The sequence below is a fragment of the Dama dama genome, chromosome X (genome assembly GCF_033118175.1).
Source record: "Dama dama isolate Ldn47 chromosome X, ASM3311817v1, whole genome shotgun sequence".
NCBI lineage: Eukaryota > Metazoa > Chordata > Mammalia > Artiodactyla > Cervidae > Dama > Dama dama.
In genome coordinates, this window is record NC_083714.1 from 53,832,228 (window position 1) to 53,904,077 (window position 71,850).

The 71,850-nt window shown below is 49.3% G+C and overlaps 2 protein-coding genes across 2 annotated transcripts; both read right to left on the reverse strand.

Annotated features, from left to right (window-relative positions):
- Positions 1–16,610: 16,610 nt before the first annotated feature.
- On the reverse strand, positions 16,611–17,396 carry LOC133052348 (melanoma-associated antigen 10-like). The gene has a single exon (XM_061137168.1). The coding sequence runs from the start codon at positions 17,394–17,396 to the stop codon at positions 16,611–16,613; it is 786 nt and encodes a 261-aa protein (XP_060993151.1).
- A 27,901-nt stretch (positions 17,397–45,297) lies between these two features.
- Positions 45,298–47,499, reverse strand: LOC133051573 (elongation factor 1-alpha 1-like). Its single transcript, XM_061136108.1, has one exon. It carries the CDS (start codon positions 47,434–47,436, stop codon positions 46,048–46,050), a length of 1,389 nt encoding a protein of 462 aa, XP_060992091.1. The 5' UTR covers positions 47,437–47,499; the 3' UTR covers positions 45,298–46,047.
- Between the last annotated feature and the right edge of the window lie 24,351 nt (positions 47,500–71,850).

Sequence of the window (71,850 nt, forward strand, 5' to 3'; positions counted from 1 at the left end):
TTTAGACTATACTACAAAGCTATAGTAATCAAAACAGTATGGTCCTGGCACAAAAACAGACGTACAGATCAATGAAATAGGATAGAAATCATAGAAACAAGCCTATGCACATATGGTCAACTAATCTACATCAAAGGAGGCCAGAATACAGTATACAGTGGAGAAAAGACAGTCTCTCCAGTAAGTGGTGCTGGGAAAACTGGACATCTGCATGTAAAACAATGAAATTAGAACATTATCTAATACACTATACAAAAACAAACTCACAATGGATTTGAGACCTATGTGTAAGATTGAATATGGAAAACTTCTGGATGAAAACATGGGCAGAACACTTTTAGACAGAAATCATAACAGCCTTGTTTTTGGATCCATCTCCTAAAATAAAGGAAATGAGAGCAAAAATAACCAAACGGGCTTCCCAGGTGGCACTACTGGTAAAGAACTTGCTTGCCAACGCAGAAGACATAAGAGATGAGGGCTCATTCCCTGAGTTGGGAAGATACCCTGGAGAAGGGCATGGCAACCCATTCCAGTATTCTTGCCTGGAGAGCTCCATGGCCAGAGAAGCCTGGTGGGCTACAGTCCATAGGGTGGCAAAGAGTCAGACACACCTTAAGCTACTTAGCCTAGCACAGGGACCTAATTCAACTGAAAAGCTCTTGCACAGCAAAAGAAACCATTGAAAAAATGAAAAGAACCTACTGAATGAGAGAAAGTATTGCAAATGACTGATTTGGGGTTAATATCCAACATATATAAATAGCTCAAAACCACAGTGTCAGGAAAAAGAAAAAACACTTTAAAAATGGGCAGAAAGACTGAATAGAAATTTTTCTAAGGTAGATACACAGATGGCCAACAGGCACATGAAAAGATGCTCAACATCACTAACCCATCAGGGAAATGGAAATCAATATCACAATGAGATGTCACCTCATACCTGTGAGAATGTCTATCATCAAAAAGAACACAAATAATAAATGATAGAAAGGATGTGGCAAAAAGGGAATATTTGTGCACTGTTGATGAAAATGTAAATTGGTGCAGTCACTGTGGAAAACAGTAGGGACGTTTCTCATAAAACTAAAATTGAGCTATGTGACCCAGCAATTCCATTCCTGGGTATATATCTGAAAAAAACAAAAACACGATTTTGAAAAAATACAAGCACCCCAATGTTCATGGTAGAATTGCTTACAATAGTCAGATACGGAAGCAATCTAAGTGTCCATCAATGGATGAATGCATAAATAAGGTGTGGCCTGCACATGCACACAAACACACACACAGATATATATACACATAATGGAATACTACATAGACATAAAAATGAATGGCATTTTGCCATTTGCAGCAACATGGATGGTCTTGGAGGGCAATATGATAAGTGAAATGAGTCAGAGAAAGACACATACTCTATGATCTCACTTAGATTTTGAATTTAAAAAATAAAACAGACTAATAACCTCTGATACTCAAATGACACCAACCTTATGGCACAAAGCAAAGAGGAACTAAAGAGGCTTTTGATGAAGGTGAATGAAGAGAGTGAAAAAGCTGGATTAAAACTCAACATTCCAAAAACTAAGGTCATGGCATCTGGTTCCATCACTTCATGGCAAATAGATGTGAAAATAATGGAAACAGTGACAGACTTTATTTTCTTGGGCTCCAAAATCCCTGCAGATAGTTACTGCAGCCATGAAATTAAAAAATGCTTGCTCCTTGGAAGAAAAGCTATGAGCAGCCTAGACAGTGCATTAAAAAGCAGAGACATTACTTTGCTGACAAAGGTCCTTCTAGTCAAAGCTATGGTTTTCCAGTAGTTGTGTATGGATGTGAGTGTTGGACCATATACAAGGCTGAGCACCAAAAAATTGATGCTTTTGAACTGTGGTGTGGGAGAATACTCCTCAGAGTTCCGTGGACTGCAAGGAGAGCCAACCAGTCCATCCTAAAGGAAATCAGTCGTGAATATTTATTGGAAGGACTGATGCTGAAGTTGAAACTCCAATATTTTGGCCACCTGGTGCAAAGAACTGACTCATTAGAAAAGACCCTGATGTTGGGAAATATTGAATGCATGAGAAGAAGGGGAGGACAGAGTGTGAGATGCTTGGATGGCATCACCATCTCAATGGACATGAGAATGAGCAAGTTCCGGGAGATGGTGAAGGACTGGGAAGCCTGGTGTGCTGCAGTCCATGGGGTCACAAAGAGTAGGACATGACTGAGCAACTGAACAACAACTGAATATGAACTTAGCAGATGCTGACTCACAGATATAGAGAACAAACTAGTGGTTACCAGTCAGGAGAGGGAGGGAGGAAGGGGCAAGATAGAAATAGGGGAGTAAAAGGTACAAACAATTATGTATAAAATAAGCTACAAGGATATATTGCAAAATATGGGGAATATAGCCAGTATTTTGTAATAGTTATAAATGGAGTATAACCTTTAAAATTATAAATCACTATATTGTACATCTATAACATATAGTTCTGTATAGCCACTATACTTCAATTAAAAAAATAATGAGCTTTCTCAAATGGTTCTGGTGTCTCTAGAATTAGCTCTGTAATCTGCTTAGGTTTAAAGCTGCTAATGACTCTGTAGTAAAGACAGCATCAATAGTCTATGACAATAGGTTTATGGAAAATATCTACTTTGGATATGCCTGATGAACCACTTGAAAGAAATGCTGGGTGCAAGGTGTTCTGTGACTGTGTATATGAAACTTTTCAACATTTCTGGAACAGCGATAGATATGATGAGCTTCCTGCTTGCTCCCAATGTAGTTGGAAAGAGTGGTGAAAGAAAAGGAGTAGCTCAGTTTACAGCAAGAGACCTAAAAGATTCTATGTGTACCCATAAGGAGACACTCATCTCCTGTAGATACAGGGTTGCGATTGCTAATGATCACATGCAAACACTCATCCTGCAACTGGTTGAATTACAGTGGAAGTTGAATTCTGCCACTACAGTGTTTCCTGTTAAAATGAGGGCACTGACTTGGAAAGAATGGGATTCTGTACATTGTGATAGAGCTGTGTGGGGAGACCCTGATGAAGCTGGGGACACTGAGCCCATCAAGTCTGGTGAGTCATCCTTGCCAGTAGAAGAATCCTCCCCACCCTCAGTTGGAAGCAGCCTCCTGACCCCCAGTGGGATCAGCCTCCCCACAGAAATCTAGATGAGGCCAAAATGATTCACTAAGCATAGATTCTGCATTTAATATTGCCACTCTGGGAGTTAGAAAGGGCTCTTATTAGTTTGTCTGGTTGGTTGAACTAGGGACCAAAAGTTGGCCCACAGTGAGTTGGAAATGTCAGCGCTGACTTGGTTTAATACAGAGGAAGGCATTCAGAGGTTTACAGAGATTTGACTGTTAGTGTGGATTTGTCGTTGAAGACATACTCATCCATACTGGAAGAGTCCTGAAGACATTCACTAAGACTGTGCGGGAAGCCCCAGCACCCTTGAAGAACTCTCTGATTGCTCTTCTCTGCAGGCCAGAACTCAGAGTAGGAACTGCAGTCACTGAACTGGGAATCCTAAGTGCAGTGGGAGTATTTAGATCCCCAGATGGCTGGAGCCAATTGGCAGCACACAACCACCAAGGGCAAGATGGGCCTGGTTACAGGAATGGAGAGAAGAGTCAAAGCACCCATCAGAAGAGTCTGACTTGGGCAGCTCTATGGTTTTATCTAGTTGCTCTTTTAAGTGAAAGAGTTAGGAAGTCCAGTAAGTTCTTACTTGATCTGTATAAGCAGAGATGTCACAGGTCAAATGAACAAAACTCTGTTCTGAATCACAAAAACAGAGAGTCACAGACCTTTGATCAATTCCCAGACTTGAGCCATTAAAACTCTCAGAGGAAAATGCAGAGGTACAGTTTTATGGCAGTGGATTTCAGAAAGGGATTCTCAGATGTGACTCCAAATGCATGAAGATGAAATGAAAAAACACAGTGTGGGTGAACCTCAAAAACATCATGCTAGGTGAAGGAAGCCAGCCACCAAAGACCACATATTATGATTCCAATAATATGAAATATCTACAATAGGGAAATCTAGAGATAAGAAAAGATTAATGGCTACCTAAATCTAGGGGTTTCCCAGGTGGTGCAGTGGTATAGAATCCGCCTGCCAATGCAAGAGAAAGAGGTTCGATACCTGGTTTGGGATGATCCCCTGGAGACGGAAATGGCTACCCACTGCAGTATTCTTGCCTGGGAAACCCTATGGACAGAAGGGTCTGGCAGGCTGCAGCCCAGGGGCTTGCAAAGAGTCAGACATGACTGAGCGACTGAACGCACACACATGCAAGGCTGGGGTGGGTCAAGGGGAGGTGGTGGTGGATAGTGTCTGTGAATGTTCATCCACTTGGGTTCTTACTGGCGTGCTGGATATTTTCTAAAATTGACTGTGGTTATGCTCGTCTGACTCTCCAAACACACTAACAATGACTGCATTTTACACTTTAAATGGATGAATTGTGAACTATATGAATTTGTATCAATAGACACATTTCAAACAATATTTAAAAAGAAGAAATAGAATATCTAAATAAAACTATTAAAAGTCAGGATTTGGGGGACTTCCCTCGTGGTCCAATATTTAGGAATCTGCCTACCACAGCAGGGAATGCAGGTTTGATCTCTGGTCTGGGAAGATTCCTCATGCCATGGAGCAACTGGGCCCACGTGCCAAAAGTACTGAAGACCGTGTACCCAAGAACCCATGCTCCACAACTAGAGAGTTGTCTCCACTAGCTGCAACTAGAGAAAGCCTGCATGCAGCAACAAAGTCCCAGCACAGCCAAAAATAAAAGAAATAAAGTTTTTTATAAAGTAAGAATTTTTAATTAGTATGTAAAAATTCTTTCCACAAAGAAAAGCCCATGCTCAGATGGCTTTACTGCTGAATTCTACCAATCAGTAAAAGAATGAATACTGATCCTCACACACTGTACCAAAATCTTAAAGAGAGGGGAAACACTTCCCAACTCATTTTACACAGCCAGTATTGTATACCAAACTGAATAAAGTCAGCACAAGGAAAAACAATGATAGGCCATGACAAATGTACAAAATGCTCAACAATATGCTGATCAACTGGACCCAGCACCACATAAAAGGGACGATACACCATAGCCAAGTTGGATTTATCCCAGATACGCAGTTGTTTTAACATGTGGAAATCAATTAATGTCATATATTATATTAATGGAAGAAAGGACAAAAATCACAAGATTATCTTCATATATACAGGAAAAGCATTTGGTGAAATCCAACACCATTCTATAATAAAAACTGTTCAATGAGTTAAGAATAGAAGCATAATACCTCAACCTGATAAGGGTGTCTATAAAGAAAAACTTACAGCAAAGATCATACTAAATACTAAGATGCACTGAATGATACACTGAAAATGAGAGGAGAGTAAATTTTCTGGTATGTAAAATATGTCAATAAAATCAGTAGGTCAGTTGTTCATCTTGTTCTCCTGGGTGCTATATCTGACTGGTAGAGAGAATGAGCACCTACCAGGAACTTATGACTTGTCTCACTGGAGAGTAAATGAACTTGGTATTTTCCATCACCATGGCACTTTCTCTTCCCTTCACCCTTTTCCACCCCACTGCCTGTTATCCACAGGTACCATCTTGGCCTGGCACTGTGCGACCCTAGGAAAGGGGAGCAGAGAAAAGCAAAGGGAGTAATATATGTGGGGGAACGGGGCTAGGAGACATGAGAGTATGAGAGAAAGGATGCTTTTAACATTTCCACAATGGCTGCCAACCATGTAAAATCGGGAGAGGCCACATCAAAATCTGGATTTACAGCTCAATTAAAAAAAAAAAAAGGTTTGGGGGGAGCACTGACAATACTTGGCCCCTGTGCTGAGCCAGTGTTTCTCCTGGAGCTGGGAAGTTTCATTCACTTTTATCAGCCAGCGAGCTCCCACCAGCATCTGTATTTGTGTGTTCCTTTTGTCTTTCCCTGCTCTACAACCTTCTGTTCTGGCCACAGAATGACCCTATTGGGACTTCTCACATAGGCTTGTACTTCCCACTTATGGGTTAGCGGTGCAGGCAGTGACTTTCCCCTCTCTCTCCTATTGTTAGCTTTTCTATGAAGCCTCCTCCCAGTCTGCCATTCGTATCTGACCTTACTCTTCAGTGTCTCTTCTGAACCTTGCTCAGATCTGAGCAGGCAAACTTCACACCCGCCTCTGCCCTAGGTATTTGCATGCATTCTAGGGCCTCCACTAGACTCTCATGATGATTTCTGTCTTACTGATTGCCGCCTTGATTGCCGTACCCCCTAGATACCCTGTACATAGTCAATTCAGTTCAGTCACTCAGTCTTGTCTGACTCTTTGTGACCCAATAGACTGCAGCACGCCAGGCCTCCCTGCCCATCGCCAACTCCCAGAGTTAACTCAAACTCATGTCCATTGAGTCGGTAATGCCATCCAACCATCTCATCTGTAGGTGCTTAATACTTAACACACTGATGGTCCTGCTGGCCTGGCCTGATGCTAAGGAAGGAAAGTTGCTATCAACATAGGAATAGATTCAGCACAGAAAATCATGGTACACTAACTCAGAGGAGCAGTGACAAGTGAAGGAATTTAGCAGCAGCGATCATGGAAAAACACTCCTTGCTTGAACTGAGCTAAGCCTGTTCAGAGATATTCCCATTCAGAGATATTTCACAATGTGGCTCAGTGGTAAAGAATCTGCCTTCAATGCAGAAGATGAGGGTTTGATCCCTGGATCAGGAAGCACCCCTGAAGGAGGAAATGACAACCCACTCTAGTATTCTTATGGGAAAACCCATGGACAGAAGAGCCTGGAGAACTGCGGTCCATGTGGTCACAAAGAGTTGGACACAACTGAGCGACTGAGCATGTAGGATCTCACTCAAATTGGAAGTGGCCTCATTCCTTGCAACAGCAATGCTCTCCTGACGGTGGCTGGTAAATGGCACCTTGGCAGCTGGGGGAGTGAAAGGTGGTCTGGCCTGTGCAGCCAGTGCTTGCAAATCTGACAATCACGTTTTCTGACAATCCCATGGGCAACGTGCTACTTCCCCCTCCCACTAGAACAGGCTAGACTGCAGGGTTGATGTGCAGAGCACAGAAATCACTATTTATTGCCTGTCTCCACCTGTGAAACCACCTGGAGAGTAGGGAAAAGGCCAAGAACAGAGGTTTGGAGGTGGGGTGGAGGCTGGGAAGAAAAGACCTAACTTCTGTTTTCCTTTAAACCACTAAGATCAATTTTTCTCTGTGGTCCTTGCTCTTCAGTCATGAAAAAATTTCTTCTCCAGAATGAATGAAATCGCACTCCTAAGGAACTGAGAATAACTCTTGCTAGGTGAGTAACTAACTGGAGCTTCTAGAAAGTCTCCACTGAAGAAATCAGGCTCGATACTTCTGACTATGTGTTTGTGCTAAGTCATTCATGGACTGTAGCCCACCAGGCTCCTCTGGCCATGGAATTCTCCAGGCAAGAGTACTGGAGTGGGTTGCCATTTCCTTGTCCAGGAGATCTTCCCAACCCAGGGATTGAACCTGCATCTCTTATGTCTCTGGCATTGGCAGGCAGGTTCATTTCCACTGGAGCCACTTGGGAAGCTTTTATTTTATGGGCGGTAGAGAATTAAGCAGCAGAGTGACATGATCACACCTGGGCTCTCTCATCCTCCTCAGTTCCTTTTCTAAGTGGGATTTGGATCTGTTTTCTTATATACTAGCCTCACTGGGTATGAGAAAGGCTTAAATGTTCTCAGTTTGTGACGTACTTATGAATACCTCAAAAGAAAGGCACCATTTAAACTCCCATCTAAGATCAATCCTTTGCTCATTTTGACATCAAGTTGCTTCAATAAGACACACTTTCAGTTCACCTGTGTTCTCTATATTCTTTCAGATCAATCTCAATCCAATGACTGCTCGACATCATGGCCCCAACTCATGAAAGCATGAAGTATTGAGGAGCTGAAAACACCAGCTGAGCATCGTCATTGTGTCTGATGGACTCTCTAACCTATGGTCATGTGCAATATTGCATTTGCATCTGAATTTTGGTCATAGGCCTATTTTTGTGCTTAGGTATCTATCAGCTTACTGTCTTGACCTCTCTGTTGCTAGAAGGGTGGATTTGCTAACCAAACACAGTCTCAGGTCCTTTGGACTTATGCAAAAGTGAAACAGAATTACTCAATACTGGTTTCATACACTCACTTTTGTGTAATAGTGACAGGAAGGCCAGGCCTGGAATTCAGACTGTGCAGGCACTTGTTTCTTGTGTACTGACATTTAACACATACACTATCAGGGAAGGGTCAGAATGTTTATGCTGTTAGAAGAGTCAAAGGTCTCTATATCTTGAATGTGCCAGAGGATATTTTAGGAAAGGACTGGGTTTTATACTTCTGGAAGTCATCAGAATATTGTATTCCTCCAAACCAAAATAGCATTCCTATTGTGCCTGGTTGGTCATTTCCTCCTAAATGCCACTTCTGTTCTCGCAGCACTTGGAGGACATGGGCTCAGCTTGTCATTCTATGAGGAATTCTTTATTGCCACCATTTTGTTCTTTCACAGCAGTGATCATATTTTCATGAAAAAAAAATTGGATGTTTTAAAGCTACCCATGTGCTCAAACAGTTCTGTCTCTGTTGGCTGTCTAAGTGTCAGGCACCTCTCCACAGATGTTTGCAGAGATGTACTTGTGTCACTGCTCCCATTTGTGTTTATGGTCGTGTTGACCTGTTACATGTATTGGGGGCCAAATAGAGTTGATCCAACCAGATTGCACGAGCCATGAGTAAGACATTATTTAGCAAACACTTTCTGATCTCCCACTGAGTGCCAAGGCCCACGGTGGACACCAGGACCACAGAGCATGATAAGTAACCCTGACCCAGAGGAGCTCACAATCTTGGTAGCTTAGTTGCTGCTAACTTTAGACAATTCTTCAGAGTTCTGATAAAGATGGTTCTGACGATTTCTGGTTGAGTTTTTGGATATTTCTGAGGTTCTAAAGATTTTCTTCTTAGAAAATTTCAAAACGTGATATCCATTCTCTAATAGTTGTAGTACTATAAAGGTTATACATTTCATCAGGGGTGAGTTGGGTAGTTTCTGAATTTTGAAGAATTTTAAATTCCACTTAAGTTCTTGAATTTATGCACTATACATAGATTTGTTCTTAGTGTTTACTTTTTATCCTTCAAACATCTTTGGTGTACAGGTTGTAGAATTGTAGTGATAGTTTTTCATTTCTGATATTAGTCATTTGTCTTCTCTTTTTTAGATTTTGTTTATCTGGCTAGAGTTTTATCAATTTTGTTGATCTTTCCAATGAACCAGTTTTTTTCCCATGATTTTTTTTCTTTATTTTTGATTTCAATTTTTTTTTCTTTTCTGTTTTTGGTTTGTTTTTTTGCAGATTGCTTTGGGTATAGCTTTCTCTTCTTCCACGTAAGGTAATGTGGAAGCATAGATTATTGATTGAGGTCTTTCTTGTTTCTTAATCTAAATATTAAATGCTATAATTTTCCCTCTTAACACTGATTTGGATGCATCCCACAAATTCCAATATATTGCCCTTTCATTTTCATTCACTCCAGTGCATTTTCTATTTCCATGAGAATCTCTCTTTTACCTGTGGATGGTTGTTTAATTCCCAAGTGTTATGAGACTTTGCTTCTCCTTCCATATTGTTTGATTTCTAGTTTGATTCTTTTCTTCTCAGAGAACATACTCTGCATCATTTAAATTTTTTTAGTTTGTTTTGAGGATATAGGATTCTATCTTGTTGAATGTTTCCCATGTGCTTGAAATAAATGTGCATTTTGCTGTGGTTGATACAGTGATATTAATTAATTAATTTATTTATTTATTTCCATTTATTTTTATTAGTTGGAGACTAATTACTTTACAATATTGTAGTGGTTTTTGCCATAAATTGACATGAATCAGCCATGGATTTACATGTATTCTCCATCCTGATCCCCCCTCCCACCTCCCTCCCCACCCCATCCCTCTGAGCACATGTCTCATGCATCCAACCTGGGCTGGTAATCTGTTTCACCCTTGATAATATACATGTTTCAACCCTGTTCTCTCAAAACATCCCACCCTCGCCTTCTTCCATAGTGTCCAAAACTCTGTTCTGTACATCTGTGTCTCTTTTTCTGTTTTGCATATAGGGTTATCATTAACATCTTTCTAAATTCCATATATATGCATTAGTATACTGTATTGGTCTTTATCTTTCTGGCTAACTTCACTCTGTATAATGGGCTCCAGTTTCATCCATCTCGTTAGAACTGATTCAAATGAATTATCTTTAATGGCTGAGTAATATTCCATGATGTATATGTACCACAGCTTCCTTATCCATTCATCTGCTGATGGGCATCTAGGTTGCTTCCATGTCCTGGCTATTATAAACAGTGCCGCGATGAACATTGCAGTGCACGTGTCTCTTTCAGATCTGGTTTCCTCAGTGTGTATGCCCAGAAGTGGGATTGCTGGGTCATATGGCAGTGATGTTTAGATCCACAGTTTTTGTGAATCACCCAGGGCCCAGCCTGCCCCTAGGGCAATGGTTCAGTTCTCCACGCTCTTGATATTCTGTCTCTGGTGAGATTCCTGCATGCACAGCTCAGGTTGAACTCAGGAGTTCCTACACCTAGCTGGGATCCCTTGATCATATTTGCTCTTCCCCACTATCTACCCTCACTCTTTGGCTACTAGGAGGCTCTCCTTCTGGTCCTCTCACACAGAGTCGGGGGAATTTAGTTTCCTCTGTTGTGTACTTCCCTTGAATGGATTCGCCTAGATGACCAAGTAGTTAGATAATACAATAATAGCACAAGAGTGTGGGATCTTAGTTCCCTAACCAGGGATCAAATCCATGCTCCCTGCATTGGAACTGCAGTGTCTTAGCCACTGGACTGCCAGGGAAGTCCCCGTTTGTCCTTTTAGATTCCACCTGCAAATGATAAACCATACTTATCGTTTTCTGTCTCATTTATTTTACTTAGCGTAATGCCTTCAAGATTCTTCCAAGTAGTTGCAAAAGGCATGATTTCCTTCTCTCACATGGCTCTATCCTGAAATGTTGCATCTTCTTTATCCATTCATCCACTGACGGACGCTTAGGTTGTATCCATATTTTGCCTATTGTGAACAATGCTGTGATAAATGTAGGAGTGTAGATATCTTTTCAATATCCTATTTTCATTTCCTTTTGAATATACACTCAGAAGTGGAATTGCTGGATCATATGGTAGCTTCCTTCATTGTGTTCTTTGATGTACAGACTTTTTTTTTTTTATGAGGTCCAATTTATCTATGTTTTTCCTTTTTTGGCCTGTGTTTTTGGTGTCATACCCATGAAATCATTACCATCTAAAATATTTTTAGATATATAAATAAGCACAGGTTAAGAAGTACACATGTAATTCTTTGCCCTGTCAGCCAACGGGTGCCCAGAAGCAATGACCCTTCAGTACCAATGAGCACACTTAGGGCACAGATTTAGTTTTGTCAATACCATTCGACAATAAAAGGAACAAGGGCTCCATGGAAAAAATGATGATTCTAGAATTGGGACAGCAAATATGGAAAATTAACCTGGATCATCTTGTACGGTGTGAAAATTTAAAAAAACAAAAGAAAAAGAAGTGCTCAAAAAACTTTCAAAAGATGAAGCAACATTTCGAGGGGTATGACAAAGGTAAATATGAAAGGAGATGACAGGAAGAGTTCCCAATGACCAATCCGAGAACAATTTGAAAATAAAAATACATAAAGTTGTATTGGATTGTAAGCCAACGTGTAATAAAGATACCATGATTCCATACTGAGAAACAGAAATAATTTCTTAATTACACAAACAAGGATAGGCAAGTGTTCCACACAGAAAAATTCCAGTTTATGCAGACATTCCCACTTGTAGAAAGGGGAGCATAACTCCCCACCCCTGAGGCATGGACTGCACATCGTGACTTTCTTCCAAAGAGGACAGGATTCAAAGGGGGTATAAAATGATCACTTTATCGCATAGACACATGACAAGCACTACCTCAGCCACATGATCAATGAGAGCATTATCAGTGATCAATTGTGCTAATAGTATACACCCTTGATACAATGTGAAGAGAATAGGATTTTACATCTGTAAAATTCCTCCCCCGAACTTGTAATCCCAGGCTAGTCAAGAGTAAATTATCAGACAAATACCAGTCAAGGGACATGGTACAAAACATCTACTGAGTACTCCTCAAAATTGTCAAGACCATCCAAAACCAAGAAATGTTGAAGCTAAGAGGAACCCAAGGAGACATTACAAGTAAATGTTAGGGTATTTTCCTTGCCAGGATCCGGGAATGGGTAAAACCTATAGAAATCTGAGTGAAGTATGGGCTTTAGCTGATAATAAATAATGCATCAGTACTTCCTCATTAATTGTAATAAATATATCATATTACTGTAAGATATTAGGAATAGGGGAGACTGAGTGAGGGGCATAGTGATTTCTGCTATTTTCACAATATTTTTTTTTCAAATCATAATGGGTTACAAGGGTTAAAAGGGTTACAAAGGAAAAGGTGAAAATAAAGACTATTTTCAAAATAAAAAAGGCAAGGAAACTTTGTGCAACACATGCTGAGTATGATATAAAAGCAAATAGAAAGGAAACCAAACACAAGCACATGGAACCTGTAAGTGTGAAACAACCCTTGCTAAATTAGCTTCAACTTTTCCTCTCCCTTAACCTCAATCCCATATAATATACTCACCGAGCCACTTCCACCACAGAAACATCTCTGGATCCACTTTTTTCTCAAGTCCCACAAATACTGCCCTAATCCAACTGCATAGACGTTTTGCCTGGATATGGCAAATGCCACCAACCGAGGCCAGGTGTCGACCTGGAACCCTTGCTCAAAAACCATTTTAAGACGTCTGCCAATATTATTAGCCACAGAAGTCTGTCAAGATCGAGGCAGGGGTCAATGTCTTGCCAGGGATACAAGGGTCCAGAGCAAACCTTTAGCTGTGCATACATGTGAGTGCTCAGTCGATCAGTCGTGTCTCACTCTTTGTGACACCATGGACTGTGGCACAACCCCCCCGACCCCATCTCCTCTGTCCATGGGATTTCCCAGGCAAAAATAGTGGAGTGGGATGCTTTTTCCTCCTCTAGAGTACCTTCCCACCCAGGGATTGAACTTGCATCTCCCACATTGCAGGCAGATTCTTTAACACTGAGCCTCCAGGGAAGCCATGAGGAAACACAGGGACTTCTCAGAGGAGCAGAACACTCACTGAGAATCCTTAACCCAAGGGAAGTGCCTGTCCAATCTGTGATGCCCTGGGCAAGATCAGCTTGGGAACAGGGTGGTGTGTGTCCACACAGAGGCTGCTGCAGAAGATGCTGGATCCTGGAAATGACCTCCAGATAAGTCGGTGGGGGCGGGGTACAGTTTGGGCCTCCTTGCAATCAAAGGCCTGAGGTTCTTATGTACCCAGAGCAAGAACCCAACCACACCTAACAGTCATATCCCATAAGGCGCATGAGGAGTACCTGCCATGAGAGCTGCCACATATACATCCTGGAGTGCCCCCTGGGGCTGTGGTCCCAGCCTTGGCCCCAGAGCACAGATGTCCTCATGGAGGCCAGGGCGGCAGCTCACCTGCAGTGACCTCTGCTCCCCACTCCGTCTCCCAGCCAGCCCTGGGCAAGTCTAATGGGATCTCCAGGGGCTTGCTGCTTCCATGTCTCTGAGGCTGTTGAACCTCTATGCAGCCTGCACCCTTGGGACCCAGATTCCTCTCCTGCCTGGCTCCTTTCTGAATCCTCAGTGAAGTCTGGGACCTCTGGCACTTGGGTGAGTGTCCTCCCAGGCAACTGCTAGAGCTTGACTTCTGCTCAAACAGCCTGACAGGGGTCACGAAAGTACTAGCGGGCTCTGCGGGTGGCTGACCAGACACCCCTCTGCCTCTAACACTCAGGCTCAAAAGCCAGGACCTCACAGTTACATTCACAAGACCCCGAGCTTACTCCAACACCCTCTGCAGGGATTCCACAAGGAATGAATGGTCTGATACACCTCAGGACCTTAGAGATGTGCCCTGCACTTCCATGGCAATGACTACTGCTGACCCCTCACAAGACTTGCCCAGGGGCTGCATCAAGACCTGCTGGCTCCACCTGAAGCACAGTGGAAGGGGATGCTGCTATGGGATTTCCAAATAAAGTTACACACATGAGGTCATCAGGACCAGGCCCTAATCCTCTCTCAGTGGGGCATGGAGAGTGGGGCCTAAGAAGGACAAAGTCCAAGGCCAGGTTCCGGGGAAGAGGGGGCGCTGTGGGCAGCAGGGGTGGGGGGCATCAGGGCTGGACCTCATGAGGAGGAAGCCCCCAAACCCAACAGGGTCCTTTGGCAGCTGGCTGCTGCCCTCCTGATGGAGACTGAGCACAGCCCAGAGGGGGCCGACAGAGAAGCTCGTGGGGGGCGGGGGCAGGCTGTGGGTCTTTTGTGGGGGTGGGTAGAATCCCTGCAGCCAGTTCCCTGTGGGGCAGCCTCTCAAGGGTCAGAGGTGAGGGATTTTAGTCTCTGGAAGAGGAAGCACACTCCGAGTGGTCTGTGTCTGTGTGTTGTCCTGACTTGGAGATTATCCCCCAGGTGCCCGTGTCCCTTCAGAACAAATGGTCGTTGACAAAAATGCTTCTGCTCAAAACTCACTGGACCCGGGTCACCATATGACCCTTCCTAAGTGAAGAGGCCTGGCAGGGTCGTGTCCCCATGTGTGCAGGGAGAGAGGAAGACAAGAGGTGACTGAACACCTGACATCTTTCCAATTCCACACTGCCTAGCAGATGCTCCACAAAGAGCAGCAGTTAAAAATCTCCTTTTTTGGGGGGAGGAGAGTCTGAGCAGTTCACATGGGTCTTGAAATTCTCCATCTTTTCCAAGCATCCACTGACTATCTGGCAGCTGCCATATATGTGATCAGAATCACATCACCTGTTCCCCTTTTTCTCTGGCACACAGCAGGGATAGCTGCCCCTTTAGCCTCCTGCACCCATTCACACCCCCACTGCAGTGACCTCACCACCTTCATAGGCACGGAAGTCGCTCCTGCCTTTTGATGCCAGGCACAGCCTTAACTTGGGTCTCTGCTGCCTCCATACTTCTGAACCTGCCTGAACAGAGGGATGCTGGCGGATGTTGCATCTTTACTCGCTACTACATATTTCTCGTTTATTCGCATCTCACACTCTTTCCCTCTCTCTTCTGGAAATTGTTTTGTTTTCAGGACACCTCAGAGAATTGGCAGCTTAATTAGAAATGAAATAGAAAACCACTCAGAATTGCTGTTCTGTGTTTCCCTCCCAGAGAATGTATATCAATTTCGGTGTTGGTGTGTGTTTCGGGGTGGAGAGCAGTGTCTCCAGCTGGGCACAGCTCACACAAAGTTCCAAGGATTCTAGTCACACAGCAGGTCTTGTCCACTTTTGCAGCATCTCTTCACTCATTTCATCCAAATGAAATCTAGAGCATGCTCACAAGTGAAAATAAAAAATTCCAGATGACCAAAGAATCTGTTATTTCAATGTACTTGGTAATCAGCTTCCCAAGGCAGAGACAAGAGGGCTAGCACAGGGAATACTGGCCATATATCAAAGAGCAAGATTCACATTTCTCTAGGTTTCCTAGCAGATGGTGAATAGAAAACACCTATTTCATCCCTGTGGTCAACAGCTATGGGACAAGAGCCAGGACCCCTTCCTGCCTGCCCTAGAAAGAGATCTCTCTGGGGTTTATCCAAAAAGCAAAAGGACACCTCACAGCAATGATCCATTCAGAGATTCCCCTCACCCCCAAGACAAACCTCATGTGACTGCGGCTCCTCGACCATTGCTGTAAGTGTGGGGGTGTCCTGCTTCTCCTAGTGTCCACACTGCTAACATGGCCTTTCACGAAGCAGAGAATCTGTACATGTCTTTGGAATAACTGAGCCAGTCAGCAGAGGTCTCAGATAGTCTGCTACTTTTTTTAATAATCCAGGAAAATTCAATTAACTGAGATAATTTAGTTATTGTGAATGACAGACAAGAAGGACATAAGCATGAATTCACTATGATTCCTTTTATTATCTAATTCTTTTCCATTCAATACTAGTGCTATGTAAGTTCATGTTTTCAAAACAGTTCTAATTTCTATTCCATTGTATTCTGTTCAAGACCACAAAAAAAAATGGAAAACTTCCCAATCTTTTACCAAACAGCAAAACTCAAGTTTTTGAACTGAGTAACCACAAATACACTCAGACAATATCATTCACAAAGCCAGTGAAGCTTCTTCAGCCTTCTATGAAACCAAGCTTTGAAAAATTTCTAAAGAAAAAGGAGACGAATCCCCATATCATCACAGAGAACAGGAACCAAAACATGCTACACACTGGTTCTCCCAACTAGCCCGGGCCCTCACTTCTTAGTAGGCTGTCTAATCCCTCTTCAATCACACAAGGAAGGATCAATCTGGCTGCTGCTCTGGCTCAGGCCCCCTATTCCTCCTCCCTCGCATCCTCTGCAGACATGAATGGGAATGCCCTCAAAGGCCTTTCGTTGACCCTGAGCATAAATGCCATGACGTGCCACTTGCTGGTCTCCACATAGGCCCGGGGACCCCACAGGAACTCATAGTGAGCAGGGTGGCTGTCAGGCACCTGCTGGTACCTCAAGTATCCCTCCTTCACCCACACTTGGGTCAGCAGCTCCCTGGGCTCCCCAAAGACACAGTGCTCCCTCCCAACATACACCCCCATCCTGCTGAGTGCTTCCCAGACCGCCTCCTCAGGGACCGGGTCTCCACACCGCATGATTATGCTGAGGACCAGCACCAAGAAGCCGGCCTTGGGCAGGCCCTCCCCATCGCTCAGCATGTCATCACAGGTGAGACCCAGGGTGGGGACCAAGATGTAGGTGTGCTCCGCTGGGTTCACCTCCTTCACATCCACAGCAAAGACCAGCTGCAGGCACTCTGAAACTTCGCTGAAGACCATCGGGAAGTACTCCTGGTTATCCCTGAGGATCTTATTCAGCATTTCCGCCTGGGAGGTCAGCTCCTTGGCTCGATACTTGAGGAGCAGGAACTTCAGCAGGTTAGCCATCATTCGATCCAGAATTTCTTGGGGCAAGGCCTCCACATTAGTGGAGGAGGATCCTAGGGCATAGGAGGCCAAGTGGGATGCAGCCTCCCCCACCTCAGCCCCCAAGAGTGGCACCTCGACAGGGCCCCATGCCTCGCCTGGGTCCTGAAGGTCTTCCTCGGGTTTGCTGAGCTCACTCATCTCAACCACGAGCACAATGCCTGAGGTCAAACAAGACACGGAAGTGAGGCAGAGGTACAGATGGGGACCAAGGGCCTCGGGGAGAGAGGAGCTGTGAGCAACCTGGGCTAAGAAATGCATCCTGGCTGGTACGACACAGGCCACTTACAGCTCTCCCCTTGAGGGGTGCTCTCAGTCCTCACAGGAGCGCTCCTCCTGGGAGGCCAGTCCCCTGGCTACCCGAAGGGGGAAGAATGGTGTCTCCCCAGGCTGCGGTCAACACAGCCCGAGATTTCTGGGTCCAATAAATTGGAAGGAATTGGGGTCTTCTGGGCCCCCCCTATGTTCTGGGATAGGGAGCCTCTGGTTCACTTCAGGTCACCCTCTCACCTTCACTCCTGACACTGCCTGGACCTCCTCTGCTGTCTGAACTCAGGACACAGGCTTTAGACCTCTGCCTTCACTTCCTGGTTCCTGGAGCTCCTGTGAGAGAAATGGAGGTGACATCTAAGGGCAGTACTATGGCACAGCCCTGCGCCTTCTGTGCTGGTAGGAGGGGCCAGACACTGGGAGTACAGCCAGTTGTGTGGTGGGTCCCTTGCAGTCCTCACCTTTCCCCTGGCATAGCCTGTACCGTCCCCTTTGGAGGAGTAGAAGGAAACTCAAAACAAGACACTGAGTACACCAGATCTGAAAGAGTCACGTGCACCCCAATGTTCATCGCAGCACTGTTTATAATAGCCAAGACATGGAAGCAACCTAGATGCCCATCAGCAGACGAATGGATAAGGAAGCTGTGGTACATATACACCATGCAATATTACTCAGCCGTTAAAAAGACTTCCTTTGAATCAGTTCTACTGAGATGGAAGAAACCAGAGCACATTATACAGAGTGAAGTAAGCCAGAAAGATAAAGAACATTACAGCATACTAACACATATATATGGAATTTAGAAAGATGGTAATGATAACCTTATATGCAAAACAGAAAAAGAGACACAGATGTACAGAACAGACTTTTGGACTCTGTGGGAGAAGGCGAGGGTGGGATGTTTTGAGAGAACAGCATGTATATTATCTATAGCAAATCAGATCACCAGCCCAGGTGGGATGCATGAGACAAGTGCTTGGGCCTAGTGCACTGGGAAGACCCAGAGGAATCTGGTGGAGAGGGAGGTGGGAGGGGGGATCGGGATGGGGAATACATGTAACTCCATGGCTGATTCATGTCAATGTATGACAAAAGCCACTGCAATGTTGTGAAGTAATTAGCCTCCAACTAATAAAAATAAATGAAAAAAAAAAAAAAGTAAAACTCAACATTCAAAAAACAAAACAAAAAAAATAATAATAAAGTAACATGACCAGTATTAAAATACATGGCCAGTATTAACAACACACACACACACACACACACACACACACACAAAAGACACAAGCCTGAACAGAAAGTGCTGTGGGGCCCCACATGCAGCTGCACCTGCCCAGGTCCTCGCGAGGGTCCTAGGCTGCAGAGATGCTTGGTCCTCAGCTCCTCTTCACGTCCTGCCTGGCCTCCCAGCACTGACCACAGGGGCGGGGGTCTGCTCAGTCCAACCTCGGGGTTGGGGAGTCCAGCCTCTGCCAACCTGAAGCCTCTGCCCTCCGCCCGTAAAACGTCACCTCCCGAGATCCCATAGCCAGCGGTCAAGAAACTGCTCACCCTGCTCACCCCGCTCTGGGCCCTCCAAGACCCTCTTGCAAGGGCCAAGATCCCTCCCTGTTGGGGTCGAGCCGCCTCAATCCTTCCTCGCATGGAGCCTGGACTCCAGGAAGGACACACAATTGTCCTGTCCGCCATTTTGAGATCCCGCCGCTTTCACAAGGCCTCCAGTCCCTCTGAGACCGGCATGTGAGGAAGTCAGACAGACCTAGTGGGCTCTTCTCACCCCAAGTGCTCCCAGGACCGACTACAGGGAAGGGGATCTCTGGGGTTCCATCGATCCTCACTCAGGGTACCCACAGTCCTCCTTCAGGAACCTCACCTTGCCTCCGCGCAGGACCTGGATTCTCGCCTCTCTGCAACTTAAGCCCCGCCCCTTATACCAGGAACCCAGTCTCTTGAAGACCCAGATGTCAGGTCCACTCACGACTGTGGCACTCATCCCACAGTTGCCGTGCACTGACAACAGAGTCGGGCTTCTCTGAGGTGTCCTCTGATTAGGGGTTCAGGGTCCTCTAGTCTCTTTTCAGGGTCCTGAAGGTCTTCAACCCTGCAGGACCTGGGAATCGGCCCCCCTGAGTCCCCGCGAGGTGCCCAGTCAGAGACCCAATGTCAGGAAGTGAGCGCATGCACTTTGGGCTCATTGTATCCCAGGTCCAACAAGGACCAAGGGCAGCTCCAGGCTTTTCTGAGGTCCCCACTGATTTGGGTCCAGGGTCCCCTCAGTCGCCCCTCAGGGTCCTCAAATTGAAACCCAGGAGGAGCTGAGCTTCTTCCGTCTGCTCACCTGAGCCTACACCCCCTTTCCCAGGTCCCCAGTTTCTCTGAGACCCAGATGTCAGGAAATGCAGCATGTGCTCATCCACCCTCTGTCATCCCTGAGACTTGATGTGAGGGTCCCGCCTCTGGTCAACACAAGGGGCATCCCCAGATCTGCCAGGGCTCAAGATGAGGTTCCTGAGGGAGGATGTAGGAACCCCATAGATCCCTGACCCTGCTGTCAGGCCAGGGCCACCCTGGTGGTGGGATGAGCACTTGGCAGCCTCTTCTGACTCCCGCATCTGTGTCTCAGAGACATTAGGCAATTGTTAGAAGGGGCAGGGCCTCAGATGGGCAGTGGGAAAGATCTTCTTTCTTTTGAGAGTCAAGGTGAGGACACTGAGGAAGGACTGAGGGGACCCTGGACCCCAGAGCAGAGTGGACTATGGGGGGACATATAGTGGATGAACATATTCTGCATTTCGTGACTGGGTCTGAGAGAGACTGGGGACCTGGTATGGGGGCTGACTTCCTAATATCCAGATTTCAGACTGGTGTCCTAGTATAGAGAGCGGAGTTACTGACATCTGCATGTCAGAAAGCCTGGGGTCCTGGTGTGAGGGTTGGGGCATTAGTAGGGGAGAGGAGAGAATCTGAAGTCATACCTGGAGATAAGGTGAGGTCCCTGAGGGAAGGCTGAAGGGACCCCAAGTGAAAACTCTAGGGATACCAAGATAAGAGTGGTAGAACCCCACAGATCCCTGCCCCTGCCATTGGCCCTGGGAGCCCTCAGGGTGAGAAGAGCACACTATGTCTGTCCTGAGTTCCTGACATCCAGCTCTGTGATACAGGGGACCTGGTGTGAGGAGCAGGGACTACAGTGGGGAGACGACAGAGCCTAGGTCCTCCTGGAAGTCAAGGTGAGGACCCTAAGGGAGGACTGAGGGTAGCCAGATCTCAGAACAGAGGGATCCCTGGTAGTCCCTGGTCAGGACGACCTCATGCTGCATTGCCTGACATCTCTGGCAAAGAGACTGGGGACCTCTTGAAAGCAGGGGAAACTCCAAATGGCAGACGGGACAACTGCAGGACTTGTCTGGAGTCTAGGCTGCATGCAAGGAAAGACCGAGGTGGTTAGACCCCAACAGGGAGGGATCTTGGCCCTTGCAAGTGGGTCGTGGAGGGCCCAGAGTGGGGTGAGCAGTTTCTTGACCGCTGGCTTAGGGACCTCAGGAGGTGAGGTTTTTCAGGCATAGGGTGAAGGATTTAGGTCGGCAGAGCCTGGACTCCTCAACCCCAATGAAGGACTGAGCAGACCTCCGCCCCTGTAGTCAGTGCTGGGAGGCCAGGCAGGACGTGAGGAGGAGCTGAGGACCGAACATCTCCCTAGCCTAGGCCCCGCAGTAGACCCTGGGCAGGTGTTGGCCGCATGTGGGGGCCCTCAGCACTTTCTGTTCAGTCTCAGGTCTTGTTCTGAGTTTCCTTGCAGGCCCCCAGAGGGGATGGAGCTGGTTGTGCCAGGGGAAAGGTAAGCACTACAAGGGAGCCCTGAGGGGACCTCTCACTACACAACTCTGGGGACCTCACAGTGTACACCCCTCGTACCATCAGAGAATGCTCAAGGCTGTGCCACAGGATACCATTGAGGTGCCCCCTCCATTTCTCTCACAGGAGCTGCAGGAATCAGGAGGCGAAGGCAGACGTCTGTGGCCCATGTCCTGAGGTCAGAGAGCAGAAGAGGTCCAGGCAATGCCAGGAGTCAAGGTGATGAGGGTGCCCTGAGTGGACACCAAGGGCTGCCCATCCCAGAACAGAGGGGACCCCAGAAAGACCTAATCCCCTTACCTTGTCAGTCCCAGAAATCTCGAGCTGTGCTGACCACACCCTGGGGAGCCACCTCACCTCCTTCTTCAGGTAGCCAAGGGACTGGACGCTCCAGAGGCATGCCCCTGTGAGGTCTAAGAGCACTTTTCAAGAGGAGACCTGCAAGTGGCCTGTGGCTGCCCAAGGTGTGGTTCTCAGGTGAGGCTGTTCACAGCCGATCTATCCACCATCCAGGCCCTGGGTCCTTATCTGTCCCATTTGCCTCCATGCCTCACTCCTTCCTCACTCTGTAGTTTGATCCGAGGCATCACGCTCGTGGTCAAGATGACTGAGCTGAGCAAGCTCAAGGAGGACCTTCAGGACCCAGGTGAGGCCAGGGCCCTGTGGAGGTGCAGCTCTTTTGGCCTGAGGTGGGGGAGGGTGCATCCCCCTCAGCCTCCTCCCCCACAGTCTTCTGCTCCACACTTGTGGAGGCCTTGCCCCTGGAAGCTCTGATGGAGATGGTGGCTAACTTGATGAAGTTCTTGTTCCTGTAGTATCTGGCCAAACATCTGACATCCCAGGTGGAAATGCTGAAGAAGGTCCTCAGGGATAACCAGTAGCACATGCTGGTGGTCTTCAGTCAAGCTTCAGAGTGCCTACAGGTGGTCATAGGCCTGAAGGTAAAGGAGTTGGACCCCGGGGAGCACATCTACATCATGGTCCCTACCCTGGGCCTCACCTGCAATGTGATGCTGAGCAGTGGGCAGAGGCTGCACAAGGCTGGCCTCCTGGTGCTGGTCCTCAGCCTAATCATGCAGAATGGAGACTTAGCCCCGAGGAAGCATCTTGGGAGCACTCAACAGGATGGGGGTGTGTGTTGGGAGTAACCACTGTGTCTTTAGGTAGCCCAGGGAACTGCTGACCCAAGTGTGGGTGCAGGAGGGATACCTGGAATACCAGCAGGTGCCTGACAGCCACCCTCTTGGCTGAGTTCCTGTGGGGTCCCCTGGCCTATGTGGAGACCAGCAAGATCAAGTCATGGTGTCTGTGCTCAGGGTCAAACAGAGGGCTTTGAGGGCCTCCCCACTCCTGTCTGCAGAGGCTGTGAGGGAGGAGGAATAGGGGGCCTGAGCCAGAGCAGCAGCCAGGGTAATCCTTCCCTCTGTGATTGAAGAGGGAGTAGTCAGCCTTCTCAGAGGTGAGGGCCCGGGCCAGTTGTGGGAACAAGTGCACAGCATCTTTGGGCTCCTGTTCTCTACAATGACATGGAGATTCATCTGTTTTCCTTAGAAAATCTTCAAGCTTTGAATGTTTTCCCAAAAGGCTAAATAAAGTTCAGTGTCGTAACTTGGTGAATGAGGTTGATCACTATGTGTTTGTGCTTACACTGTTCAAGAACAAGAGTATTGCTTTTTTGTAAGAGATTGGAAACTCTTCCATTTAGTTTTTTGACCCTGAATGGGACACAATGGAATTAGAATTAGAACCGTTTCGGAAATGTGAGCTTGTGGTGGAGTGGTGGAGTCCTTCAGTTGTGTCTGACTCTTTGCGACCCCATGGACTGTAGCCCACAAGGCTCCTCTGTCCACGGGATTTTTCAGGCAAGAGTACTGGAGTGGGCTGCCATTTCCTTCTCCAGGGCATCATTCTGACCCAGGGCTGGAACACGGGTCTCCCGATTGTAGACAGACGCTTTACCATCTTAGCCACCAGGGAAGCACTAATATTGATGGGGCAAGACTTAGATGATAAAAATAATTGTACTGAATTTATCCTTCTGCCCTTCTTGTGTGTCATTCTCAAAAACTAAATTATCTTTATTTGGGTTTGCCTGGGTTATTTAAGGAATTAGCAGACAATTAATCTGAGGCCCCTGTTCACTAGCTCATATATTCTGAAGACCTTTACAGAGTATCTGCTCCAGGAAAGGCTGTAACAGGAGTGGGGACACTAGGAGAAGCAGGACACCCCCACACCTACAGCAAAGGTCTAGGAGCCGCAGTCACACAAGGAAGGTGGAGAGACCTCCCCTAGTCGCACTGAACAAGGCAACATGAGATAGGGCGGTGGGGCTCCAGGAGGAGCACTCGAGTTTCAGTGCCTGAGCCAAGGTGGTTTGGGGCTTTAGGACCCTGGGTTCCTTCTGTGGGAGGTGGTCGAGGTGAGGCAGGCAGGTGGCAGCACTCAGACTTGCAGACAGTGTTTCTTCGGGGTGATGGCAAAATCTGAAATGGATCATTACTGTAAGGTGTCAATTTGCATCTTGGATAAAGCCCAAAGACATCTCTTTCTGGGACATGAAGGAAGGGGTCCTAACTCTTGTCACATTGCTGTTGATCACAGGGGCGAAGGAGGTGTTTTCTACCCCACATCTGCTAGGAATCCTGCAGAACTTGGGTCACACTCCCTTGAAGTGGTGCCCAAGAAATGCATGGAACGACCCTTTCTTTCCTGGCTCCCTGGATCCAGAACCCAAGGTGTTAATTAACTCTCAATTTTCTTGATTGTAACTGGCCATTGTAATCAAGGACTTGACCTTAGTTGGGACTGCAATAAAGGAAAGTAATATTTTGGGTGGAGACATGCTGGGGCAGAGGCAAAAAGTGGTTCTTGCTTCTATATCCTGGAGCATCTTGGGTCCTGTAGGAACACTCCTTCACACCCAAATTTAACAGGTCTTCTATGGAAATGGGGCTTGCCCAGTAGCTCAAATGATGGAGATTCTGCTTGCATTGTGGGAGACCTGGGATCGATTCTTGGGTCAGGAAGATCGCCTGAAGAATGGCATAGCAACCCACACCAGTATTCTTGCCTAGAGAATTCCATGGACAGAGGTGACTGTCAGGCTGCAGTCCATGGAGTAACAAACAGTCAGACACAACTGAGCTCTTAACAGTAAGGTCCACTATGGTCTAAGTAGCAAAGTTTCTTAGTTTTATTTGTGAAACCTCCTGTTTGGCTGATTAGGTATTCCACATCCTATTGAGGTGCACATTCTCAGACAAGCCCTGGACCACAAAGCAGCCGACCCCTTCCTACAGTGTAGAGTGGAGGACAGTCTGGTGGCAACCCACTGCCAGGGCCCACGTGATGCCTGGAGGAGGGGGACCAGAAAAGGCAGCTCTCTCAGGACCCAGGGATGAGGAGGGGCCCTGAGTAGGGTGGGGGTGGGGGCAGGAAAGGCCACAATAGCCAGGCTGCCCATAGATAGCATGGTTTTCAGTCCTCTTTGGAGGATCCACCAGGGTCCACCACTGAAGATCACAGCCTCCAGAGTCATGTCCCAGTCAGATGAACCAACCTGAAGGAATGCTTTATCAACCTGTTTAGGAGTGCAAAGGCCAGGGAGCAAGCCCAAGTCAAGGCCTGTGAGCTCCATTCCGGCTGCCAGTCCTCAGGCTGAGGGCCTCTGTGAGAGCCACTTCCACACTCTCTTAGCTCTCCCCTTTCAGACACCAGGCTGTGGCACTCACACAGGGCAAATGACCCTGATGAGTGGCAGACCAGGTGGACAGTGCCCTAGGGTACTCGACACAGCTAACTTTCCAAGGTGCCGTTCTGTCCCCTACATGGTGATTTTGAAGAACAGTGGCCCACAAAGGTCAGAGAACATGCACCTCCAAACCCACTGCCCCATCATCCATATGCAGTGAAGACCGGAGACTTTCACTCAGGTTTTGTGCAATCCCACAGCCAGAGCCTCATGAATTTTCAAATACAGGTAGTTGGAGGCTCCCTTTGGTCACATCTATTTCAGTAAAGCAGACATGGCCCTGGGAATGAGTGTGTGTAAAGAAGGCCCCTTGGAAAATGCCTAACCTGTGAGCCAACAAAACCATTCGATGTTCATGCCATCTGGGTAAGGGAGAACTGGTCCACAGTGGTGGTGGGGACAGGGACAGGCATGGAGAAGATCAGAGCTGGCCTGGGAGAGGATCAGTGAAGTGCCTATTTCAACAGAACAGGCTGTATCTTGAGCCCCCAACCAAGTCCTTGAAATGGCAGATAACCAGAGATACCCAAGTTGGACATGGGAAGCTGGGACCAGGGGTAGCAGAACCCAGCCACCCCACTGTCAAAAGGAAAGAGAGCATTCGAGGCAACCTCCAGGGAGGCTGAATCCGAGTCTGAGACTCTGGGAAGATGATGGGAAAAGCATACACACAGATGTTCCCAAAGTAAGGACTCTAGGGCCAGGAGAGTGGTCTTTATTGGAATGAATGGAAACTGAAGACCACAGCCTGTGATCTGCAGCGGGATGCCGTGTGGGGTTGGGCAGAGCTCAGAAGGCTGTAAGCTCAGCAGATTGCTTGGCTGTGCCCTACCACATTGCCTCCAGGGGTGTCTGTGTCTCAGGTGCTTGGGGAACAATCAAGTGGAAAGAGGTCACTCACACTGTACTCGAGCACAACCCTACTCTGGGGAGAGCTCGACCTGGGGGGCACTGGGGACAGGAAACAGGACTCTGAATTTGGTGTTGTGTGAGTGGGACCTCCCAACTGGCAATACCAGTCAGAAGAGACCAAAACCAGAAGAAGGACAATGCCTGGGGATGGGGGGTGGGGGACCACCAACTCAGGCTAGGCCAACCAGCCCATTATGGACCCCATCTTCTGGGAAGGACAGTCACCAGGGCCCCATCTGACCCCTGGGGTCTCTCTCGATGGTTGATGAGCCAGGACTCACCAGGGCCTGCCCCTTTAGCAGAAGGCAGCCACAGGCCTGCCTGTTGGTAGGGGAGGGGTGGAGCCAGGGGCAAGGTTGTCAACCGGTCCAGGGCTTGGCCCCCTGAAACAAGGCGCATGGCAGCAGATGGGAGCCTTTGCAGGCAACCTGAAACACACTTTTCTATACTTTCAGACAGGAGACAAGCTGGGGATCACATCTCTGTCCCCAGACCCCCTCTCCCACATGGGGCCAGGGCTGCCCCTCCACATCACCTCTGTGACATCATGCAACAAGTAAGGAAGTAGACCACCTAATTGGCTGCCTGGCCCACGACCCAGATTCTAGAATCTCCAGACAGTATTTATTGGCCACTACCACCCTGCCCTGAGGCCCTTCTGCCCTGACCATTCACAGCTTGGGTAGAAAATGCTCCTGAACGACACTGGCTCCATGGATATTCAGAGTTCCAATGAGGCACGTGCAGCCCCACTCACCCCATCCACTGATGGAGAGCCCGCAGCAGGGCAACCCCCTGCTGTCACCCAGATCCAAATGTGGATTCAGAGGAGGCTTTGGAGAAGTGGTGGGACCAACCCAAGAGCCAAGATCCTGGCTCCCAAGACAACCCGCCCCAGAGGACCCGAACCTGTCAACAGCCAATGAGGAAGAGAACAATGCCGTCCGTGGGCTGTCCTTCCCCAGGAAGCTCTGGATGAGTTTGGAGGGTGCAGCCTTCACCTCTGTGCACTGGAATGATGAGGGAGACATGGTGGTAATTGAGGCAGATCTCTTCCAGATGGAGGTCCTCCAGCAGAGAGGCTCAGACAGGATCTTCAAGACATCATCAAAAGTTTCATCCACGAACTGAACCTGCATGGGTTCAGTAAAATCCACCATTCATGTCGCTCTGCAGGGAAGAAGAGGATGACGGTAGTGTAGAAAGCCCTTCTGGGGAGACTGGACTAGACAAGCCAAGTGCTGGATGGATTTCAATTTCCAGGAGAACTTTTTTCTCATGAGAGGGTGGTTAAGGGAAGAGGAGAAAGCAGGCCTTGTCGTGTTCCACGAATCCCCTTAGTCAGGATCCACAGGGGTGACACCAGACCCTGAGAGGTCACTTGATTTCAGGGAGTGCCTATAACAACTCCCAGGAATGAGAAGACCTTGTTTCCATAGTTAAAGAAGGTCGGGACAGTGGTGGGAAGAAGGGCAGTGAGGAAAAGCTATTCTCCCCCACGATGGCTAAAGTGATTCATTTTGTTTCAGATCTATCACCACTCCACGTTCCAGAGAGACAAGCCTCTCCTCCTGCAGAACATCTAGAGGAAATATGACCCCAGAAGAACTGCTCAGCCTGCCACTGGCACATCAGCGACCCCAAAGAGAAAGAAGCAAGCAGTGGTGACCAGATGCTCTCCTCGATTCCATCACTAGTACACTGGAGAAGCTGACAAGCAGGTCCAGAAGGGACCTCAACTGTTCACGGAACCCCCAGACAGCGCTCATTTGTGCTCTGTGGCCTTTGGTTTATGGGCAGTGGAGCACGTGGGCCCAGGTCAAGCCATCTCCTCAGCGACCAGGGCTGCCCCAGTGGAGAGGGTCCGTCCAGCAATATCATTTCTGTACCCCCGGTTACTGCTGGAAGGGATGGCGCAGGAGAACTGCCCCAGAGCTCCCCAAGGTACCCAGATTATGGTTCAGCGATGACTTTATACACCACCTATGATTCCATTGTGAGAGGAGCCATTTCAGTTGTGGACCCAAAGAAGGCTCCTGAGGCAGAGGAGCAGCAGGAGGAGTCCTCAGATTACAAATGTGCCCTCTGTGAGGAGTTTAAGGACAAGCCCAATACCTGAGCTGCCAGATCCCCAGGGACACTCAAAAGCACTCTTTTGTAATCAAAAATCTATTTTTGGGTCTAATAAAGTACACCAGAACTTCACAAGAGTAAATAAAGAAGCAAATGAGAACTGCTGGTCTGTGTTCTTTCTGTCTGTCCATGCTATTCACACGCCACTGGCTGAGCGAGATGAGGCTGGAAGCCCATGACCCAGGTAGGCCTCAGTCTGGTCCCCACGTCCCTTTTCACCTGAAGCAGCAGCATTTCACATGGTCTGCCAAGAATGTGGCTCCCGAGCCATTCGCTGAGTCCATCCCAGGATGGGTGGGACCCTGGGCCTTGCCTGCCGCATAGCAGAAGACCCAGTCTGCCTGGGCCCCTGGGCCTTGCCTGCCGCATAGCAGAAGACCCAGTCTGCCTCCTGACCATGGGGGTGTCACTTTCCATGAGTCCTGCACCCTGAAACAGAAGGGGCTCCTCCAGGGTCCCTGATGATGCCACAAGTTGCTGAGCAGCACCTGAGCATCACCAGCTCCCAATCCAGGGGCTTCCCCAAGAACCTCACTGGAAAGCAGGGTCACCCCAACCACCAAGGGCCTTGCAAACACGTTGCCCCAAACCTGAAAACAAATGCAAGATTTCCACAAGGTGAACACCAGCCGGTGTTGCTCTGCCCTCACAGCTTTATTTAGAATCCAGGTACCAAACCCAACACACAGTCCCTGGTTCAGACTTCAGCCCCTTAGAGGATGCTCCTGGTGACACAAAAGGGGGTGGTCACAGACAGCTAGGTCTTTCCATCTGCCTCCACGCTGTCCACTGACAGGAGGGTGGCAACCCAGAGGACCCGTCCATCACTTGCAGTCTGCAGGGAAGTCAGGAAGGAGGGCTGGACAGGTGGAGAGAGGTTTGTGGTGAGTTCCAAGACAAAGGGCCATGAAACCCTGGGAGCACTGAGGAGGGAGGGTGGGTCCCCCTAGCTTTGAAGCCCACTGGCCGGGCTCTGGTCCTTCCTCAGCACAGACAGGCACATTCCTGTTCTTGGCTTACCCCCTGGCTCCCACTCCACCTCTCACCTCCAGGCCCCATGACTTCCAACTCTGCAGATCCCCCATGTTACCCCAGGCCTGCTGAGGGCAGATCTGTGATAACCAATCTGGACTTGGCCCTGGTGCTGCCCTTGACGGCCCTGCCAGGTGTCTTCCTCATGTGTTTGGGAGGCACCTTCCTCCCAGCCCTTCCCACTCCATTGTCAGCAGATGCCCCGGCCCCTGCCCAGGGCCTACAGAAAGAACGAAGAAGAGCAGGGACTACTGGGTCGGGTATTCTCCTTATCCTCACCAGGGCCTGGGATGACACCAGGCAGGGATCACAGCATTGAAAACTCAAATAACCCGCTAGGTTACTGTCACACCTCTTCACGGCTGAGGCAATGCGGAGGTGCCAAGGGATAGAGAGATAGCCCCTGACTGCAGGGGACCTGACCACAGGCACCTCCATCCTCACTTCTATCCTTGTACCTGGAGAGGGGTCCCTGGTTACTGGAGGCAGGGAGAGGCAGAGGAGCAGAGCTGTGGGCCTGAACCTCAGCAGGGTCTCAGCACCTCGCAGAGCCTCCATTTCCACATGGCTGTGAGGAAGGGGACAATGTCCCAGAGGAACCCAGCCCAGAGCCTCCCAGGCCTTTCCTTCCCGAGCACAGCAGAGCCAGAGTTCCCACAGCACTCATGAGAGCCAACGTCAGCCAACATCTCAACCCCGGCTTCTGGCCAACTGAACCAACACAGTTTGTAGTCTGAGTCACCCAGTCCATGTGACCCTGATGCGACTGCCAGCAAATGAAGCCAGAGAGTCAGCCCTGTCCAGACAACCCTAACCAGGGGCAAGTGGGGAGTGGGGGGCTGTGACTTCTACACTCCCAGCACCTCGGGCACACTCCTCCACCTCTGCACAACTTCATGTGCCTGTTTACACCTCCCAGTGTCGGGGTTCCCACAAGTTACTGACTCGTCCCTCCTGATGGAATGGAAGGGAAAACTCATTCTGCCAATACAGCCACTCAAATTGACCATACACTCACTGCCTGAAGAGCCATGCAGGCAGAGGCCTGGAGCACAGGGCACACACCCAAGGTGCTAACAGACACCAGCAAACATCCTTCCACAAAGGCACCCCCATCCATTCCCCCAACCACAGGCAAGGGCGCCATATCCTCACGCACTGGCTGGCCCCGGGCGTCAGCATCATCATCCCACTGAATCTCTGTTCACCTGATGGGTGACAAAGGTTCACCCTCCTCCCTGGGTCTGGGTGAGCTGCCAGGGAGCCCGGCTAGCCCCTGGGGTTTGGCCATTGCTATGTCTTCTACTGGGGTATGTGACTGGATCCCAGGCTTGCCCAGTATCTGCCACTCAGTGTCTCAGCCAACCCAACCCCTTCCTTCTGGGCTCCACCAAAGCTCAACAGTGTGGGTCTGATGCCTGAGCAAGAAGGGGCTTCAAGCACTCTTACCTCTGGAAGCAGAGGGTGCCTGCTTGGTGGCCAGAGAAGAAAACACTCTTCTGGCTGCTTGTCTGGGCGACCTCACTTGCAGGAGGACCAGGGAAACAGGGAGAAAATCCCCTGTGACCAGAGAGCAATGTTGGACAACAAGCCACCACTTTTCTTTTCGGCAGGGTCCTCAGACCCCAGGGACCCATGAGGGCCAAACGGATGTGAAACACATGTGCAGGTTTCTTCAGGGTGGGTTCTGCTCATCACAGCAGCTGGCCTGTCCTCAGGGGTGGGACAGGGACCACACGATGCCTCAGCATGCATCCTCCAGGAATGATGGTGATTTATAGCCCAGGAAAACCCACAAGGAACAAGAGAAAATGACTCCTCCCCTCACACTGCCACTCTGGAAGCATCTGGGGGCCGTCACAGTCAGTGGGCTGCCCTCCATGGCCTTGTGATTGGGCCCCACCAGGAGGGGAACCACGAATAAGCCACTGAGTCCTGCAGGGTCAGGGCCTGCCTGGTGGAGGCGGCTTGCAGGGATCAGGTGGGGCTTGCGTGAAGTCACAGTCTGGGGGCGGAGCGGGAGGCTAGAAGGAGGTCGAGGACTCCTTGGCATGTGTCCCAGGGCATCGCTGGGACGAACACCTGGAAGGAAAGTGGGCGGGGCCTCTGACCATGGAAGGGACTGGAAGTGTGGCTTGGCCTTCTGGCAGGTGCTCCTTGTCCCAGAGCCTGGAAACCCCCGCCGGAGGTAAGGTCAGCACACGAGGCACGTTCCGCCTTCCTGCAAGCGGAGCTAGTCCCAGGTGCTTTGGGATGGCCGGGCTGTATTCACTAGGCAGGACAGTGTTCTGCCACCGGGGCCGGAGACTGCTGACAGGTGACAGCGCTGACTGGCCTTAGTCCCGTTGCGTCCACAAACACTGAAGCCCCTGATTTCCGGTGTGTATGGCTTCCTATACTCACGTAGGCACAAAGGCACGCAGTTACGTAGGCACTCATGTTGGAACAATCACACATTCTCCTGCCAGCCCTGTCCCTCAGGAGACAAAATGGGATCGGCCACGCTCTGAGGCGCCTGGATGTAGGGCTGGGAGGAGCCTCCAGACCGGCTGGCTAGAGCGGGACCTGCAGGAGGACCAGAAAGTGAGCAGTCAGGCAGAAGAGAGGGGAGGAGGTGGAAGAAGCAGGGCCAGAAATCTGTGGCTGAAGTGTGGGAAACACCTGGGTGAGTAAGAGCTTCTGCAGAAGGAGGCAGGGCTGGGGGCAGGGCTGGGGGCAGGGCTGGGGGCAGGGCTTGGGTGGGGCCAGGCTGGGCTGGGCTGACAGGGATGGATCTGTGGGTACCAGGAATGCACGGAGGCTAGGCCTGCCCCACTCAATGGTGTAGGCCAGACTGTGCCCTTTTGAGTTTGCCATAGGGGTCCAGTCCGAGAAACTCGGCGAGAGTCAAAGTGACAGCGACTGCATCTGAGCTTCAGCGTGGACCCCAGGGGCCAGGGAAGCGGGGAGAGGCGGGGCCTCTGGGCAGAATTCTGCATCTCTCGGCTGAAAGCCCAGGCCAACTCCCTTCCAAGCCACCCTGGGGCTGCTGCCTACTGCTGACCAACAGACTTTATCTGGATTTTTTTTTTGCAGATGAGAAGGAAAATCCTCACTGTGTTTCCTGCTGCCCCTGGGACCTGAGATGTCCCAGAGAAAGGCAACTTCACTTTCAAAACTGTTTCCTGTCCTCTTCCTCTGGTCTGGGGGCTCCGCCCACCCAGGGCAGCCACCTGACTCTGCTCCTGACTGCTGCCCTCCCTGCTGTGTCCCTGCCTCCCAAGTGCCTGATCAGAGTAAATGCTCCTCTTCCTGCCTCCAATGCTACTATCTGAGCTCAGACTGCATGGCCTAGGGCCTGTGATGTCAGCCTAGCCCCCCCCCCAACACCGGCCTGAACCCCCTCCTGTCTCTCCTCCTCCCACCGGTGTTTCACATACCATGGTTCTGTGTCCCACCGCAAGCACATCTGTCCTCGTCAAGCCCAGATGGAAAGCGCAGCCGAGCCCTCTCCTATTTCAGCCCCAACATGTCCATGGTGCCCTAGGGGGTTTCCTGTTGTCCTAGGTCTCCTTCCTCGTCGCCCAGCACTCTGGGTGGCTGTGCTGGCCATGCAGTCTGCACAGAGCTCATCCAGGACCCAACACTTTCTCATGCAGTTCTGCCCCTGGACGACTGGCTCCTCTTGACCTGACCAGCTACTGTCCTCCTTCCAGGCAGGACCGTAACATCCCTTTCTCTGTCCGCCTAAGTGTCATGTGCTCTCGGAGATCTGGGAGTTCTGGGGCACTCTGCGTCTTCCTGTAGCCCACCTTTGCGCCCCTCTTCCTCCCAGGCTGTGGCTGCTGTGGACAAGACTGGACCCTCCCGAGCTTAGCCGAGTCCCAGGAAGGCAGGGTCGCTGTCTCACTGGTTCCAGTTACACAGGCACCAACACAACTGCTGCCGTGGGAATGTTGAGTCGGAGGAGCAGTGCTTTCCCTTCCTGCGTGCAGCCTGCTCTCTCCTTGCAGAAGCCTCCCAGCCACAAGTTGAGGGGCAGAGGCTGCCTCCTGGATTTGAGGCCTCAGCATTGCCAGGACCTGAGCGGTCGCCAGATACAACTCCCTCATGCTGGCATCCTGCTCCTCACCCCCAAGAGTGGTTCTCAGCAGCCTCCAGACTCTCCTGGTAGTGGTTTCAGATCATGAGGGAGGGTCCTGTTGAGGGAGGTTGGTGGGCTACTGCTGTTCATCCCAAATCTTGGTTTTGAAGTAGACCTTGCCCAGTGAACTGGAGACCTTTGACATGTGGCCGCTGATGGGGCAACTGTGAGGACCTGCTCCGTGACATTTCTCTGAACTTGTCCCTTCCCTGTTGCTGGCCGCAGCTCTCCTCACGTGCCCAGGTGTGAGGACCGAGCCACAAGGACTGCTGCCTCCTACTCCACCTGGGTCACTGAGGCTTGGTGAGGGTTCCACTTTGCTCCTGCTGTCCGTTTGCCGGCAGCACTGACCTGGGGCGGGATCGACCCAGATTCTCGGGTTCCCTCATGTCCTCCTTGGCCAATGTGCTTTCCTCTCTGAAACGCATATTGCCCATCTTTATGCTGAGCTGTGTGTCCTTTCAGTTCCGAGTTGTGGGCACTTCTTTCAGGGTCTGGGTGCTCATCCTGCCCTGGACTTTTTGTGTTTCAGAGTTGCCCTCTTCTGTTTGCAGCCTAGCGACAGGCTCAGTATTTGTCTGGGGTCTCAGCGCCATAAGTGCCCCAGAGGTCAGTGCGTGTCCCTCAGGCCCTCCCGCTTGGGGATGCAGTCCATCCCCAGGCTTGCCAACAGGGGCAAGCAGTCCCTGAGGGGATGCTGCCCTGGCATCTAGCACTCTGCCTGTGAGAGAGGGCTCCTTCATGTCTGTGTCAGTCCTTGGCACCAATGTAGCTTTAGTTCCAGGCCTTGGACTCCCACAGGACAAGCCCAGCAGCAGCCGTGTAGCTCTGGGACATCAGCCAGCCTTGCCCTCTGTCCCCAGGGCAACTCTTGTTGGCTCTGCCCCTCTCCATATGGCCCAGATCGAGGGGCCAGCCTGAGAACCAGTCGTGTTTCTGATTTCATCTCAGTTTCACTGCAGTTCCTTGAGAGGACACAGGTATCCACTTTGCTGCCACTTCTCGGGGTGCTGCCTGCCCAGGGGAAAGGTCACTGCCCAGGGGGATGTCAAGAGATTCTGTGAACCTCTGCTGCGGCCCTGCTCGCATTCACATCACAGGCCTTTTTATTGCATCTGACCCGGGAGCAGGACATGCTGGTTTGCGTGTCTCCATCACTCCTGAACTCTGGGGTCTACTGCTCTTCACTGTCCTCCATCTGGGCAAGTTGGCCATGACACGGGCGCCAGGCCCCCAGCACTGGAGGGGGCTTCTGGACAGCAGGCTGCAGCCCACTGAATGGGTCCAGCTGTTTGTTTCTGAGATCGAGGAGCAGGGACGGCAGTCTGGAGTGCACATTGCCATCCCATACCCATGGTGAGAAGATTTCAGTGTGTGGACCCTTGTGCTCTGTGCAGGAGCCCCATCTGGCTACCCTCAGAGTACTTGCATGCTCACCATGGTGACTTGGCCGAGCACAGAGTGTGTGTGAGGAGTAAAGAGCAGAGACTGCACATGAGGCACCACCAGAGGTGAGAAGTTTCTCCAGTTCATGAGTGGGATGTGTATCCCCCCCCCCTCTTTTTCTATGCATTTCTCTTTTACTCACTGGAGTTTATGCAGGATTTCCGTTCGGCCTTACCATCTTTCACTCAAATCACATGTTCTCCTAGGTCTCGCTAAGCCCTGCACTGGCTCTGGGGAATACTGCATCCCAGGCTCTCCCAGCTCAAGACCGACTGATGATTCCTCGGGACTGGCCCTGTGTCCCTTGCCCTTGACCCCCTCTGCTCAGAAAGCCCAGCCCAGGGGGTCCTGCCGAAGTGACTGCAGAGTCAGATGTAACCAGGTCTGTCATATTGATGTTAGGTTGACCTTGTATCTAGAAACATCCACCCCTCTGAAGGTCCAACCTCCCTATGTGGGGTCACTGACCAAGAGCCTGAGGTCCCTTTGGGAGGGGCTGGAGTCATTCCCTTGTCTGTTTGCTGTGGTGTTGCAGCATCCTTCCCCCAATCCCTGTTCCTCGGTTCCAGATCTGAGAATGGCTTGGGGGCTGAACCTGGACGAGGGATCTTGACCTGTTTACTGGGGTGGCTGCCCTTGGCCTCCGTGTCATTTTAGAGTGCATCTGAATCCGTTGCCCATCAATTGAGCCCCCAGGAGGCCGTGTTGTACTGACCACCTGCCCCACCCTGTGGGTCCGGTCTCTGGGTGGTGGCAGCCCTAGTCATGGCCATTGGCTCCTGGCCACTCAGTGCGACCCTGCAAACTCTGCTGCAGTGCCTTGCAAGTGGGGATGGGGAGTGGGGGCTGTCATCCTTCCCTTCCATCATGAGACCTGGCAAGCTCTGCCTGTGTTGTGTGGTGACTTAGCTCTGCTTGGTGGCTGGGCAGTGGGTGACCAGCTCTCCCCACGGTTCCTGGGCTCTCCTGCTGGTAGTGCTGTGGGTCCTCCTGCAGCTCGGTGCAGCCAGCTCCCCTTCTTCCTGGGACAGTGGGCACCTGTGAGGGAGGACTCTGGTTCCGTTTGCTCTCTTGGCAGTTGGGTTAGGGAGTCACCAGCTCTTTATAGGGCATGGAGGGTGGGCTGCTGCAGGCTCAGAAGTTCAGAGACGTCTGAGTAGTCCTGGTCTTCAAGGGCCTGCCTCCCGGTCTCCCTGGCCCTCGTATCAGGGATGCACGTTTGCCCAAGAGGACTTCCAATGACAGCAGGTCTGGCCTGCCTTGGTGGAACATTTGTGACTTTGAGGTTCAGCAAATCCTATTGAATCTTAGACTGATGTTTGTCCACTGCCTGAAGCTTTGTCAGATACCGGGGAGACCCTGGCCCTCTGCCCCTGGTTGTCACTGTACTTCACCCTAAGCTGCTCAGGCCCCTGTGGACAGCAGAGTGAAGAAGTCACTTCCCTCTATTCCCTCCTTGTCCCACACGCCTGGGTCTTCTCACTTGCCAGGGAATTCCTCTCTCCCTGCCAGCCCAGTGAAAGTTCCAGCAGCTGGGCTGTGGCCTTGAGCCCAGGGCTGAGTGCACCACAGACTACCCCCAGGATGGAATCTCATAGCCTCTGGGGCAAGGGATGTCAACCCCGTAGCAAGGCCCCATCTTGCCATCTCACCTCGGACCACTCCAGGGCCACCCTTCTCGGGATGGGTGTTCATGAGACATTCCCCCAGGTGGGGGGGAAGATGGTGCAGGAGGCTGTCTGGGGACTCACCACCAAGGGGACAGGGAGCAGGCAGGGTTGGGTAGGGCATCCCTTCACCTGCGATGTTGACCGGATAGTTCCTGCCAGCCCGTCAGGAGGTGCAGAGCACAGACAGGCATTGGAGGTGTCCACAGTGGGCCCCGGTGGTCAGGCCCTCACAGTGTCTGAGGCCTCGGGATCACTATTGACGAAGCAGGAGAACTGACACCAGGAATGGGTGTCTGAGCAGTGGCTGTGTGTACAAACATGATGCCAAGTGCCTTTGGCCTGGTGGCACCATGCTCTGCCCTGCTTGCAGCCTGGTGGGAGGGGCTCTTGTCATCTTTCACATCAGACAACAGCTGGGTTGGGCAGGAGAACTACTTCCAGTGTGCTGGCCACCTGGCCATCAGCTAGACCCAGTGTAAGCACAGCCTGATGTGAGAGGTACGGTCTGGGTGCCAGACCTCATGAGGCAAAGCACATTCAATTCCAAGGACACCCATCCTGGAAGAGGGTCCCCACTGTGCAGGGCATCAGGTGTTCACTCACCCCTGACTCACTCAGGACGGGGTGGGGAGGACGGACTCCATCTTCCAGGCAGATCTATAAAGTGCAGAGCCTGAAATGAGGCAGAGGTTGGGAAGCATGGAATGTCGGGAACCAAACACTGACTCACATCAAGGGACCGTGGAGGGCTTTTTAGATGGGAGTGTCGTCTGGTCTGGGTCTCATAGTGAAGAGGGTCTCTTTGGCTGGGAAATGGGGGAAGGGCCCCCAGAAGGGTCAGACCCATGGAGGAACTGAGCCTAGTTGTATAGCTGGAGCAAGGTCACCGGAAAGGGCCTGGGATTCTAGCTTGGGTCCAACTCAGGGGCGACTCTAAGGCATTTGGCCATAGCCCTGCGGACAGTTGATTAATGCTCTGATTTCGGTTTTGAAGGCAAGCCATTGCCTCTCTGCCTGAAAAGAATTCACTGATTCAGTCATTTGGTTAGACAGTGATTTGACAAAGCTTTGTGTGCCTCGCATACACAGGGTCAGGCAGCAGATAGACAAGAGGGGTGCACAGGTGAGTCAGGCGACCAGCATGGCTCTTTCCAGGATGAGTGGCTCTGGCAGCTGGTGCCTGTCCTCGCTGAACTGGGCATGGGCACCTTCTTCCACAGGCTGACTTCTCCTGGCTTGTGATGAGGTTTCCAATTCTTGTTCTTGAATCCAGAAAGACGTTTAGAGATATGACATTAGGTCTTTAAGTTCTGAGAGTTACTTGTTGGGAGATGGTTAGATACCATCACCAACTCGGTGGACGTGAATTTGAGCAAACTGGGAGATGGTGAAGGACAGGGAAGCCTGGCATGCTGCCTTCCATGGGGTCACAAAGAGTAGGACATGACTTAGCGACTGAACACACACAGAGGTGAGGGTGTTTGTCCCAGATTTTCCTGGCCCCCAGCAGGAAGTTGATTTGTCCCCTGTGGCACCCAGTGTCCCCCAGGCTGAGCAGAGTGGCTGCTGCTGGTGCATTGTGCAGAGAAGGAAAAAATGGTGCAGGTTGGCGCAGACCAACTTCCCAGTGGCCTGAGCTGTGGCAGCTTCAAGTGCCAGGAGGAGTTTAGCAGTGTGGGCCCCTCGCTTACTGCCTTTGAAGGAGTAGTGCAGGCAGTGAAGACAAGATGAATGGGGATGGTGGCCTTGGCCTGTTGTATTGCCCACCTAGTGTTCCCAAATGACACTTGGAGGAGACTTTAAGAAAGGGACCAGCTTTGTGTCTGAATTGAAACTAGAGTTTGACAGTAATGTGCTGCTTGCTCGTGCCATCTGCTGGCCGGCTCTTCCAACTTCACTTTTTTTTTTTTTTTTTAATTGAAGTATAGTTAGGACTTCCCTCATAACTCAGTTGGTAAAGAATCCACCTGCAATGCAAGAGACCCCAGTTTGTTTCCTGGCTCGGAAAGATCCCCTGGAAAAGGGAAAGGCTACCCACTCCAGCATTCTGGCCTGGAGAATTCCTTGAACTGTATACTGTAGAGTTAATGGCGTCTCAGGGTCGGACACCACTGAGTGACTCTCCCTCACTTTCACATGGTTGATTAACAATGCTGTGTCTGTCGTTTCTGGTGTGCATCAAGGTGATTCACTATATAAATACTTCCAGATTCTTTTCCATTATAGGTTATTGTAGATAGTGAGTATAGTTCCCTGTTCTATACAGTAGGACCTTAATTATGTATTTTATACATTGTTGTTCAGTCACTCAGTCGTGTCCGACTTTGTGACCCCATGGACACAGGCTTCCCTGTATTTGACTCTCTCCCAGAGTTTGCTCAAACTCATGTCCATTGAGTCGGTGATGCCATCTAATCATCTCACCCTCTAGCACTCTCTTCTCCTTCTGTCTTCAGTCTTTCCCAGCATCAGGGTCTTTTCCAGTAAGTTGGCTCTTCACATCAGGTGGCCAAAATATTGGAGCTTCAGCGTTAGCGTCAGTCCTTCCAATGGATATTCAAGGTTAATTTCTTTAGAATTGATTGACTTGGTCTCCTTACTGTCCAAGGGACTCTCAACACTCTTCCCCAGCACCACAGTACTACTATTTTATACACAGTCGTGTGTATCTGTTAATCCCAAACTCCTAACTTATCCCTTCCCCTGTTTTTCCCCTTTGGTAACCAGAAGTTTATTCTCTGAGTCTGTTTCTGCTTTGCAAATAATTTCATTTTTATCATGTTTTTAGATTCCACATATAATTAACATCATAGGATTTTGTCTTTCTCTTTCTGACATACTCCACTTAGTATGATAGTCTCTATGCCCATCCCTGTTTCTGCAAATGGTATTACTTCATTATTTTTCATGGCTGAGTAGTATTTCTCTGTGTGTGTGTGTTTGCGTGTCTGTATACCACGTCTTCTTTATCCATTTATCTGTTGATAGACATTTATATAGCTTCCATATTTTGGCTACTATAAATAGTGCTGCAATGAACATTGGGATGCCTGTATCTTTTCAAACTGGGGTTGTTGTATTTTCTGGTATATATCCAGGGGTGGGATGGCTAGATCATATGGTAGTTCTGTTTGCAATTGTTTAAGGAACCTCCATACTGTTCTTCATGTTGAATGTACCAATTTACTTTTCAACCACCAGTGTACAAGGGTTCCCTTTTCTCTACACCCTCCCCAGCATTTATTCTTTGTAGGTTTCTTTTTTTTCTGATGGCCATTCTGTCCAGTGTAAGGTGATACTTCTTTGGACTTTTGATTTGTCATTGTTTGATAATTAAGAATACTGAGACTCTTTTCATGTGCCTTTTGGACATCTTTGTCTTCTTTGGAGAAATGTCTATTCGGCTCTCTGACCATTTCTTAATTGAATTGCCTTTATTTATTTTTTTTTTTGCAGCTTCAGTTTTAATTAAATGTGGTTAGCAATAAGAGCTTCCATGGCAGAACGCTCCATGCAGTGCTTGGAGGGTGTGAATATAAAAATGAGGTGCTAAACCTAATATGTAATACACTGTAAAGTATTTAATTTCCTTTTCCACCTTGACCATTTCTGCCTTCTTAATCCTTCTATCTTTCCCAAGGGCATGGAGATGTCAGATACATAGCAATGGATATTAAAATGGATTCTTAACTCTCCTTCCCACAAAGATATAGCAACTGAATTTGCATGTTCCGTGCATTGAGCTTAGAGCAGGAGCCCAGGCACTGGCACAGAAGCCCATTATTTGTATCCCACGGGTCCGCGAGGGTGGATGGTTCCTTTTCTGAGTGGATGTGTGCCCATGTAGCTCATAGGCTGGGCCAATGCATAGGGCACACAGAGGGGCTGCTATTTGTGCTCATGATGTGAATTACATGATCCAGAGTCTGGGCTTTTGGATCCAGGGACCTGGGTTTGGACATCAGCTCTTCTCTTGCTGTGTAGCCTTGGCACTTATATCTCTGGGTGTCTCTCTCCTCTGTTGAAAACCAGGTACCCAAAATGTTGCTCATGTCACAGGGCTTTTCCAGGACACAGCCGTGGACGTCATGTTGTCTCCCACTGGGGCTTAGGGTCTGTCTTTGCTTCTACTTCTGCAGTTGGGAGTTTATTTCAGCAACACTGCCTATGAAGTTTTTTCTTGATTCCCAGACTTTGTAAATTTCAGAATCCTCTAACAATGGTCAAGGGACTATAATGTGATCTTGGTGAAATTCCCTTATGCTATTTGGAAGTTGTCAGTTGGGAATGTAGAAAATTAGTTGATTGGTCCTGAACAGTGTTTCTCCAACCTTTGTGTCCATGGGCTATTTAACTGGCGGATGGAGTGGGTTTCAGCCTCCTAAACAGATCAGAGGCAGGCTGCTCAGCTGAAGTGAGGCCTGCTCCTCATCCTCCTTCTTCCTAATCTCTTCCTGACCCACTCTTCATAGAGGCCCCCAAAGTGTGCCACAGAACACAGTTTGTAAACTAGATCTCAGATTTCAGTGTGCATTCAGATCCCTCGGTGATCTTGTAAAATGTGGCTTCTGATTCAGATGTTCTGAGGTGGACCTGGGATTCTGTGCTTCTGACCAGATCCCAGTTGATGCCTAAGTGTCTGGTCATTGGATAGCAGTTTGAAAAGCAAGGGTCTGATCATAGACTGCCTTTAATGTTTCACATCCTTTGATTTGGAGTTCTTACTGTTACTCTGATTGTGTCATAAAATAAAGATCTGTGTTGAATGAATGTTTCTATTAAGGGCAAAATACTCAACTATACACATCTGGAAACTGACCTGGGATATGAAAGAGACAGAAAGTATTTGTTTCTCAAATGCGAGTGTCTGAAACATCTGTCAAATATTTTCTGAAGAACACAATTTGGGTTAAGACGTTGTTTCACTTTGTCAAGAAGAGTTCCACTTTGGTTTGGTTGTAGTCTGGATCATAGCAAAAGTGTTAGTCGATGAGTTGTGTCCGACTCTTTGCAACACCATGGATTATAATGCACCAGGCTTCTCTGTCCATGGAATTTACCAGGCCAGAATATTGGAGTGGATAGCCATTCCTTTCTCCAAGGGATCTGTCCAACCCAGGGATCGAACCTGGGTCATCTGCATTGCTGGAAGATTCTTTACCATCTGAGCCACAAGGTAAGCTAATGCACACTTTTCTAAGAGAACTTCTGATGAAAAACAAGTAACCTGCTTTCAGACCCTGGCTGAGGCCTGTCTCCACACTCTAGGTCTAAGTGAAGGTTCAGAATTGTGGACAGCTGTTGGTCCTTCTGGCATCCATGTGCTTTTTTGACAATCTTAATGACATGGCATCTAGAAAGATAACCTTCATGTAAGTGGCTTCCACTCTTTCTGTCCATTGCTGAGTTGAGCGCTCCAGGTTCAGTGTTGTAGAATGCTCTGTCTTTGGCATGCTGTTGGGACTCCTCTGGTGTGTGTCCAGAAGACCAGCTGCTTTGATAGACCGTAGGTCTTTGCTTGTCAGTCTTTGTTTCAATTCAGTAACATCATGGCTAAGGCGGGGTACCTTACACATGCAGCTCCCAAGATGGATCCCAGTCACAACTGATAGAAGGAGGCCCAGTGTCAGTGGGTATCTCAGGGTTCTTATGGTTTGGAAAGGACTGAGCACACAGGCAGAATTGTATAATTAGCACAGCTTGGGGTCATTAAATACATATGAGGAAGATGATTCAGGGGTTTGGATAGAGTCTGAGTGTGTGGACTGAATTCTGTACAAAATACCTTTGATAGGTCTTCAACTGCAATTCAGCTGCAGTGGGAAACATGAGTGTCTTGCTGAACCAACAGAACCAACAAAAAGCTAAGCGTTAAGGGACCCAGTTACCTGGATAGATGTAGACTGTTTCTGGCCAGTAGCAAATATCCTTGAGTTCAGGATGTGCTTCTAATCAGACCTCGAGTCTCTATATGGATATGTTCCGACTGATCCTTTGACCAAAACTTAACAATTCTATCCACGTTTGGTTTGGGAGCTGCCACTGCAGGCGTGGAAAACCCTGCCCACCACTTCCATGCCTGTGCCCACCCACCCCGCACAGCTCTGTCTCTCTATGTTGGGGTCAAGGAGAAAACCAGGCAGGGCTGCCTTTGGTAAAACACCACTGGTCCACACACCGCGCCATGAATGAGCGTGCAATGTCCCCTTAAATCAGGTTCTCTTCTTCGTCCTAGAAAACATCATCAAGAGGATCTTTAATATTCTGATGTTCGCCTGGGTCCTGTTTCTGGTAACCGTGGACATTTTCTCAATGTGCCTCAACTCCATCTCCACGCAGTACATTGACATCTCCACCAACCTGAGGATAGAGTGCTGCATGCTAACCAGAGAGATCAAGAAGGTAGCCCTGCTCGCGACCCTGCTTCGCTTCTGCCTGAGTCACAAAGGTTCTGACAGCCAGGGTCCAGATCTCCACGGAGGCTCAGACAAAATCCTCCCTCTCCAGTATTCGCATAACACCTCTGCTTTATTTTAAATATATATTTCAGTCTGTTCCATACTCAGAATGAAAATACACACACACACACACACACACACACACACACACACACACAGGCACACACACAGTCCTGGGATCTCGGCCAGGAGTTTCACTCTGTCCCCTCTCATCACCGTGGTCCCCAGCTGCACTGACTCTGCTGTGTCTCATACAGGATCATGTGCTTTAGTCTGGGATGTTTGACCTGAACCTTCTTATAGGGAAAATTAGGAAAATACACGCCTGGAGGCTCAGATGGTAAAGAACCCACCTGCAATGCAGGAGACCCGGGTTCAATCGTTGGGTCCAGAAGATCCCCTGGAGAAGTGAATGGCAACCCACTCCAATGTCCGTCCCTGAGAAATCCCATGGATGGAAGATCTTGACGGGCTACAGTCCATGGGGTGGCAAAGAGTTGAACATGACTGAGCAGCTAAGAAAAATCATAGCCATAGAAAGTTTATAGATTACACTTGAAAAAAATAGTCACAGCTGGAAAGGTTACTCTCACTTAACAAATTATCTACATATGAGAAGGAATTTCTTTTTAATTTTTTTTTGAGATGTGGGTGACATACACCATTGTATTCATTTCAAGCTTACAACATAATAACTTCGGCATTTGTGTATATTCTAAAATGATAACCACAGTAAGTCTAGTTACCCTCCATCACCGCACCTGTTATAAATTCTTTCTTGTGAAGGCTTTGAGGATCTATTCTCTTAATAACTTTTCAATACATAATACAGTATCGTTAACTCTAGTCACCATTGCATCCCCATGATTTATTAATTTCACAACTACAGGTTCATACTTTTGACCATACATTTGACCATACAATTGACCACCCTTAAACTAAGGGGAATTTCCTGTTCATCATGATCCAGTAGCATCTGGCACCATTAATTCAGTGAGTTGACATCAATCCTCAGCTTGACTAGATTGATTTTTCATCCAGCTCAACATGTGCGTGATGGTGGAGTGTGGTCCATACTGAGAAGTGCCAGTGTCTACACAGGGCTGTGACAGTGACTCCCTCTCCACAGGGCATCGTCCCGACCCGGGAGTGCATCCACATGTACTACCAGAACCACATCATGAACCTTTCCAGGGACTCAGGACTGGACACCATCGACAGCCATGCTGGCATCGCTGCAGGCGCACAGACTGCCCCCAGGAAGGACAGCTTGGATTCCCATGACAGAATCTCCAGGTATGTCACGTAATCCATGGTGGTGCTGCTTTCCACAGGAATGACAGAGGTGCAAGATGATGGGAGAGGTGCAAGCTAATCAGAACCTTCAGGGTGCCAGCCGCTCAGGGCTGTCTCCGTGGGCATGGCCCAGCAGAGCATTGCTGCCCCTGCTCAGGGCAGAGAGTAGCAGCAATCAGTAATAAATTATTAGAAAGACCCAGATGGCCCACGGGACCAGGATGTGTATTTCCAAGCTGGAGTCAAGTCACATGAGCCTCCTGACATAAAATGAGTAATTGTATCAAGAACTGCATCTTCAATGCCTTTAAAATGCTGTTCCACAAATTATCTTCTGTTCTGGAATCTTTTGCCACCTGTTGCTGTCCTCCATCTTCTCCTTTCAGAAATTTTACTTTATGATACAGAATTGTAAAACTTTGAGAAGTGGTTCTGTGGGCCCCACCTTCCGAGTTGTGGGGTCACACCCCTGTTTCATACAGGCCCCTGCACTGACCCTTCCCCAGGGCTTCGCTGACAGTGTGTGTGGGTTTCCTCATTTCTTCCTTAACTGACCCCTTGAAATGTACTGTTATCATTCCCATTTGATAGGGACATGAACTTCTCATGAAAGTTCATGAGGCTGTAGACTGGTTCCCAAAGGGGGAAACCCCACATAATTACACATTTTTTTCCCATAGAACTTCAGGCATTTCACAGGCTTCCTGAGTAATATGCTTGAGCCTGGCTTAAGATTACTGGCTCCAGAACCACACTCTGAACCAAATGAATCAAACAGAAAATTAGAAAGTCAATGGAAAATCAGTTGTTCATAAAATAAATATACACAGTTCCTGTATTCGTAACTTTCAGCTGTGTAACAACTAATAATATGGTCAGTTAAGAAAGTAACTACACATTGTAAACCACAAATTTGGGAGAGAGATTAAGAAAAAGAAAACAAAGACTGGCTAAAATAAAATCAAGTAACTGCCTTTAAATCTGATCCAAGATGACAAATCTGCACCCAAAGTCAAAACCTGTGAGGTGGGAGATACTAAAATTCATTGTTTGCCTTTTAACAAAGACTGCCTGTCAAAGTATTCCAACATTTTTAGCCTCCAGCATCTTTTATTTTTCCTAGAACCTGTATACAATTAACTCTAGCAGGGCAGTACTCAATACTGTTTAAGCCTCACATTTTAGATTAACTACTTATTATAAATGTGAATGCCCATCCTCATAACTGGGAAACTGATGTATTTACTTATTTATGTAACCATACAAAATTTTATATGCAACAGGAGCTTTTATACTATAGAATCTGACCTTACAAACTAGCTTACATATAGAAGTTACTTTGCTCATCTGTCCTAATCTAGAAAGTGTTGCACCAATGCTTAAGATGTTATTAAAACAGATGAGTTCTCTCAACACAAGGTTAACAAACCTGAAGCTCCACCCTAGAAATACAAATGCATAATTTGAAAATTGTTTTACCAGAAATAGCTTATGAGCAACTCTTACCAAAGTAGTACTATAGGGAGTTACAGTGTTGACCAAAAGAAGACATAGGTTTCTCATTAAACTTTTTTAATGGGTCTCAAATTCTGTGACAGATTTTTGGTCAAGTTGTTTTCATTAAAAAGTATTGATTTTAAAAACTAATAACTTAAACTGCCACACACAAAACATATGGTCCACAAAAACATTCTCCTTTCCTTCTGAAGGTTTTACGATGCATTGTTATCATTAACCAGTCTTTTACTATCAAATTTAAATGGCCAATTGAGACAAACAGTTCTGAGACCATTCTTCCACCACTGATTAAGACTGGGGTGGCAGGTGTTGGGGATAATATTCATTTAGCCTTCTGAGCTTTCTGGGCAGACTTGGTGACCTTGCCAGCTCCAGCTGCCTTCTTGTCCACTGCCTTGATGACACCCACAGCAACTGTCTGTCTCATGTCATGCACAGCAAAACGGCCCAGGGGAGGATAATCAGAGAAGCTCTCGACACACATGGGCTTGCCAGGAACCATATCAACAATGGCAGCGTCACCAGATTTCAAGAATTTAGGGCCATCTTCCAGCTTTTTCCCAGAACGACGATCAATCTTCTCCTTCAGCTCAGCAAACTTGCAAGCGATGTGAGCTGTGTGACAATCCAGCACAGGTGCATATCCAGCACTGATTTGGCCTGGATGGTTCAAAATAATCACCTGAGCTGTGAAGCCAGCAGCTTCCATGGGTGGATCATTTTTGTTGTCACCAGCCACATTGCCACGACGGACATCTTTGACAGACACGTTCTTGACATTGAAGTCCACATTGTCCCCAGGAAGGGCTTCACTCAATGCTTCATGGTGCATTTCTACAGACTTCACTTCAGTTGTTACATTGACTGGAGCAAAGGTGACCACCATGCCAGGTTTGAGAACACCAGTCTCCACACGACCCACAGGGACAGTACCAATACCACCAATTTTGTAGACATCCTGGAGAGGCAAACGCAAGGGTTTGTCAGTTGGGCGAGTTGGTGGCAGGATGCAATCCAGAGCTTCAAGCAGGGTGGTTCCACTGGCGTTGCCGTCCTTACGGGTGACTTTCCATCCCTTGAACCATGGCATGTTAGCACTTGGCTCCAGCATGTTGTCACCATTCCAGCCAGAAATTGGCACAAATGCTACTGTGTCGGGGTTGTAGCCAATTTTCTTAATGTAGGTGCTGACTTCCTTAACAATTTCCTCGTATCTCTTCTGGCTGTAGGGTGGCTCAGTGGAATCCATTTTGTTAACTCCAACAATTAGTTGTTTCACACCCAGAGTGTAAGCCAGAAGGGCATGCTCACGGGTCTGCCCGTTCTTGGAGATACCGGCTTCAAATTCACCAACTCCAGCAGCAACAATCAGGACAGCACAGTCAGCCTGGGATGTGCCTGTAATCATGTTTTTGATGAAGTCTCTGTGTCCTGGGGCATCAATGATGGTAACATAGTACTTGCTGGTCTCAAATTTCCACAGGGAGATATCAATGGTGATACCACGCTCACGTTCAGCTTTCAGTTTGTCCAAGACCCAGGCATATTTGAAGGAGCCTTTTCCCATCTCGGTAGCCTCCTTCTCGAACTTCTCAATTGTTCTCTTGTCGATCCCGCCACATTTGTAGATCAGATGGCCAGTCGTGGTAGACTTCCCTGAATCTACGTGCCCAATGACAATGATGTTGATGTGGGTCTTCTCTTTTCCCATTTTGGCTTAGGTTTAACGGTGGTTTTCACGACACCTGTGTCCTGGCGGCAAACCCGTTGCGAAAAAGCTTCCAACATTTTTAAATGGTCAATCCGTCCATAAATTTACTACTAGAAAACCAATACCTTTAAAATTATTTTTAAGGTCCTTTTAGTCATTATTTGTAACGTAAAGTAAAGGGAGACACGCTATAGGTCATTTATGCCTTTAGTAAGTGAGTGAACTTATTTGCCCTCTTCTTAAAGGCCAAGGAGAACACTATTTTGTTTGTTTGTTTGTTTGTTTGTTTAGGAAACTTTCAAACTTTCCAAACAATTGTGTGTCTGCAATAGAGTCCATAGGAATCCACACTGATTTCTGAGGAGATAGTTGTCTTCTCTGGGAGGGACCCCAGTGTGGACATTTGCTGTCACCACACCTGTGCCCTGGGGCAGGTAGCATCACCCCCAAAAGGGATGCAGGGACCCACATGCTCTATGTGTCCTGGACCCTCAAGGACCCAGCCTGCAAGGAGTTGCCCCACCTGCCCCGTCTCACCCACTTTTCCCTTCAGCAGACAGTAGAGGGGATTAGGGTAGGAACCTAACAAACGTGCTTATGTTCCCTTTGACTTCTTGGAACAGTCATTTCTTTCAAATCCAGATGTAAAAAATGGCTGTTTTATGAAATCAGACATCCTCTACCTTCCCAGAAAATAAATTAAAGGTCCTTCAGGAAACATTGGTGACATCCCAAGGAACATTCCTAGATACATTCAGAGTGGTTATTATTTGAGCCTCCATGACAAGAGCTTAAGGGGGTGTTCCTCTCTGGGGTTAAAGTCTGCATGTGAACTGCAATCATGCCTCCATCTGAGCTCTAGCAGCTCAGCCCTGAATCTACCTTGATTTTCTCCTTGACTGTTGAGTGACAGGCACTGAGGATTCAGTCAGTACGATCTCACTCTGCTGACACCCGCTGAGACCTAGAATATGATCACAGAGAATACCTCTCATTAGGCCCAATGAACAGGTAACAGACAAAATGACCCTGCCACTTCTGGACTTCCTATGTTGCTGCCTTCGTACCATTACTTTTCTTTTGTTTTTGATGTAGGTTTATATCCAGTTGCCTATGAAACCAGCATCTCTTCTTCAAGCCATCCAGTTTGGTTCAACTGAATATCACTCAGAAGATGGAGTGGAAAATTCAGTTTGTTGCGGTCAATCCTGAGCTTCCTTCTTTTCTTTTGGAAACTGTTTTCTTAAATGGCAGTTTTATATAAATTTTACTTGAGCAGGTATTTCTGCATAAGAACTGAACTCAGGACTGAGGAAGGGGGGCTCTGAATAAAATATATTTCCTGTATTGAAAAAAAATAACCCTCAGCTATACAATTGTAAAGATGAATTCTGCTCTGTGAGAGGTCAAGACTTGTCATTATTCTAGTTCCCTGCCACACCCAAAGAGCGACACTTCATCCATTATCAGCCCAGTGCTATCCTGTCTTCATCCCCTCTGTCCTGGAGCCCCGGTGCCGTGGCCACTGTCCGTGGTGCTGGAGTGGTGTGTGGTCTGATACATGGCGGCATCTGGGTCTGAGGTGTGTGACTCGTGTTCCGGAGCTGTTTTAACACTGTGCCTCTGTAACTGTTTGTGCTGCTAGCTGCTACAAGGAAGCAACCATGCTGTTCTCAAGGCAGTCCACCCTTGATGATTTAGATGGACCAGAAACTGTGCCTAAACTGAGTGAGCACACTCGGCCTGGGCTCCATAAAATGCTCAGCATGGATGTTTCCTAGCTGATGAGGTGGTTAGCCTCCAGGTGCTCACCAGTGCATGCATTGCCTATGACCGTGTGAAACCCTTCCTATGTCATTGCACAGATGAGTTATTATGACCTGTGTGTTTTCGTTCACTTTCGTCTTAAGAAGGTGCATGACTAATGATAGCATAACAAGCATCCTTCCAGGGACACAACGGATCATTCCCAGGACAGCATTCTATTCAACTAACTGCCCTTTGCTTTTTGTCTGTTAGGAGTTTCTTAAAATTCCTACTATAAACATAGTCCTCCATTTTGGAAATATGTCACACTTCCTATTACCAAGGGAGCAAGCCTCTTTCCTCCTTGGTTGAGGGTGCCAGTAGGCAGTCCTCATGGGGAGAAATGGTCAGGAAGAGTAGGAAACTTTCTCATAATTTTGTCCAAAGATCCACACTGCTGCTGCTGCTAAGTCGCTTCAGTCTACACAGTAGGAGATAATCTCCAATCCTGTATGTAGTCACATTTGGTCAATAAAGAATGAATCTCTCCACGTGCTATGTGCCCAACTGACATGAAAGTTAGAATATATTCAACCACTGTTTTTAAAATAATATTATTATGCAGTAGAATATATTACCTTGTGAGAACTTAACTTGTTTGGTTTGGGAAAGATTACTTTGGGCTTGTGCTTTCTCATTTAATCCCATGATTAAATCTATGATCATGCATAGAAATGAAATCACTTGCTTAAAATCCAAAACCTCTTCTTTGAAAAGTCAACAGGAACACAGAAAAACAAGCTGTATTGTGCTTATTATGACACCAAACAACCACCCAAATAACCCAATCCAAAACTAAGGGCAGTGTTGACAAGTGAGCCAGAGAATTTTCAGCATTACTTTACTAGTGTTTGAGATGAGTGCAATCGTGCAGTAGTGTGAGCATTCTTTGGCATTGCCTTTCTTTGGGATTGGAAAGAAAACTGACTTTTTCCAGTCCTATGGCCACTGCTGAGTTACCCAAATTTGCTGGCATGTTGAGTGCAGCACTTTCACAGCATCATCTTTTAGGATTTGAAATAGCTCAACTGGATTCCATCACCTCCACTAGCATTGTTCATAGTGATGCTTCCTAAGGCCCACTTGACTTCACATTCCAGGATGTCTGGCTCTAGGTGAGTGAACACTCAATCATGATTATCTGGGTCATAAAGATCTTTTTTATATAGTTCTTCTGTGTATTCTTGCCATGTCTTCTTAGTATCTTCTGCTTCTGTTAGGTCCACAAGTCCTTGATTAATGGCCAATTACAAAAGAAGATATTTTAAAGCTCATTAACACCTTGGGTTCTGTATCCCCAGTACCAGGAAAGAGAGGGTAGTTCCATGGATTTCTTGGGCATCACTTCAAAGGAGTGTGTCCAAAGTTCTGCAGGATTCCTAGAAGATATGGTGTGGAAAACACCTCCATTGCCCCTGTGGTCAACAGCAATGTGACAAGAGCCAGAACCCCTTTCCTTCCTGCCCCATAAACACATCTCTTTGGGGTTTATCCAAGATGCAAAAGGACACCTCACAGCAGTGGTCCCTTTCAGACATCCCCATCACCCCTAAGTCACAATGCAATACTGAGGGGTACCCCCTGCAGCCTCATCACAATCACCTCTCACAGAAGGAACCCAGCTTCCCAAAGCCCCAAAGAGCCCTGGTTCATACACCAACCCCAGGGTGCTCGTCCTGGAGCCATGCCCTGTGTTGCCTTGTTCTGTGGGACTAGGGAACGTACTCCACCTTCCTTGTGTGACTCTTGCTCCTAGAACATCGTTCTCGGTGTGGGGGTGTCCTGCTTCTCCTTGTGTCTTCACTGCTCACACCACATTTCAGGGAGCAGAGGATCTGTAAAGGTCTTCAGAATAAATGAGCCAGTGAGCAAGGGCTCAGATTAATTGTCTGCTATTTCCATAAATAACCCAGACAAATCCAAATAAACAGATAACTTAGCTTTTGAGAGTGATACCGCAAAAAACAGAAACATGAATTCACTATGATCACCTTTATTATTATCCAAATCTTCCCCCATCAGTATTGCTGCTAGGTAAGCTCACGTTTCCAGAACAGTTCCAAATGCAATTCCAATGTATTCTTTTCAGAGTCACAAAACAAAATGTAAGACTTCCCCATCTCTTTTACAAAAGAGCAAAACTCTTGTACTTGAACTCGGTAACTACAAACACATTTTGATCCTCATCATTCACAAACTAAGACAATAAATGTTATTTAGCCTTCTATTAAACTATCAAAGTTGGAAATGTTTCTTAAGAAAGCAGAGATGAATCTCCATGTCATCATAGAAAAGAGGAACCCAAAGATGCTACACACCAGTTCCCCAAACTTGCCCAGGCCCTCACACCTGAGAAGGCTGACCACTCGTCTTCAATGACAGAGGGAAGGATCACCTGACTCCTGCTCTGGCTCAGGACCCCTCTTCCGCCTCCCTTGCAGCCTCTGCAAACAGGGGTGGGAAGGCCCTCAAAGCCCTTTGTTTGACCCTGAGCACAAATGCCATGACTTGCCACTTGCTGGTCTCCAGATAGGCCCAGGGACCCCACAGGAACTCATAGCGAGCAGAGTGGCTGCCCTTCCCGGGGGCGGAGGCGGCCAAGGGGGATGCAGCCTCCCCGAACTCAGCCCCCAAGAGCTGAACCTCCACCATGCCCTGGGCTTAGTCTGGGTCCTGAAGGTCTTCCTCGTGCCTGCTTGGCTTGCTCAGGTCACTCCTCTCGACCACGAGTGCATTGCCTGGGATGAAACCACAGACAGGGGTGAGACAGGGGACAGATGGGGACCACAAGCCTTGACTGAAAATCGCACCCTGGATGGTCTGACACAGACCACTTAAAAATCTCCTCTTGAGGGGTCCCCTCAGTCCTCCCTCAGGGTCCTCACCTAAACTCCTTCAGAACCTAAGAATCTCCTCTCCAATCTCTGAGGCCCTGCCCCTGATATCACGTCTCCAGTGTCCCTAGACCCTGTGCCCATGCAGCCAGCAGAGTCACCTCGGGCGGAAAGCAGGTTCCAGGACCTGTGGGGTTGCCTGTGTCCTCCCTCAAGGTCCTCATCTCGAGCTCTGGAAGGTCTAGGGATGCCCCTTGTGTTGACCAGAGACAGGGCCCTCACACCAGGCTGTCACTGCCCTGAGACTCCCAGGGGGAGTCTGCGGACATGACATCAGGGCTCCAAGCCCAGGGCTTCCCAGAGCTGAGATGTTGCCCTGACATTCCTCAACCCTCCTTCTGCTCTTCACTTTGACTCTCAGCAGGTCTGGGTACCACACTCTTACCCCGACATTGCTCCCCTTAGAACCAGACCCTCCCCAGCTGGGACCCCTGAGAAGCAAGCAGGAGTAGGGGGCTCATTACCACAACCCTGCTGGGGTCTCCCAGGGCTGAGAGCAGTGATAAGCTGGATGTCCTGGGGTCCCAGAGCCCCCCTCAGGGTTCTACCTTGACTCCTAGCACAGCTGGGCTCCTTCACTCTGCTGACCTGAACCCGGGCACCTGACCCAGGCCCTCATTTCTCCCCTCCCATAGGGATCAGTGACGTCACATCTGGACATCACAAAGCATGGTCCCCCAGGGCTTTCGGGAGGGTGGCACATGCATCCCCTGGGGACCCTCAGTCTCCTCTGGTCCTCACCTCGAATCTGGGTAGGACATGTGCACCTCCCTCTACCCACCTGTGACTGTGCCCCAAAGACCAAGCCTCTGAATCCCTGAGTTCACTGAGGAAGTAAAGGGGCTTGGGGTCTCAGCCTGACAGCCCAGACGGGGACCCAGGAGGCCCAGTAGGGATGGAGTTGTGTTCTATGGGGCCCTCTCTTCCAGGGTGCCTGGACCCCCTCGTCCTCTCTCAGGAGGGTGCCTCCTTAACACTTGAGAGAAGGCTGCAGTCCCAGCACAGATGCTGGATGGGGGGCTGCTGCACCCATGACAGTCAGGGAGCACAGGTAACTCATCACCTTCCCATGGGGGCCCCTCAGGAGTCACCAGACTTGTGAAGTTTTGTATTAAAGATGTTGTTTTAGCCAAAGAGGGTGAGGAGTGGCAGATGAGTTAGCAAGAATTCAGCAGCCTGGAGATGGCCTTGGCCGCTCACAGTGACTTCACACTCCTCTCTGGGGTACCCCAGGGCGTCTCCTGGTGGCTCTCTTCCACTGGTCTGCATGGATGCACCCCCACCATGGGCCCTTCTTGTGCAGAGTGGCCAGAGGGGCTCTTGGAGGCCAAGAACTCCTTTGTTTTGGGTTCTAAGTTACCACTGGCTGAGTGACCTTAGTCTCTTCTACCAGGAGGAGGGTGGGCGGCTGAACTGCCCTGCCCCTGGGGCCCCTGAGGGCCAAGGACTCAGCCTCACTGCAGTCCAGCCCAGCCCCCATGAAGGCCTGGCTGCCCCCAGCCCCCCTAAAACCCCCCAAAGCACTGCACAGAGGTCAGAGGTGCTGCCTGAGTGAGACTTGGGTATCTCCAGTTTGCTGAGGGCGGGGGCGTGCAGAGCTCATCGTCTGGACGGTTTGCATGGGGCCTCAGGTGGCCCCTGGCTGGGACCTAAGACCCTGGAGATGGGGACTTTCCCTCCCTTTCCAGAGGCTCAGCAGATGGCTGAGCACCTTGCTGCTCATTCAAAGGCTTTGTTTGTGGGGCTGGGCATGGACAAAACCCAGGGCATGGTGTCTCATCAGCCTCCCCTGCCAGTTTGCAGCTCAATTCATCCCAGGGCCCTTCCTCATGACAGTTCCCACGGAGTCCCAGGTGATTCCTCCTGAAAAGAGCTGGCACTCCAGACCACCGCCCAGTTTGCTCATCACAGGCTAAGCCTTGTTTCTGTCATCCAGTAATCAGACCATTCCAGCAATCCCCCCCCCCCACCTCATTCCTGTTTGGCCATGGCACCTCCCTTTGTGAAACAACAGAACAAGGGAGCCCATGGGATGAAACAGCCACTGAGGACCCAAGATGAGCACTGGGCAGAGGGAGGCTTGGACAGAGCTGGTGGGAAGTGAGTTGGCCACGGATCACTGGCTCCCTGGGGTCTGCCTTATTGGGCCCCCAGGGTCACACTTACCTAGCTGGGGCACTTGTGAGGCAGGACCCCTCTCTGAGACACCCTGTCTGGTTGAATTGCATTTCCACTCTCCTAGACACTGTTGCCTGGGCGGCTTCGGGGACAGAACTAAACCCATGCCTCTAGAGCTACCTGGCCTCTCCTCTGGTGACCCGGGCATGCCTGGGGCTCAAGATAGCTTGACTGTCCAAGGCCAGCCCATAAGGGCCATGCTCCCTGCCTCCACTCCTGTGTGACCTTAGGCTGCCGCCTCTACCCGGGCCAGGAAGACCCATGCTTAGCCACTTCACTCCACAGACTTCAGTCAAGAGCTACCAAGGACTGAGTGGGGGGAGTGACGTACCACATGGGCCTTTTGATGTCAGGCAGCCTTGACTTTGTGAATAAAAGTTGCCTTTTGTGACAAGCAGATGATTTGATATTGCAATCAGCACATCTCCACTTTATGGGTTTACAGGTAAGCAGGTGCCACACATGCGGAGTTTTCTGGGAATGTGTTTTATAAATAGCAGCATCTGTGTGTGATTCAGGTCAGGAGGCATACGGAAGTCAAGACAAAAAACCGAATGAAACCTTCTGAAAAGGTAAGGTGTTCACCGGGCAGTGAACCTTCATAAGGGGCTGTATTTTGACTTGGAATTGAGCAGCTTGGTTGGGCGTCATGGCAGCTCAGTGCTGGGGCTGACAGAGGCCTGGCCTGCACCGCCCCGTGTCCTTTCTCAGGGGCCTCCTCTGCCTGCGCCAGACTGCCAACAAGGAGACCCAGCCTTTCAGTTCTGGTGGACTGGTGTGCGCGCTCTCCCCTCTCCTGACTTCAGAACCCTTGTCTCTACAGCACGACCTTGGAGGGCTTTTTGCTATGCTCCTCAGGACAAATACTCTTTTAAGAGAAAGTGTATTATAAAATGGACACCCCAGCCAGCAAAGTGTGCTGAGGTGTGACACACTTGGAGCACTCAGCTGAAAAGGGAAAAGAAAAGAGAAACGAGAAAATATTACCAGATGGAGGCCCTGCAATGAAGCCAAAGCTCGGGCCTGCTGTCCAGACACCAGCAAGTCCCCAAACTGAACACCCGCAGGCCTCGGACAGGGACCACAAGCTCCAGCCCTGTGCATTGCAGGACAGGAAGGGCTCTTTGGGGGCCCCTGACAAGGGGAGGCTTAATTTCTCCTCATAGGTCAAGTGAGGAGCCTGCTGGACAGTGTTCCTTTTTCCATGAAGCCACTCCACCAGGCTCTTGTCAAGCCCTTGATGGGTCTTTTCAATGAGTGGGTGCAGAGCATCTGAGGGGCTTCCCTGAGTGTGTACAAGGTACCCACATTGTGCTGCAGGTGGGCAGGCATATGTCTTCCCTTCCGAGCAAGCAGCTGCCTGAGGGGACTCAAATGCTCAGCCAGGTCCAGGATGGAGGCGCTGAAGACCTGTGCTGGGCGGGAAATCCCTTGTGTTTTCAGGCTCCTTATTGCCGTGCAGTGTTCGAACCCCAGGACTGCCTCTATCTGTCTGAATAGGGTGCATATTTGGGGTCCTCTAGGAGTGTACCTGAAGGCTGTGGGGATTATGTGAAAGAATGGCTGGAGATTATGGGAAAGAGGGGCTGCCTGAACAGCAATAGAAGGGGTTCTGGGCCTAAGCCATGATGGGCATCCAGATGGCACACAGAGGCACCAGCATGGCCACTGGGAGCTGCCCAGGGAGCAGGCTGAAACTCTGGGTGGGCACAGTGGTCAGGCCCACCACCACCACAGGAGGAGGCATGTGTTCAGGAGGCCAGGTGAAGCAGAGCCATGGGCCCTCGATGGGCAGGGCCACCTCCATCAGGACTGGGATTAGAGAAACTGGAGCTTGTGTGCCCTTGGGCTGGCATCAGGACGCATCAAGGGGTTCGGGAATTCTGTTCTAGACCAGCAGCTGGGGTGGCATAGGTCCCGGCCAGGGGTGGCGGGGGCGAGTTCCAAGTGGCCCATGGTTTCCTGGGCACCCTCAGGGCAGGGTTACAGGCCGTTCTGTGGCTTCATGGTGCTGGGCACAGGAGGGATGCCCAGGGCTACTGGCCTGCCCTCCACCTGCTGAGATGCAGACTTAATGCCCCTTCTACTCTTGATCTTCCCAAGGAGGTGTGGGCTGTCTCTCTTAAAAAGGGGACTGGAGCAGAACTGTAATGGGGTTCACCAAGAGAGAGACAGAATAGCAAAATCTGAGTCTCAAAAGGCTTACTGATACCAGCACCCTCCTGGCTAGGCCCCTGGGTGCCCTCACCCAGCCATCCCCAGGCCTCATGGAGAAAGCGGGACCCTGTCCCACAGGAGTCAGTGTCCCAGCTTGCCCATCCTCAAGGCTCAGTAACTTATCACCTCTCAACCTTGGAAAATGACAGAGTGGCACAAGAGAATTCGCACAAGGCCCAGAGAGGGGACATGGCATTTGCAGTGGGCAGACTGCAGAAGCTTCTCTGCTTTCTATGCAGGTGTCGACCCATGGCCTGCACTTCCTCGGCTGACCAAGACACTTCCCAGCAAAGGACCTGTGCTTCCCTGCACTAAACTTCTTCTCCACAGCTATGGGAGTCATGTGCTTAGTCAGTCAGTCGTGTGCGACTCTTTAGGACCCCATGGACAGTAGCCCGCCAGGCTCCTCTGTCCATGGGGATTGTCTCAGAAAGAATACTTGAGTGGGTTGCTATGCCCTCCTCCAGGAGATCTTCCCAACCCAGGGATCGACTCCAGGTCTCCCGCCTTGCAGGCCGGTTCTTTCAGGTCTGAGCCCTGAGGGAGTCATGGGGGCACACAAACCCCTCCCCCCACCTGCCTCCACCCTGGGCCTATTTGTGCCCTGGCTGGAGGAGAGGAAGGTCCAGCATGTGAGCAGTGTCCTCTCTTTCCCCGGTGTGACTGCAATCTAAGGGCCCATGGGTCAGTGGTACAGAGTGATACCTGGCCCCCAGGTATCCTGACCTGAGCCTACTGGGCATTCAGTTCACCTCCGTCATCTCACCCGGACATCCCCATGGGAGAAAGAGAGGAGGAGCAGTGACTTCTTTGTGCTAAGAATGCTTAGGATCTCCCCCTCACAACTCCCCAATGCAGCACGCAGCACTGGCAGCTCCAGCAGTCGTGCAGGTCCCCAGTCCTGTCTTTACACACAGCTTTCCCGGCAGGCCGGCCACCATCCCCGGTGGCCCTGAGGTTGGCATGCACCCTGCCCCCAGGGCCCAGCAAGTACTCCCGTGCCTTTACCTTGCTCAGGACACAGACAGGTGGCTCCTCCATCAGCAGTGTGGTCGGAAGAGGGAGGAGAGCACATCCTGGCATGCTTTGCTGAATCCATACAAGCTAAGCTGACAGAAAAAGCTCTTCAGGCAGTTTGTCTCAAATACCTTGTCTGAGCCCACCCTCTCCAATATGTTCTCAAAGAGCTCCTCACTGATGCCTATGCAAGTGGCAACTTCCTCATACCAGATGGACACAAAGCAGTGACTGTTGACAATGGTCCACTGCTTCCTGGGAAAGGGGAGGGAGAGGAGGCTGCCCTCTCCCCCAGGCAGGGCAGCACACTCGGTGTGCAGCCTCTTCAACAAAGGCTCTTAGCTCAAAGCCTGGAAAGTGCTCTCTTCCAGCATCAGCCTGAAGCTGCGGTGGCCTGTGGGCACGAGCTGGGCCAGGGAGACTGAAAGGTCCACAGGGTGGGGCACAGCTCCCTGAGCCAAGGACCAGAGGCCCTATGTTTGGAAGAAAGGGAGTGCCCTGGAAGCCGGGCACCCCATCCATCATGGCACCCTCCTTGTCCACAGCCACACGGAGGGTGGTGCATCCCTCCTTCCTGGAAATGGGACAGTGCAATGGCCAGGAGCAATCTAGGCTCACAAGTGTGCTTGGCCCCTCACCAAAGGCCTCTGCTTCCTCAGGGCTGACATCACAAGGCAGTCATTATGTGATCTAATAAAGAGCTGATTTCACCCAGGCTGGTCAGCATGTCAGCCTCCCGGTCCACACTTGTCATGGAAGTGGGCACCATGACACTTGCGCATGGGCGTGAAGTCTCAGGCTGAGCACTCATGCAAACCGGGCATGGCTTTTTGTCCTGGAGCCCCAGGGCTGGGCAGATGTGCCCTGACAGCCGTGTGACCCTCAAAGTCAGCCCCTCCTCTGTGTTCAAAGGTGCCTTGAGGGTTTGACTTGGCACCCTCGCGCTCAAGCACAGCCATGTCCAGGGTGAGGGTCCACACTCAAGGGTACAGCCACCTGGCCCTCTGTGCACTTCCCCGGCAGGGTAGCCAGTCCCCAACACAGACCCTCTCCAGGCCCTGCCGTCAGTCTGCAGGAGCCCCAGGGGGTGGGCTGTGCAGGCAACGGGTAAGGTCCTGGGGACACAGAAGGACAGGCTTCTATCCTGTGGGCTCAGCAGCCTGCCTATGTCCACACCAGGCTGGCCTTGTTCTGCACACCATGGTCGCAGGCACACGGGAAGGGGTGGTCACCCTGGGCCTTCATGCACAGTGTGGCTCCCTTTTTTGTGACTGACGTCCACGGGACCTCCGTCCAGCTCTGCATCCAGGCCATGAGAGCTGCCATCCTGCTCTTGGGCCTGGTGCTCTAGCATCAAAGAGGTGGCCATACAGGGTGGCCCTCATGGGCAACCCACCCTACTAATGCCCCCCACCCCAGCACTGTTCCTGGTGTTGAGGATCTTCTTGAGACTTCCAGAATCAGAAATGCCTCTGACCTTATGGCGTCAGCCATCTGGGACCCAGGTACTGGGCCCAGTGGGTGACAGAAAGGGCTCGGGTGAGGAGATGCCACAGCGGGCACCACAGCCCTGCTGATCCCCAGCTGCCTGGCTCACCCAATCTGAGACTCTGCTTCCCCACATGGGTAATCCTAGGGGCACCTGCCGCACGGGGTCCTAAGGACTAGGAGGAGGTACAGGAGGTGGCAAGGGTCCTCACACTTAAGACTGCCACGTGGTTATCTAAGGCCCGAAAGCACTGATCTCCCGGTGGACCTAGGTTCCATGCTGGAAGCCTCCCATCACGACTGAGGGGTGGGCTTCCTTGTTGATTCTTGCAAACTGGGGGCTGAAACACCGTCTGAATTAAATGTTTCTAGACACAGCTCGGGTGAGCTAGATAAAATTGCCCCGTGTTTCCCGTAGACAGAAGCCCTACTCAGTTCACTCCTGTGTGACCCGGGGATGCCTCATACCCCTGAAAAGGCGAGTTCCATTTTAAACTCTCTGGGAGCCCGCAAAAACTCTCGGCTGCCTCCTCAGCTATCAGGATTGTGGCAGGGCACTCCCTGCCAATGGCTGAACCCCCGGGCCCCCCTTTTCCTCTCTGTATGTTCTGGTTGCCCCTACATATTCCTGAGAGATGCTCACCCACCCCTGCTCCCCTTGGCTACCCATGGCAACTTGAAGTTCCCTTTTATTCTGGCTGAGAGACCTCCCAGCCTCATGGTCCAGAAAACTACTAGAGCTCATCGATGAATTCAGTGAAGTTGCAGTATACAAAATTAATATATAAAAAATTATTTGCATTTCTGTACACTAATAGCATGTAGCAAAAAGCGAACTTCAGGGTATTACCCATTTACCATTAAATAGTCCCATTTAACTGCATCAAAAGGAATGGACTACCTAGAACTAAACCTAGCTAAGGAGGCAAAAGACCTGTACTTGGAAAACTGTAAGATATTGATGAGTGAAACTGAAGACAGCACAAGATGGAAAACTTTACCATGTTCTTGGATTGGAAGAATCAATTTTGTAAGATGACTAAACTACACAAGGCAATCTATAGATTCAAATTACCAATGATATTTTACATAGAACTAGAAATTTTGATGACACATAAGACCCCAAATAGCCAAGACCATCTTGGGAAAAAAAGAACAGAGTTGGAGGGACTTCAGTGGTGGTCCAGTGGCTAAGACTCCATTCTCTCAATGGAGGGGGCCCAGGTTTGATCCCTGATCAAAGAACTAGATCCCACATGCAAGAACTAGGAGTTAGCATGCTGCAACAGAGATTCACATGCCACAACTTAGAGTTCACATGCTGCAGCTGCTGCTAAAGACCCTGCATGCCACATCTAAAAAGATCCCAGGTGTTGAAACTGAGGATTCTGAATGCTGTGCCTGAGGATCCCACATGCCTCAATGAATATCAAAGATCCCATGTGCTGCAACAAAGCCCAGACACTGTCAAATAAAGTGAAAAGAAAAAAGAACCGAGTTGGAGGAACCAAGATACTTGACCTTAGACTATACTATGAAGCTATAGTAATCAAACAGTATGGTACTAGAACAAAAACAGTCATACAGATCATCGAAATAGGATAGAAATCATAGCAACAAGCCTATGCACCTATGGTCAACTAATCTACATCAAAGGAGGTCAGAGTACAGTACACAGTGGAAAAAAGACAGTCTCTCCAGTAAGTGGTGCTGGGAAAACTGGACAGCTGCATGTAAAAGAATGAAATTAGAACATTATCTAATACTATATAGAAAAACAAACTCAAAATGGATTTGAGACCTATGTTTAAGATTGAATATGGAGAACTTCTGGATGAAAACTTGGGCAGAACACTTTTTGACAGAAATCACAACAGCCTTGTTTTTGGATCCATTTCCTAAAGTAAAGGAAATGGAAGCAAAAATAAACAAATGGGGTTCCCAGGTGGCACTAATGGTAAAGAACTTGCCTGCCAAGGCAGAAGACATAAGAGATGAAGGCTCAATCCCTGAGGTGGGAAGACACCCTGGAGAAGGGCATGACAACCCACTCTAGTATTCTTGCATGGGAAATCCCTTGAACAGAAGAGCTTGGCAAACTGCGGTCCATGGGGTCACAAAAAGTCGGACACAACTGAGCAACTGAGCACGTAGGATCTCACTCAAATTGGAAGTGGCCTCATTCCTTGCAACAGCAATGCTCTCCTGACAGTGGCTGGTAAACGGCACGTTGGCAGCTGGGGGAGTGAAAGGTGATCTGGCCTGTGCAGCCAGTGCTTGCAAGTCTGACAGTCACCTTTTCTGACAACCCCATGGGCAAAGCGCTACTTCCCCCTCCCACTAGAACAGGCTAGACTGCAGGGTTGATGTGCAGAGCACAGAAATCAGTGTTGATTGCCTGTCTCCACCTGAGAAACCACCTGGAGAGTAGGGAAAATGCCAAGAACAGAGATTTGGAGCTGGGGTGGAGGCTGGGAAGAAAAGACCTAACTTCTGTTTTCCTTCAAACCACTAAGGTCATTTTTTTTCTCCGTGGTCCTTGCTGTTCAGTCATGAAAAAATTTCTTCTGCAGAATGAATGAAATCACGCTCCTAAGGAATTGAGAACAACTCTTGTTAGGTGAGTAACTAACTGGAGCTTCTAGAAAGTCTCCACTGAAGAAATCAGGCTCGATTACTTCTGACTATGCGTGTGTGCTAAGTCGTTCATGGACTGTAGCCCACCAGGCTCCTCTGTCCATGGAATTTCCCAGGCAGGTTGCTGGAATGGGTTGCCATTTCCTCCCCCAAGGAATTTTCCCTTCCCAGGGGTTGAACCGGGTCTCCTGCAGCTCCTGCCCTGCCAGGGAATTATTTACCACTGGGTGGCGGTAGGGATTAAAGAACCCGCTGCCAGTGCAGGACAAGACTGAAGAGACTTAACAGGCAGACAGGAGCAACTGGGGAAGCCATTCCTGACTATGGAAGACGCAATGACCCCGCATTCACAGATATACAAGGCAGAGGACCACAGCACCAGGCGCAGTGAACACGTGGTGACTTGCCCCCTCCCCCTCCTGAAAGTGAAAGTGTGAGTCTCTCAATAGTGTCAGATGCTTTGCGACCTCATGGAAGCCACCAGTCTCCTCTGTCCATGAAATTCTGGGGTTTCCGTTCCCTTCCCCAGGGCATCTTCCCGACCCAGGGATTGAACCAGGGTCTCTCGCACTGCAGGCAGATTCTTTACCATCTGAGCCACCAGGGAAGTCCCTCCCCCTCCTGGAGATCTTGTTAATATGCAGATCTTCCCTGTTATTGGGTGGAGCCTGAGATCCCCTGTATCTTCTCTGCACACAGGGGATGGGGTGCTGCTGGTCCCGAATCACTGCAGAGGAGAGCAGCAGTAGGGGTGGGGGTGGGGAGGGTGGGTTGCAATGGAGACAAAGCAGCCAGAGTGGGCCTTGGCTCACCCCAGGCACAGATGGATGCACCCTAGTGGTCCTCAAGAAGGCTCGGGATTTGTTCAAGCAGCCATCGTGGCTACTTTTGGCTTCTCGCTTGTTAGAGATCAGAGATCCCCTGGTGTCTCGGAATCACGGGAAAAAACGTGCCTGTGGTGCAGGAGACAAAGGTTCAATTTTGGGGGTCAGGAAAATCCCCTGCAGAAGGGAATGTCAATCCATTCCAGTATTGCCTCAAGATTTCATTGGATGGAGGAGACCAGCAGAGAACTGGACACAACTGAGCGACTTTCACTTTTCCTTAAAGATCCAGCAAAGGATGGTGACGGCCTCAGAATCAGTCACTGTGTGCAGGAAAATGTCAGTGTGTAATGCTGGGCATGGGATGGGATGGGATGGGAATAGAGTATGACTTCCCCAATATCTTTTTTCCCAATGTGCCAGAGAGATGAGTGGGATCATCATTTAGGGATGCCCTGGGGAACATAGGGGAGACGCCCACACTTCTCCCCAGTCTCTCTCCTCGAGGAGACCCTGGATCCACTCTGGAGGTGCTCAGCAGCACCTAAGAGTTCTCCCTCAGCCTTAAGCTTCTTTGATTCCCACCGGCCAAGGGCAGAGCCTCCTGGCTGCACCACAGTGAAGGAGTCGTGGGCTGGGGGTCCAGGGGACCTGGTGTCTCTACCAGACCAGGCACACCCTTGGCCCGAAGTGAGCAGGTGCCCCAGGGATGCTGGCCCACAGAAGTGTCCTCCATTCAAGGCATCTCTCCAGGGGTGCAGGTGGCAGCCTGCACCGCTCTCGTCGCTGTCCCTCCTTCAGGACCTTGCTGCTCCCCCTCGGCGGGACCATACAGGCCCTGTTCGCCCCAGGGACCAAGGCCATCTTCATGGCTCTGTTCCTCTTCGCTATCCTGCTCATCCTCTGAGTGATTCTGTGGTGCATTTGCCGGAACCTGGACAATGGCTCCATCTGAAGCAGTTAAAGCACTGCCTAAGCCCTCTGAGGCCCCAGACCCGCCACTTCGAGTTTGCCCCAGAATCCGCATCTCTTCCTAGGACCCCGGGCTCTTCCTATGGATTCTGTGTTGCTCCCTGGGACCCCAAGCCCTCTCCCAGTCCCACATCCTTCCCCGGATTCTGGGTTCTCCTATCTCTGAACCCGTGCCTCTTCCCCAGACCACTTGCCCTTCCCTTGGACTCGGAATTTCTTCCCTGGACCTGGTACCCCTCGCCAGATTCCTTGCCAATGACCCAATTCCAAGCCGTACCTCTCACCCCGTGTGCTCCTCCCCCGGACCCAGCACCCCTTCCCAGGATCCTAGCGCCCTCTCTTAAGCTTGGCATCCCTTCCCTGCACCCTGTTGCCCTCCCGAGACCCCCAGAGTCCTCTGTGAAATCCCAGGGACTCCATGTTCTTCCCAAGACCCTGTCGTCCCATCCTCATCTGTGATCCTTAGCCCTCTCCCTGGACCCCCCTACTGTTCCTTGAAACACTCTCCCCTATCCCAGGCTCTCAGGCCCTCTCCCCATCTCTGAAATCTGCTTATTGCCCCTACTCCCCACCACAGCCCCACATCCTTTTCTGACCCCACACTCTGCAGCTTTCTCCAGACTCTGGAGAAACCCAGTGGCTTCTTCAGAAACCCATAGCACATCAGCCAGCACCCTTCATCCCTCCCCAGGCCCAGAGCCCCCCTCTCTCATGACCTTCCCAGGACACCTGGGCCTTCTCCCAAGCTTGTGCCCTTCCCAGGGTCCTTTGCCCTTCTCTGTATTCTGCCCCCACCCACCCCTATCCCCACCCCCAGTCCCTGTTCCCCTTTCCAGCTCCTGCCAGGTGCACGGGCTCACTTCACTGCCCCCTCCCACTCTGCTGTTGGGTTTTGTGTCTGAGCAGCTGGTGACTGAAGGCCAGTGGGGAGACTTCTGGTGGCCAGGGGCCTCCTGTCCCCAACCCCCCCCCCACCTGGTAGGCAGTGGTGGCCCACGTCTTGACTGCCCACTTCCCCCGGGAGTGGCAGCCAACTCCATGCCTTTTTTGCCCCTTAGGCCACGGGGTGAAGCCCCAGAGTGGCTGTCCAATGCTGTTGATGTGGACTGTTTTGAACTGGAGATTTCCTCCCATTACCTACAGAAAGACCAGAGCCTTTCTCAGTGGTCCTGTCAGTGCTTCTAGATAGTTCCTCATCAGCAGTGTGGAGCACATATTTGAGGTCCTGGGAGTAGAGAGCAGTTAGAAGACCAGAAAGAATGAGGACATGAATTCAGACCATGGCCATGGGAGAAAGCGGGGTTGAGACATCTCTGACTTAGAACTGGTGGACCTTGGTGGCTGGATGAGTGTGCAGCCTCAGGTACTGGTGTGGGTGGGAAAAGGAAAGGAGACACAAAGCTGATCCATTTCTGGCCGGGTAAGAAGCCAGTGACGTCATTCACATGTCAGTGGCTCTGGGGAAAGGAGGTTCCCTAGGACTGTGCTCCTGGCTCCTGATAACATTGCCTCCTGGATTTTCCTTCCTCTCATCCTAATGCCCAATGTGTTTAACCAAGGGCCTGGCTCAGAGAAAGAGCTCAGAGAGCAGTAGCCTAGATATATCTCTCGAGGCTTCACTTGTAGCTTCAGTTTCTGCAGAGGCCACTGGCTTTGGTCTCACATGGTGAAGTTATTTGTGCCCATAGATGGGGTCTATGGAAAGCCTGTGGCATGTTGACCAGAATATGTGTGAAAGTCAGCTTGCACACACAAACAGGTCCCTGCCTGACTGTGCAAACCAGAGCCTCCCCAGCTCCTAACTCAGCTTAAAGAACAGCCTCTGAACCAATTACAACTGTGTGTTCAAACTTTGGGGTGTGACATGGATTATGGAGTTTTCCTTTCTTCCAGTTCCTCCTCGAGAATCAACTTGTGTCATGCAGCATCGAACAGGGGATTTGAATCCCTGAAGCAGGTCAGTGAGCTTAGAACTTCAACTCCCCCAACTCCAAAACCCCACACAGATGCTATCACCCAACAGTACTGATCCAATGCTGGCCTCCCCTACAGTCTGCTGGTGCTTGTTCAGGGAAGTTAACAAACACAGTGGGTGCTAGGTAACCACATATTTGCGGTGCCGATATTACTCTTGACTCTGCAGCTGACAACCAATCAGCAGATGCCTCACAAAGGCCTTTGGAATACCTGACTTTTTGCTACATCCCTTCATCATTAACAGCAAGATCCCTGGGAATTCTGCTGCCCTGTCAAGGATTGCAGGCTGTAGGTGAGTTGCAGCTATTATCAGAGACAAGCAAATGACTAAAGCTGTGGGTTGCACTTTCTTCATATCCTTCCAAAAGCTGTCCTTTTAAAAATGTTATATCCTCCTCTGGGTGTTTTATCAGTAAGTTCAACCGAAGAGAACCTTTCACGTGTGTATGAGTGTAATATACTTCTACTCCGAAGCCCTCCCCAACATCTGAATCCGCCTCTAGAAAATCACTAGCTAGAAATTACCCATCACATCCTTCCTTAGAAAGTAAAGCCATTCTCTGGAACCTACCCCCATTCAAATAGTTAAAGGTTGGTTCAGGTTGGAACAAGTATCAGTACATCCTTCTTTCTTTCCCCTTAAGTCTTTAGTTCAATCCTTTTGAATGGTTAAATAATATGTCATTGGCCACCTGAGCTATCAGGGAAACCCTGCATAGATACACATTCTGTCTATTCATCAATTATTGTACATTTGGGTGTATATCAGTATAAATTGGTACACTGGTATGTACCAATACATTGGCATACACTAGTACACTGGTATTGATATACATATATCAGGAGTGACCAGCAAACTATCTGAAGATTAGATCAGAAAAGTCATAGGGAGTCAGTCATGGAGGACCAGAATAACCTAGACTTTCCTGCCATACACAATCCCTCAGGGCCTTTCCAGGTTCAACATCACATACATCTAAAAGCAAAGGTGGCAGGGAAGATGGAAGGAGCAGTTTCCATTATGTTATAAGTGAAAACACAAATGTGGACAAACCCACTAGCATTCCCTTGATTCCTTCAGCTTCTCCACCAGCCTGACATCTCCCAGGAAATAGGGTCACTGTCGACTGGCTACCTCCAACGTGCCTGAAGTGTGGCAGCTCTTTTGACATGATTCAGGAATTAAGCCCCAAGGTGAGGTCTGCAAAGTTTCTTGAGGTACTGGACAATTTTAAGTAATGGCAGTTGTAACAGATTCACAGCTCCTTATAAAGCAACTTGTTTGGGGTACCAATAACAGAACTGGTCCCTACAATGGCTGTTTTTCTGAGAGCATCGCAGGAAGCTGCCTGTCTGGCTTTTGTCACTGGCACTCCTTCACTGTAGGGAACCATCTTTGAGGGCGCTGGGCTATTCTGTCTACCCTGGGCTACTGACTGCCAGTGCTAGAAAGCAACATGCATCGTAAAATGCTAGGGGAACAGACAAATGAAAAACCCAGAGCTGGGCTCAGAAGAGCACAGAAATGATGGGACTAATTAGAAGCTGATCGCAAATAATGAGTATTCCTGTTGATGCAAATTTCCCACTCAGGCCAAGGCTCCCAGTTACCTCTGCTATAAAGGCAGGATGTGTGTGATGGGCAACAAAAGCACATGCCCATGAGAGGGTGGTGGAAAAAGCATAAATGAGTGTTTGGGGATGAGCAGCACATGTCAGGATGTTGATCTATTGATACTTATTTATCTAAATGAGAAGAGGCTAGGGAATACCAATCATCTGGTTTCAAATCATTACCGTGACGTCTGTGATCTGAAATGGCAGCAGAGATGACTGGGAGAGTGAAATGCAAGGTATACCCTGCAGTTTAACTATTGGAGGCTTAAGTCATGGCAAGGGAGGCCATCCATGTAGAACCTTCGAGAGGTAAAATAGCACCCTCTGGAGCATGGGAGGATCTGAGGGTTTCCAGGCCTGAGGAGGCTAAGTGTTTCATGTTCATCACATCTCTTGGAGCACAAATTTTAGCCCTGTTTTACAGACTTCCAAGTTCTGTTTATTGACCTGAATGACAGAATCCTGAGGCTACACAGCAGTGTCTTGTAAGGTCAGAATTTGCTGATTTAATAAGCACTCACTGGGCACTTACTATGTGCCAGGTGCTATTCAATGTGTTTTACAGATATTACCTGGTTTTGTCCTCCTAACTGCCCAATGAGTTAGGTACTATTGATATCCATGGTTTACATATGAGGGGACTGAGGCAGAGAGAGGTCGAAAGCTTACACAAGATCACTCAGCCAGGAAGTGGAAGAGTCAGGATTGAAGTCCAGGCTGGCTGGATTCAGAGTCCCTGTTTATAGCCATGTGCTTTGCCAACTCCTTTAAACCTAAGTCTGACTAAGTATTCTCACTCAAAACCAAATATATTTGTGATTATCCATTTTTGTTGTCTATATGCCTTGGAACTTCTAGAACATAAAGAAGGAACTTTGTTATGTGGCCATTTATTGTTAATCAATTGCTAAGTCATGTCCGACTCTTTGCAACCCCATGGACTGCAGCACACCAGGCTCCTCTGTCCTCCACTATCTCACAGAGTTTGCTCAAATCCATGCCCATTGGTTCAGTGATGCTATCTAACCATCTCATCCTCTGCAGCCTCCTTCTCCTTTTGCCTTCAATCTTTCCCAGCATCAGGGCACCCTTCATGGATCACAGCCTGTCGAGGCAAAAGGGCTTGCCTAACTCAATGAAGCTCTGAGCCATGCCGTGAAGGGACACCCAAGCCGGATGGGTCACAGTGAAGAGTCCTGACAATACGTGGTCCACTGAAGGAGGAAATGCTAACACAATCCAGTATTCTTTCCTCGAGAACCCCGTAAAGTGTATGTGGCCAGACTGCCTATTAGATCATGAGTTGCTCAGGTCAGAGTTCACATGTCATGCTCTGTGGTCCTGGTGGCCACCATGGGCACTCAGTAGAAGATCAGAAAATGACTTACAAATCACATAATCTGGTTGGATCAACTTTTTTGACCCAATACATGTCAACATGGCCATAAACACAAACAGGAGCAATGAAACAAGTACATTTGTGCAAACATCAGTAGGAGAGGTGCCTGATACATACACAGTCAACAGAGACAAACCATTTTAGCCCACGAGTAACTGTAAAAAGTCCCATTTTCTAGGAAAATAAGATCAATGCTGTGAAAGAACAAGATGGTGGCAAGAGAGAGCACCTCATAGAATGACAAGCTAAGCCAGTGTCCCTCAAGTGCTGGAGGAACTCTGGTGGCATTTAGGAGGAAATGACCCATCAGGCACAATAGGAAGGCAAGTGAAGCTTGGGCCTGGGAGTGGAGTGTGCTACAGAATGGTTGCAGAAGTGTGAGATGGAGCCCTTCCCTAAAATACTCCCCAGGAAGCTCAAATTTTTAACATCTAATTACTTTAAATGTACTCCAAATAAACTGATTTTCACCATTTAGAACCTGCTTTCTTAGCATACCCTGAAAAACTGTACCCCAAACCTGCTGGGCATAGATAACAGTAACTGAGCATAGATGAGATAACTATACCTGGAACCATAAGACCTCAGGCCACTGCTGCCTTTCCCAGCTCTCTGACCCAGAGATTCCCCACTGTGCTGGAGTAAGATCTCTTGCTGTGAGGGACTTCCCTTCACATGCCATCCTGTCAAAGTACTGCCCATATAAAGCTTGTCACATGCCACTGCCATATCATGGTCATCATCAGCCCCCACACCTCAGACTCACAAACAATTATGTGTGAAAGTCTAGAATCACCTTTACAATTACATACACCAGATTGATTGTTAGATGTGGTTATTTCTGAAGACGGGGCTGAATTTTGAGGAAACTTTGTAGAGGGGGGAAAATATGATGTGTCTGAAGTTTTAAAAGTTTTCTCAAGAAGAGTGCATGCACTATTATCATTGTAATTACAGTACATAAGTAACTCTAACAACACGTTTTTTAGTTATTGTTAATCACTCGGTCATGTCCATCTCCTTGAGACCCCATGGGGTGTAGCCCACCAGACTCCTCTATACATGGGGTTCTCCAAGCAAGAATACTGGAGTGGGTTGCCACGCTCTTCTCCAAGGAATCTTTCCAACTCAGGGATTGAACCTGGGTCTCCTGCACTGCAGGTGTGTTCTTTACCATCTGAGCCATCAGGGAAGCCAAAACAGTTGCTGTATATCAGCTAAAGGAAATGCTAGTTGACCTAACAGGCAAAACCTGAAATTTGCATGGCTCAACTTGGGCTTCCCTGGTGGCTCAGACGGTAAAGAAACCGCCTGCAACGCAGGAGACAGGAGATGCAGGTTCTACCCCTAGTTCAGGAAGATCCCCTGGAGAAGAGAATGGCAACCCACTCCAGTATTCTTGCCTGGAGAATATCAGAGGAGCCTGGTGAACTTCAGTAAATGGGGCTACAGAGGGTCAGACACGACTGAGCCACTAAATCTGATCTGAGGGGGCCCCAGTTCCCATGCTGTTTCCATTCTGGGGTTCTACCACTGGATTGCCATGTTTGCTGCTGAGTGAAAGAGAAAGCACAGAAATGGCATACTGGCTCCAGACGTGAGCAACAGTGCTCCTGCTTGTATCTCGATGGCAATGGCTAGTCACATGACCCTTCCTAACTACAAGTGGTCAGGCGATATAGCGTCCCCTGTGTCTGGGATGGAGGAAAGGAAGACAAGATATGGACGAGCACTTGTAGTCTCTCTCACATGGTGATCCACAGTAGGTGCTCAATTAATAGTAGCCATTATCATTTTTTTTTAATTAGTTGGAGGCGAATTACTTTACAATATTGTAGTAGGTTTTGCCACACATTGACATGAATCAGCCATGGATTTACATGTGTTCCCCTTCCTGATCCCCCCTCCCACCTCCCTCCCCATCCCTTCCCTCTGGGTCTTCCCAGTGAACCAGCCCTGATCACTTGTCTCATGCATCCAACCTGGGCTGGCGATCTGTTTTATACTTGATAATATACATGTTTCATTTGTTATGGCTAGGTTCTTCATTTCTTGGAAGAGTTTCTGAGAAAGCCAGATTTGCCTTGATATCCTCCAGATACTTAAGTGCCTCCTATATGTCAGATGTTTTCAAACACAGTGTCACAATAATCTTAACAGAAGCATGTAAAAGTCAGTCAGGTGGATTTGCATGTCACCACATAGCACCTTTCTGTACTCCCTTTGTGATCCTGACTGTAATACTGACTGTAACATCAGTCGACTGAGAGTGGTCTCTTTCCTTTTGATGCAAGGCTAACTTCTCCTGGGAGTGTCACCTGCCTCCACACAACTGGACTTGCCTGAGCACCTGCCCAGGTACCGTTAGGCATGCTGACAACCATGACCTTCCTGTGGGTCAGGTACCAGTCAAGAGGCCAAGGAAAGATGGATAATTATTTTCTTTCTTTTAAAATCTGAGCTATCAAGGAACTATTTTTTCACCTCAGAGGAGGATCCCACAGTTTTCAAGTGTTCAGCCTTGAAAACCTTGGCTCTACTTCTGTGGTCCTTCCTCATCTACCACGTAGGATGGAGGCTTTGGGTTTTGACCACCTAGTAAGTTCATTCATCTGGGCATGTGTTTGCTAGCCAGTTTCAAAGAAGACGCACCATTTAAATCCAGCTGTAAATGTCAGGGGTTTTTAAAAATCCCTCTCTTTAACTTCAGGTTTATATCCAAATAAGCAGTTGATTATGTGGCACATCAGAGTACTCACACACCCAACGGGAAAACATTTGGAGGATGTGTTTAAGTTGCCCAGAAGGGTTACCAGGTGTCTAAAGGTTACTATCCAAAGCAAACGGACTATAGTTGTCGGAGGGTGTCCAGAGTGAAAGCTGCGACAGCGGGAGGACTTCTGCAGGGAGTCGGAAAGCTCTGTGTAGGGAATGACAGGAGATCCTCCTGTGCAGCCTTCAGAAGGGGCAGCAGCGAGGAGCTGGTCAGCCTGGCAGGTACAGTTGGGCAGGACACCCCATGGCAGCATCAGGGACAGGGCGCCGCCCTCACGCAGGAGGCACTGGGATGGACAGAGACGCCGGCCCCCGGCAGAGTCAGTTCTCAGCAAACCCCAGAGCAGCCCCACAGTGCTTCTGATTCTCCTCAACCCCTTCCTCCCGTGGGCCTGCTTTCTGTCACCTCAGAGGCATCATGTAGCACTGAGAAGAGGAAGGCATGAGAAGTTGGAAGGTCAGGTCTTGGCCAGGTGTGGGTGGGAAGGACGGGGCCTCCAGGGGAATGAAGACCAGGGCTCTGAGCCCACCCCGGCCCTCACTACAAGTGATCCTGTGAAGATGCCCAAGCCCCACGGCCTCAGTTCTTCATCTGGGAGGTGAGCGGGTGTGA

Excerpts from the sequence above, each read along its gene's own strand:
- LOC133052348 (XM_061137168.1), bottom strand. The coding sequence starts at position 17,396 with ATGAGTGAGCTCAGCAAACCCGAGGAAGACCTTCAGGACCCAGGCGAG.
- LOC133051573 (XM_061136108.1), bottom strand. The coding sequence starts at position 47,436 with ATGGGAAAAGAGAAGACCCACATCAACATCATTGTCATTGGGCACGTA.